Consider the following 72,089-nt stretch of genomic DNA (forward strand, 5'->3'; position numbering starts at 1 on the left):
TGCACAGTGAATTCCTAACCCGGAATTGTGCAATTGATTGAGGGGTAATGATCGTTAAGGGTTGAATTAGATGTCAGTCGAGTTAGGGGTCCGGTCGTTGCTTATTTTGATCGGTATAGGATCACCGGAAGGCATGTTCACCGGTGTTCAGCATCGGGGACTTGGGTCTGCGAAGAAACAAAAGTGCAGGGACTTATGTGCATATGTCAGTGAGACTAGGAAACTATGCCCCGGATTCTTTACTGATTGTTTAAAAAGCTAGGGTTCTCTGCGCAAAGTAAACTGCACGGGCGAACGCGTGGGCGCGTTTTTCCTATCGTGGGTTGGCTCGGGTTAGATTAAGCCCACTACTGTTTATGCTTTTCCTTTTTCTTTTTCTTCCAGACTTAGGAAATCCATAGAAAAATATATAAAAATGATAAAAATATGAGACCAATTTTGTTGGACTCCTAAATTTCTCCAGTATTTAATAAAAATAGTTCCAAGATTTTTAGTCCAAACTTGGAATTATGTAGTATTTAAGAAGACCAAAACATAGTCTCTTGGAATTTTAGGAATTATTTAATGACTCCAAAAACCACCAAATTGTTTGGATAAGCCTAATATGGTATTTAGCTCCTATGAGTGAAGTTTGACTTGATTTGGACATTGTTTGATTCCTAAACCCAAAACCCTAGCTCCTTTGGGTAAAAATGTCTAACCCTACTAAGGTACTGACCTAGAAAAACCATAGTTACTCTAGTGCACCGTGAAGGAAAGTTGTATTCAAGATACAACTTGGTGTATCTTTTCTATTTATGCATTTTCATAAGCATTACATAAGCATTCATGGTTATATATGGTTATGTATAGAGAACGAGGAAAAAATAACTGTTGAAGAAGAGGAGACTGCTCCATCGATAGAAAATCCACCTGCCGGGAACCCCGATGCATTTGCCACCTCCTTGCTGTTTTAAACTCTTTATCACTTGAATGATGCATTAGGTGATAGGAGTTGGGTGTTAAACCAATTGCTGCATTTTCTTCCTTGGAACTATTTACCATTCTTTGATTACCTGTTTTATTAAAACGTTTTTCTGATGCTTAGTCCTGCTTTAGAAAAACAAAAGTTTTGTTTTAAAACAAAAGATGATGTTTAACAGTGGATTGGATGTTTTCAAAAATAAAACTTGATGGTGGATCCATCATGGTCGTGATGGGTTCAACATCTGAGAAGATGTACCCCTGCCAGGTACCAAACTTTGGGTTTGAAATGATAAAGCTGATACCGTACGGGTGACTTGCACGAGAAGAGAGTCTTGGTGTAGTGTCTCCGTCCGAGTCGATTAAGGACCGTCTCGATGTAGGCTTGTTGATCGAGGACCTTTTAACTAGTCACATGCCTCATCATGGGTAAGCTTTGCCTCGGGCAGACTAATACCAGAAAGGCCAACACACAATGGGAGTGGAGAGATGGCGAGAGTAGCGTGTACCCTCCGTGGCAAGAGGCTCGACGACGGTGTATCTGTGCTGTCGGTTGGCGTGAACCCGGTCTGGTCTTAAGAAACCCAGTGGCGAGTTGACATATGCAAGGGTTAAGTGCTACATATGTCGTGTAATTGGAGATCCCCAACTAGGTATTAATCGATTCGGATCGCCATTACTTCTCGGACATGAAGACTTGGCACTGCCCTACACGTAGCATTCCAGTGAACAAAAAGGGTTGATAAAAGGATGGCTAGTATGGGCCAAGTGCTTGAACTAGGGTAGACAGAACTCTAGTGATAGGTAATGACTTAACTAGCTAATAAAACTGGATTTTTAAGGATCCACTATTAGTAAGCATTTTTGCAAACAGAGTCTTGGTTCTTGATTAAGCCTTAACTTGACTCCCTTAAGCCAGCGTATCCTTGAGAGTCTTTTCTTTTGACGGGTAAGACTTGCGAAAGTACACTCCGTACTCAGGGTTTTCGAACCCATGTTGTTGTAGGTGAGGAAACAACAGACTTTTGCTGTTTTTGCACTAAGGTGGTGCCCAAAGAAGAACCTCAGCAATGAAGTCGCGGGAGGATGATGGCCTCCCACTTGAAAAACAATAAACTTTTATGCGGGAGGGGTTTTTGCCTCCCAAGTTTGTAATAATAATACTTATGCACTCATGCCCCTGGTTTTGTAATAGCTACAATACTCTTCTATATTTTGAGGAATGTAAATTAAGTTGTTGTAATTCGCTTCCGCTTATTCATTCCTCCAATGTGTTGTAATATCTGCGTGATGGGTGAGACGCTCTTGGGCAAGGAAAAAGGATACATATACCGAACTTGTCGAGTGATTATGTGCATCTACATGGTTATCCAAGGTCTGTTGGACAAGGACAACTATAGGTGGGCCTAATGACTTGGGAGGTTCCGTCACACGCAGTGGCTGCAGAATTTCACATCGGAGCCATGCTTTTCCGCCAGGCTTACGTGTCATCGTGGCCAGCATCAACCACACGCCGATCCACGGTATGAGGTACCCCGTTCAACTCGCATTGATTTCCCGTTCACGCGACGCTAGACGAACAATAATTTTGGGCTCGAGTCGCCGGATTGACTACCTCCGGTGGTCGGTGCGGCCGCAGCAAGGTCACCGCCGTGCCGACCTCGAGGGAGGAAGAAGGTCTTCGGACCGTCGGATCGTAGATGGGCGATCGGATTAGTGCGAGTACAGCTGTCGGGTTCCACGAATTCAGAACCGTCGATCTTGCGATAAACAGTAGAAATCGGTTCGCGGGATGCATTAAATCAGGGCCTTAGATCGTGGATCATGCGGCCATCAGGTGTGCTGGTTGTGTGAATAATGAGATCTAATCCAGGCCCTCGATTATGATCCAACGGTCGTGATTAGCCAATACCCCTTCGCGGGTACGTTTTACTAAAGAGCCCCTCAGAATTACTAAAAATAATCCACAGTCCGTAGCGACTGTACTCTGAGTCTTAGGAAGTCTTACACCAGAGCCCCTGCACTCTCTGTATATTATACGCCCAGTCCAGGAAACAAGAAAATCAGGGAGAAATGAAATAGAAATTCATTTTTATGCAAAAATAATTATTAGAACTTGTTTAATTCCTAGAAAATTCATACTTAGTCCAAATTAATCCATTCAAATTCCTATAATTTTGTAATAATGTTGTTTATCACCTAGTGTCTCTATTTTGACATGAAAGCCACATTAAAATTTGTATCCTAATTAATCTTGTATCAAACACATAAAATCTTTGAAAATGCCTAACTTAAAATATATAACTCCAAAATTAATGATTCCTTTTTCTTTGATCTTATTTTAATATGTAGATTATTAATATGTATTTTGTATACATGTTTGATGTGATGTTAATTTTGCCTATACCATGTTTGTTTGTATTGCTACGAATAGCATTGAGGTTACGAGGATCTAAAGAATCATCCTGGTACCTGGAATCTCAAGTCCCAGGCAAGTTGTGCCTTTGACCACATTTATTACCTAATAATGTTCTTAATATCACTTATTCCTGCATATGTTTAATTTTGATGGGACCCAATAGGTCACCCTAGTCTGATTATCTTTTGCCTTGTTTACCTCTGAATCATTTGGGTAGCTTGCTATTACTTTATATGGTTTTGGGTTAATATTTTATTATATCCATGTTCCAATTATTCTGTCATGTTATTTATGTTCATGTCAAGATCATCATTATCTTTAATTGGAACATGGATCTTAACTTGAGAAACACGTGCCACCACAAGGGTGGAATGGGACACCCTTGGCCGACTAATTAGGAAAGCTAGTGGAAGACTACCTTACTCGAAAGGGGAAAGGGCAGTAGGGGAGTTGCATGCAGGGAGGTTATCGGGTTGATTTTGCTACGATGGTGGTCAGACGAGGGATTCTTGCAAGTGTTCTACCCAAAAACTGTAGCGGGGTTTCAGAAGCTAGTGGAACTTTGTAAAGGACTCGTAGTGTTACCCTACCTCGCTTCCTTGGTAGAGGTGTATGGGATTCATGACCCCTTGGCAAATGGGTAACATGACTTGTGGGTACAAGGTACAACCTCTGCAGAGTGTAAAACTTGTATACTAGCCGAGCTCACGGTCAAGAGCAGCTCAGGACTCTCGCATGATTAAATTATGGAACTAAATTCAATTTGTCATTTGCATTGCATGAGGTTATTTATTAATTTTGTTCTATTATTATGGTTTGGTATTTACTTACATCTAGTAATTGCTAATAAAATTTTGACCAACTTTAAAAGCAATGCTCAGCTTTAACCATTCTCTTTGGTGAGACTTACACTTCACATGAGCTCCCACCTTTGGTGAGTTCATGCACATTATTCCCCACAACTTGTTGAGCGATGAATATGTGTGAGCTCACCCTTGATGTCTCACACCCCCCATAGGAGAAGAACAGGTAATTCAAGAGGAGCCACACAATGCGGAGTTTGACTTTATCTAGGTGGCGTCTCCCAGTTGACTTTATGACGCCAAGGATGGAATTTAGTTCGTTTTATATTTATCTTTTATTTTGTAAGACTTTCGCAATGTAATAAGTACTCTGATTATATTGTGACATTTATCTCTATACACTCTGTTATTATATGTGTTGTCTTCTTTGGCACATATATGAGATGCACCCGGATTTGTCCCTTAAATCCGGGTGTGACACACTCACTCCCCTCAACCAGTCGCACCCCTCTGCAAAGCTCCCGCACTCCCCTCGCACAACATGCGCGCCTGAGAAACGCCGCCGTCGTCTGCCGTGCTCGCGTGCTCGTTCTGTCTCTGCCGGTGAAGTCTCACCGGGTCCATCACCTCAGTGAGTTCCGCATTGGCATCCGCAACTAGAGACACGCCTCAACGTACCCTCCCATTCCCGCACTCACCGGACCTACACCGTGTAGTCATGTCCCCGCCGCTGTCAACCCGAGGCTTTGCGGTGTTCCCGCCATCGCTCAAGCGCCCTAGAGCCTTCTCTCAAGGTAACCAACCTCCCCATGCCTATGATTTGCCATTCCCTGCTCCTGTGCATGCACAATTGCTCGCCAGAGCAAGTCCACGTCGCTGCTAAGCGATTCCACCGTGGGCTGCCACCCTCCGGTGCCCCTACTCAGGTGTCGTGCCCATGGCCGCGTTAGCTGTGTCACCCCGAACCTACCTGTGTTGTTCCCAGCGCCCCAGGATCCCTGGCATGGCAGCACTCGCAACTCTAGCGAAACTCTGCCGTGGAGTCGGGCGGCGCCACCGCTGGCAACCCAAGAACCCAGCCCGAGCTTGCCGATGGATCTCAGGCATCCATCTAAAATCTGAAAGCCCGGGTTTAAATAAACATGATCTGATATGGCCGCTCGGGTGCATTCTCTCGCCCGCACCCCTGTAATTGGGCATGGGTGATCAGCTAGCCCCGCCCCAGCGCCGCTAACACCCCTAGCCCGCTTGTCAGCCCGCGCTCTCGCTCACGCCCGTGCTCGGGGCTGATCTCGATAGTTGATCTGTGATCAGATGGCTGAGGACCCCCCATACCCCTTCGCGCGGTCTTTTTGTTAAAGAGAACCTCAGTTTTCAGAAAATAACCTGTAGTCCTTGTTCTTGCGCGCAGACCCCTATTTTCTTGCAGAAACGGTCTGAATTTTATTTTTATCACAGAAATAGGTCTAATTTACTATTTTGAAGTCCAAAACTTGTTTATTTCATATCTTTTGCATATGAACTCCAAATTGAGTGGTTCAAATTGCAAAATGTTCATAAATTTATGCTCTATCTGTCTACATTATAATCTTTCATTGTCTGCATGTCCTAATTTTATGTCTAGGCTATAGGTACATTTAAAGTGATGCTTTATTTATTAAAAGGAAAATAAAAGGAAAGCCCTAATGAATAGTTAGATGGTCAGCTTTGTGAAATTAATCACATGTATGTATGATCCCATCTCTGGAGTAACTTAAGTTAGGTAATTAATTCATTAAGAAAAATGAAGTTAAGTAATTTAATCCACTGAGATAGGTAGTACTTAGAGAACCACAAACCTCTAGGTATATTAATCTACCCTAGAACCTAGATTTCACTTTTGTATTTATACTTTTCTATTGAACTTGTGTTTACTTGATTGCACATGGTTGGTGTACTATTCCTTTAGCATTTCCCAAAAGTGTTGAATGAATGATTGCTTTGCATAGACAACGAGCAGCCCGAGGTTTCCGAGTGTGTTGCAGGAGACTTCCCTGAGCAGCAACCTGGCGAAGGCAAGTGTCCTCTGGCCCATTATGTCCTATTTACTTTATAATTCACTATCCTGTGTTACATAATTAAAACCTAAGGATTTACTAGCTTTGTATTTACCTTGTCCTTGATTTCCTTTTGGGTTATTATGGTTAGCTCCATGCTATTACTTGGCTTTAATCAACGAACATGATGAGAACATTTATGATACGATGATGTTATCTTGATTATGATGATGAACTTGTGATACTTTATGGGACTCAGGTTGTTTCCTGAGTACCTCTCCGTAAGTACTTGTTCGTTGAGAGACCACCTAGGATAATAGTACAACCATAAGGGTGGAATGGGACGCCCTTAGCTGATTAATTAGATGAACTTGGGGGTATAGTTGGCTTTGAAGTAGGGTCGTCAATGGGGGCCGGGACATAGTGCTTGCTCTGCTAAGGGTGTGTGCTGAGGTACATTCGATTTTGTTTTGTTAGTCACCCACCTTAGGGAGTAGTATTGTGTTTGTACGACTAGTGAAACCTAACGAGCAGCTTCACACCAGGGGAATCTTTGGAAAGGCTACATAGTGAATCCCTGGCCATTCACCTCGGTAGTGAAGATCATGTTTGTACAACCCAGGCTGGGAAGGGATCATGACTCGTGGGTAAACTGTGCAACCTCTGCAGAGTGTTAGAAACTAGTATATTAGTCGTGCTCACGGTTAATAGTAGCCTTGGGATCCTCTTTGATTAGAGTAACTTTGGATACTTTTATGATGATGGTAAATGGTGATGATTATAACTACGGTTTCTGGTATTTCCTCTTGGGGGAGTGCCATTTGGATAATAACTTGGGTTTCTTACTAAAACTTGGCTTTTCTACTAGTAATAAATACCTGACCAACTAAAGCAACTGCTTTAAGCTTAACTCCACATACAGCTAGTTCACATTAACCAACGGGACATTTGCTGAGTACGTTAATGTGTATTCACCCTTGATTTAAAAACCAACCAACCCCAGGTTGTCCCCATTGCAATCAGTGCTCAGGAGAAGATGATGGCAACATGGAGGACTTTCAAGACTTCGATGAGTTCTAGTCGTGTTTAGTGGCAAACCCCCAGTCAGCTGCCTGTGAAGGCCTTATATTTCTACGTTTCGTATCCACACTTTGATTATGATAATGACTATGTTAAGTTAATGACTCTGTGGATGTCTTGGACATCTTGATGTAATAAAGTACTATTATTTTGAACAATGTGTAATGATGTCCAACTATATAATCGTTGTGCATGTGAGTTTCTGATCCTGGCACGTACAAGGTTCGCATTCGGTTTGCCTTCCGAAACCAGGTGTGACATAAGTGGTATCAAAGCCTTGCTGACTGTAGGACCGCTAACCTAGACCAGAATGGTCACTTTAAGGACTATAGACCCTTACCCTTACCTTGACCCTCGGTGTTGTTTCAAAGGTTGGTCTTCTTGACCAATTCTATGTTATATTACTATCTATACACTCATCTTACAAAAAAACTTATCTCATTTTTCTTATGGTTTATTTGCTGGACATATAGTTCTGTTCTCACTCTTGTGCTTACAACATATTTTGTAGATGGCCCATCTTAGATGCACTACACGTAAGTCGGTGATCCCTTTCTTGCCCCCTCACCTTGCGGAGCATCCACTGCGTCGCACGGTGATAGGACAGTCGAGTCACCTGGAGATACTACACTGCCGCCTACACGAGGAGTAGGAGCGCCGACGCCAGGAGCGGGAGTAGCAAGACTCTTCCCTCTCACCTCAGCTGGAGGTGGAGTCTAGGAGGCAGCCCTCCCCTGTGCCTCAGCTAGAGGTGCCCCCTCCACCACCACAGGGCACCCTGGCTGCTGGAAGAGACCCTGGCGGAGACGACGACGATGGTGGAAGTTTGAACCACAACATAGAGCTTTCGGTGGAGTAGGAGCTAGAAGGATGGATCGCCTGACCCATTAGTCGTGACGCCGCTCATGGTTGTCATTTCCACGACGCTCTCGACACCTTGCCGCGTCAGGCCTTTGACCGACACACTTGGTCCATCGAGTACCATTGTGTAGTCTACCAACAAAATCACGAGTTATACCCAGACCAATGGGAGGCTACCTGCTTGGTGTGCCATACAAATGATGATCTCCAGGGTGCAGAGGCCTACTCAGAGCATTATTCTATCACTGAGGGGAACATTGCCGAGGCAGCCATGCAGGATGCTACACATCGTGTGCTTTTGCAGTACTGTTCATTGTTCAGTGAGGTGGCTAACGGTCTCGACCTGAAGTATTACCCCCGCCGTTCGACAGGTAGTACCGGAGGTGTGATTGTCTCACCCGTTGGTGAAGGCTATCCTAGATTGAGCAACATGGTCAACCTGGTTGTCGTGCTCAACACTGAGCTAGACCACGCCCTTGAGAAGTTGGGCAAGGCCCGTGCGGAGATTGAGAAACTGCGTACGGAGCGCGTGGAGCGCCGCCATCCGGAGGATGGTTCTCCGCCCCTGTTGGGACTCAGCACCCTTACCCCTCGCTACCCCGTGGGCTGTGGACATCATTGTTATGGCACCCTTGACTGTAGGACCAAGATAGACTTGGAGCCCTAGATCGCTAGAGTCAGAGTTTGTTATTGTTGGGGACTTGTTCTCAAATGCTATGAATTAAGAACAAGGCAACATAGAATGTTAAATGTTAAAACCCTTCGTCCGCTGAAGCATTATTTCCCTAAGGATTTAATGAGCTTCGGACGAAGGTTATGGATGATAAATCACGAAGGTCCTACCTTCATGTTCAGAGATAAAATAATGCTAAATGAAATATAAAATATAAAACGTTAAAGAATACCAAGAATAAATAACATCATTTACTTATTTTATAATATAAATTGGCATATTAAAACATGATGTTTAGTTACATTTATACCTTCGCCTTGACAGAAAACAATAATTCCAGAGTAATGCGTTAGCAATTACAGGATTCCGTGAATAGTAAAGGAGTATTGTTCACTATTTATAGGCACAGGACGCAGCCTGTAAGAAATTACAATCATACCCCTTACAAGAGATTACAATTATGACTCAGACCCTCATGGACTAAAAAGTCATTCCATCTTTAAGTCGGTTCGATCCTTCATCTTCGGATACGCTATAAAACCAAAGCTTCATGAGCGGTAGTTTTGGTGTCACGTATGAACAGGTTTTGCCGAAGGTGTTTCTTCCTTCAGGGCCTTCAGCGACGAAGCATGGTCCCAATAGTAGCCCCTTCGCGGTGCTAGATCGTTTTTCGTAACGAGCTTGATCTGTGAAAAAAGTCTCTTAGGCTTCGGGAAGCCGAAGGTCCCTGAGCCGAAGATAGCTGCTCCTAAGAAAAGAAAAGCTGCATCCCCAAAACCAAAGACGTCGGCCCAAGAGGAGGAAGCTCCTGCAACACCTTCTGTTGCCGAAGTGGAAGAGATTCTAAAGGTAATGACTGAACCTTTGCCTATCAAGCTAAGTCCGTTGGCACCAGAACTGATGAAGTTTTTTCAGAAGGAAAAAGGACCTTCGGCAACAGAAAGTCCCGCTAAGCCGAAAAACGGAGAATTATCCAAGTGGCCGATGTCATTCATCAGACACCGCCACCAACATCGGCGTCGAAAATACCATTTATTGAAAGCGCTGTCACTGCCGAAACCACAGCCACCGGAGCCGAAACCACCGGAGTCGAAGCCACCGGAGCAGCCACCGAAGCCGAAGCCACCAGAGCTGAAACCGAGACCACCGAAGATCCTAATCTAGAAACCACACTTGGTGATATTGATAACATGCTTCTGAAAATGGCTGAAGAAGAAGCTGCTACGGTCGTGGTGGACACGACAATTGAGAAAGGAAAAGAACAAATTGAAGACACTTTGGAAGAAGAAAACTTTAATTTTCAAGATATACTTGGACAAGAATTATCAGAAACTGAGAAAGAAGAGCTAAAGAAATATGCTATATCCTGTGGATACAAACCAGGGTCTCTGCTGTTTGGCGGAGTCAATGAAGGGAAACTAAGATGCCTTCGGAATCGAACCGAGGCCAAGGTTGTTAGGACTTTCTCAAAGAGCGTTGGCCTGCCGAAGATTGAAGCGGACCTCTGCAGATACCAGCGACAGCATATCGCCGGTAGCTTGCTCTATGCTAATTTCAAGGTACAAAATCAACTTTTTATTGTTTTTTGAATTAAGATGTTTTCTGACGAAGGTTGTTTTGGCAGAGTATATTACTAAGCAAAGTGCTGAGGATGCAACAAGATCTTGAAGACGAAAAAAACGAAGCTACCATCAAAGATCTAGAATACAAAGTCGAAAATTACGAAGCTGCTTTGAAAAAAAGGACTTCGTCATTCAAGACCTTGAAAACAAAGTTAAAGATCACGAAGCTGTCTTCGAGAAGAAAGACTTCATCATTCACTCTATGGAAGGTTCACTGGCTGAAGCTCAAGCCAAAATTGAGAATTTAAACAGTGAATTACTCATAAAATTAGAAAAATCTGAGCAAGAAAAGAAAAATCTCGAAACAAGTCTCAAGACCGAAATTGAGAAGAATTCAAATTTGCAGAAATCATTGAAGGAGCTTCAGGAAAAATGCTTAGATTTCGGCAGCCGATGTGTGCAGCGGCTGAAGGATGTGTTTTACTCAATTGGAGCCAGCTCTAATAAGTTTACACCTTCAACTGACAACCTGCCAAGCACCTTTTAATATATTGAGGGCGAAGTTGATGCACTTGACGAAGTTATCGCTGGGCATGCCGATTTCTGCGCCCTGTTAGCTTCTCGAGGCACGTCTACTGCTTTCCTGAAGGCTGGCTATACACACGAGAAAATTGTTAATAGGCCAAACTTCAGCTTGTCGCCAGCAGATTTGGTTGACATCCCCAGCCTAGCTTGAAGCACAGGAAACAGGTTTATGACCCAGATTTGGATAAACGGCGGGCGAAAAATGGCTGGTGACGAAGCTCGGAGCCAGCTTAAGCCAGTGAGAAGCTTATACTTGTTACTTTTACCTTCTCCTTGAACACTGCGCCTTTCTCATTCCGTTTTAATATGTACAGGATGATGAAGCTGAAGATTGACGAGCTGAAGCCTTAACAAATGCTCTGAAAGACTTTGCTGCATAAGATTCTAGAGAAAATTTTGTAATATGATTGTAAAGAAACTTATGTAAATTTGTGTGTACCTTGTAATATATCTTTTCCCCTTCGTCTGTGTATGACCTGCTTTGCTGTGGACGAAATTTTTCTTTTTGAGCCGAAGGCGAAAAACACCTTCCCTTCTTTTCGTACACAACGAAGCATGAAAATTTGTTCTTTCTCCGAAGCTTTATCCTCATAGCCGAAGCATCTGCCTTTTCTGTATGATATGATGATAATGATCCTATGTATGTCTAAATGAATGTTTATGAATGCAAATGTCATGATGTAATGTATCGTGCAAATGAATATCTGAATATATATTCGAAGCCATAATCATAGCCTTCATTCCCTTAGGAATGACTCAGATCTTTTTGCCGCTTATTTTTCGGCTTCACCGTTTATTTTTCGGTGTATCAGCGCTGACTTTTCACTATAAGCCTCCCTTAGGAGCTTCTTCGCCTTTTACTTTGGCGGAATCAGCGTTTATTTTTCGCTGTAAGCCTCCCTTAGGAGCTTCTTCGCCTTTTACTTCGGCGGAATCAGCGTTTATTTTTCGCTGTAAGCTCTGCATTCCCTTAGGAACGACTTTTGAGCTTCTCCCTGTTTTCTTTTCTTTTTCCTTTGCACTCGATGGTGCATTCTCATCTTTTACATTTACATCTTTGGGGGATATTGCTCTTATAGAATTGAAATAAGAAAAAGAAAAATTACATGTTGTGGCCCCATTAAAAACCTTTCTCCCCCTTTGGAAAGGAAAAGGGTGCCGCAAGAAAGAATAGAAAAAATTACATCAAGCTAAAGATAATATCGCCGAAGCTCATCCGCATTCCATGATCTAGGAATGTCGTTGCCGTCCATATCCTTCAATCTGTAGGAACCGGGTCTTGACGAAGATACTACCAGAAAAGGTCCTTCCCACTTCAGCTGTAACTTGCCTACTGTCTCTGGGTTGGCTACTCTCCGAAGCACCAAATGTCCTGGTTCAATATTCTTTAGCCGAACCTTTCTATCACGCCATTTTATTGTTTCAGCTTGGTATTTATTGATGTTTTCCACATCTTGAAGCCTGATCCCTTCTATAGCATCTTTTTCCATAGAGTAATCAACTTCAGCTTCGTCTTCTACCGAAGCTACTATTCTTATTGATCCTGCTTTTGCTTCTTCCGGAGTTATTGCTTCGTCACCAAACAATAATTTAAATGGTGTAAAACCTGTTGATCTTGATATTGTTGTGTTGTGGCTCCACACCACTTTGATTAATTCGTCTGGCCACTTTCCCCTAGGCTGATTGAAGATTAACTTCATTATTCCTGTCATTATGATGCCATTAGCCCTTTCAACAAGTCCATTTGACTCCGGATGCCGAACTAATGCAAAATGGATCTTCATGCCAATTTGTTCACAAAATTCTCTGAAAGCTTCGGAATCAAACTGCATTCCATTATCCACAGTAATAGCCTTCGGCACTCCGAAGCGACAGACAATATTTTGCTAGAAAAACTTTTGAATAGTGACCGAAGTTATTGTGGCTAAAGGCTTTGCCTCAATCCACTTAGAAAAATATTCCACTGCCACTACAACATATCTTAAGTTCCCTTGTGCTGGTGGTAACGGACCTAACAAATCAAGACCCCACCTTTGCAATGGCCAAGTGGGTTGTATTAACTTGGTTAGAGACGAAGGTTGTTTTTGATCTCTTGCACATTTCTGACAACCTTCGCACTTTTGGACTAATTCCGCTGCATCCGAAGCTGCCTTTGGCCAATAAAATCCTTGACGAAAAACTTTTCCAAGCAAAGGCCTAGATCCAATGTGAGATCCACACAGGCCTGCGTGTATTTCCTTCATCAATTCTATACCTTCGGCTATGGATAAACACTTGAGTAGTGGAGAACAAACCCCATGCTTGTACAACTCCCCTTCTATTATAACATATGGTCGAGCTCTTGCCTCTATCCTCTTGTTATAAGCTTCATCATCTGAAAGAAAGTTACCCTGAAGGAAAGAGATGATCTCAGTTCTCCAGTCTTCACTATAAACAGGAGATATGTTGAGGACTGCTCTTTCAAGAAGTTAAACCGAAGGTGCTTTTATTGTTTCGAAAAATACTTCCGAAGGTAAGGGCAGCCCTTGTGCTGCTGACTTGGCTAGCAAATCAGCATGTTCATTTTCTCCTCGAGGAATATTTTTGACAGAAAACCCTTCAAAGGAAGCCTCAATCCTTCGGACTGTGTCTAAATATTTCTCAAGCTTCGGGTCTCTTGCTTTACAACTCTTGTCAATATGACCAGAAATAACCTGGGAATCAGTTTTAAGAACCGCCCTTCTAATTCCCATTGCCTTTAACTTCCGAAGACCCAAGAGCAAAGCTTCATACTCAGCAACGTTATTTGTGCAACTGAAATCAAGTCTTGCTGCGTAGCAAGTTTTAACTTTGGAGGGTGCGACCAACACAGCGGCTGCTCCTGTCCCGAAGGTTCCCCAAGAACCATCGCAGAATACTGTCCAAACTTCGACGTCTTTACTCGCTTGGGACTGAATCGAAGATCTATGCACATAATCAATGCAGAACTCATTGAGTTCCGCAGCCCATTTTCCAACCCTTCCAGTAGCTTCTCTATTTCTCATAATATCCTTCAGTGGTTGTGAAGAAGGGACAATTATATTGTATGCTTGAAAATAATGCCGAAGCCTCCTGGAGGCCATCAAAACAGCATACAACACCTTCTCCAATTCTGTATAATTTTTCTTTGATAAACTAAGAACTTCGGATACAAAGTATATTGGGGCTTGCTTTTTGACTTGCCCTTCAAGCTTCTCTTGGACAAGTGCTGCACTTACCGCTGAGTGCGAAGCTGCCACATATAATAACAGAGGAGCCCCTGGCATTGGTGGAGTTAGTGTCGTTAGGTCTATCAAATATTGCTTCAGCTCTTCGAAGGCTCTCTGCTGAACTGGTCCCCATTGAAAAACTTCGGCTGACTTCAGCACTTCGAAGAATGGTAAATTTCTCTCTCCTGAGCTAGATATGAATCTGTTGAGAGATGCCAGTCTTCCTGTCAATCGTTGAGCCCCCTTCTTTGTGCTTGGTGGTTCCATTCGAAGGATAGCTTCGATTTATTTGGATTAGCCTCAATTCCTTTTTTTGAAACTAGACAGGCAAGGAATTTCCCCTTCTTCACCCCGAAAACACACTTTTCTGGATTCAGTTTTAGACTAGCCTGTCTAAAATTAGCGAAAGTCTCCTACAGATCAGCAATGTGATTTTCTTGCTTCGTGCTTTTTACAATGATATCATCAACATAAGTTAGCACATTTCTGCCTATCTGAGAATGAAGAACCTTTGCTGTCATTCTGCTGAAGCTTCCTCCAGCATTCTTGAGCCCCTCAGGCATCCGAAGGTAACAATATGTTTTCCTAGGGGTTATGAAGCTGGTTTTTGGCTCATCCTCCTTCTTCATCCAAATTTGATGATAGCCTGAATAGCAATCCAACAGACTCATAAGTTCTGATGAAGCTGCTGCATCAACTAGGGAATCTGTCCTTGGCAATGGAAACTCATCCTTCGGACATGCCTTGTTGAGATCAGTAAAATCAATACACATCCTCCATTTGCCATTGGCCTTTTTTACCATAACAGTGTTAGCCAGCCATTCTGGATACTTCACTTCTCTAATAACTACGGCGCTGAGGAGTCTTTTTACTTCATTTCGAGCACCTTCGGCCTTGTCGTCAGACATCTTCCGAAGCCTCTTCTTTCTAGGTCTGAAAGATGGATCAACATTGAGCGAGTGTTCAATAACATCCCTGTTGATGCCACAGAGATCGTTAGCTGACCATGCAAAGACATATTTGTTGTTGAAGAGAAACCTTATCAGGGTTTTCTCTTGCTGCTCAGACAATTGAGATCCCAGCAACACCTTCTGCTCTGCGATATCTTCACATAAAAGCATGGGTTTCGGCTGATCGGCCGAAGCAGCCTTCTCCCTTCTGTACTTGTACTGCTCACAAGCTTCGGCTTCATCTATATTGTGGATTGCTTTTAAATCAGTCCAATTCCCCTCGGCCTTTCTGGTAGCTTCCTGACTCCCATGAATAGCAATAGGTCCCTGATCCGAAGGTATCTTCATGCAAAGATATGCTGGATGAAGAATTGCTTCAAAAGCATTGAGTGTTCCGCGACCAATGATAGCATTGTAAGGATACTCCATGTCGACAATGTCAAACACAACTTGCTCAGTCCTTGTATTGTTGACGAATCCGAAGGTCACTGGCATGATAATCTTACCAAGTGCTACAATCTGCCTTCCTCCGAAGCCACAAAGAGGGTGCGTAGCATCATGAATCTTGTCTTCGGGCTCTTGCATTTGTCTGAAGGCCTTAGCAAATATAATATCCGCTGCACTGCCTGTATCAACCAAAACATTGTGGACCAGAAATCCTTTGATCACACAAGAGATAACCATAGCATCATTGTGTGGGTAATCCTTGAGCTGAAGATCCTCTTGAGAGAAGGTAATTGGAATGTGATACCATCTTGCCTTGATGAAGGGTCCTTGTACCCCTACATGTTGTACTCTTCTTTGTGCCTCCTTCTTCTGTTTCTTGTTAGCCGGCTCTGAACATGAACCGCCTGTTATCGGGAGGATCAGCTTCGGAGCCTAAGTAGTTCCAGCTTGATTCTTGAACGAAGCCATCGTCTCAAAAAAGTGGAAGTGAGTTCACCGGAGGTGGGCGCCAATGTTGGGGACTTGTTCTCAAATGCTATGAATTAAGAACAAGGCAACATAGAATGTTAAATGTTAAAACCCTTCGTCCGCTGAAGCATTATTTCCCTGAGGATTTAATGAGCTTCGAACGAAGGTTATGTATGATAAATCAAGAAGGTCCTACCTTCGTGTTCAGAGATAAAATAATGCTAAATGAAATATAAAATATAAAACATTAAAGAATACCAAGAATAAATAACGTCATTTACTTATTTTATAATATAAATTGGCATATTAAAACATGATGTTTAGTTACATTTATACCTTCGCCTTGACAGAAAACAATAATTCCAGAGTAATGCGTTAGCAATTACAGGATTCTGTGAACAGTAAAGGAGTAATGTTCACTATTTATAGGCATAGGACGCAGCCTGTAAGAAATTACAATCATACCCCTTACAAGAGATTACAATTATGACTCAGACCCTCATGGACTAAAAAGTCATTCCATCTTTAAGTCGGTTCGATCCTTCATCTTCGGATACGCTATAATATCGAAGCTTCATGAGCGGTAGTTTCGGTGTCACGTATAAACAGGTTTTGCCGAAAGTGTTTCTTCCTTCAGGGCCTTCAGCGACGAAGCATGGTCCCAACAGTTATAATGTTTAAGTCAGAGTCTTAGTCTTAGTCAGTCTTAATTAGTATTAGTTTACTTATCATGTGTTTCTATGTTTGTCGTGATGAACTTATGATGAAGTTGGCACTTTGTAATGATTGTCACCAAAGTGTGGGTATCCCCTGCAATTTGGTGTAGTTATTAATAAAGTTAGTCAGTTAGTTGGGCAACCTTTTATTTCCACTTTCCTCTTTATCTGAGAAGTTGTGTTGGTTGTGTTGAGAGTTAGTGAAGATGTTCATTTGTTCAGTGTTATGAAGACTTATATATATCTTTTCTTATGTTGAAAGACTGCAGGGTCAGGTCTGATGTGTGTATGCTTTCTACAAATGTCTAACAATAGGCGCTGAGGTGGAAGGCATGCCCAGCAAGGGCAACAAGCACCACAGGATGAGGCACCTTAGCAACAGTTGCCAACACCACCCCCAATGACAATCGAGCAGATGTTTTTTGATGTAGACTCAAGCAGTCCAAGCGATTCGTCAGACCCTGGTAGCCATGCAATAGGTGCAGCAGTAGCAACCTCAACCACAAATGTAGATGCCTCAGATGCCAAGAGACAAACATGCAGAGTTCATGAGAGGTCATCCCCCTATGTTTTCCCACTCTGCAGACCCCATGGATGCCAAAGACTGGTTGCGCATAGTGGAGCGGGAGCTGCATACCGCTCAGTGCAACGGCCGAGAGAAGGTTCTGTATGGTCCCCGTTTGCTAAGGGGAATAGCCCAGTCCTAGCGGGAGTCTTACCTTGCCACACATGCCAACCCTGAAGCCATCACCCGGGAGGAGTTCAGAGACAACTTTTGCCGGTACCACATTCCTAAAGGTTTGATGATAGTGAGGAAGGAAGAATTCATGGCATTGAAGCAAGGTCCCCTGTCTATCAGTTAGTACAGGGACAAATTTCTGCAACTTTCTCGCTATGCACCTGAGGATGTCAATACTGATGCCAAGAGACAGTACATGTTTTTGAGAGGTTTGGTTGACCCCCTTCACTACCAGATGATGAACCATACCTTCTCTACCTTTCAGCTTCTGATTGATAGAGCCATAATGACTGAGAGGAAGCGCCAGGAGATTGAAGACCAGAAGCGCAAGATTGGTGGACCTCAGGCCGGGAGCAACAACCGTCCCCATTTCTCAAGCAACCCACCCCACCAGTTCCGGCAAAGTCACCCTCAAGGACACCAACACCACCATCGGCATCAACGTCAGCGCCAATAGCAGTATCAGAGGCAGTTCCCTCAACAGCAGCAGTACCGCCAGAACAACCAATAGGGACGAAACCAGTATCAGCGACAGTGTTGGGGGCCTTCGGCTTCCGAAGGTCCTCAAAAACATGATTTAACAATGTTTCTGGAGTAAAGTACATTAACAGGTATCTTCGGACTCGGATCAGAGCCACGGTATGAAGAAGCACAAAGAACACGAAGGTTGACGCAGAGCCGAAGCTGTGTGTAGAAGAGCTTCGGGATAGCGGCGGAAAAGGAAACCGACTTAAAGATGAAAAACCAGATTAGACCTCGAAGAATTATCATAGAGTTATTGATAAATGTAAAGGGCATTAATGTAATTTTGCATGGGCTGCGACCCGTGCCTATAAATAGGTGAACAGTATCCTGGTACTGTTCACGCTGACTGGGCATTCACTTTTGCGTCACGTCTGTACTCTTTTCCTTCAAATCGAAGGTATACTTGTAATTTATTCTTGTTCAAATAAGTAATAAAAATAAGAAATAGATTAATAATAATGTTTACAATAATTGTGTCACTTTCTATATTTTGTTTGAATGTCCTCCATTTTTTATCATGATAATGAAGGTATGACCTTCATGACCTTCGTCCTAAATTCACTATGTCCGAAAGGAAATAATGATTTGAAGGACGAAGGGCCTTTTGATATTTAACATTTTGTGTTGCCTTGTTCTTGATTCATAGTATTTGAGAACAAGTCCCCAACATTGGCGCCCACCTCCGGTGAACTCACTTCCATTTTTTGTCTTGAACACCTTCGGCAAGCATCACCTTCGTCATGCTGCCGAAAAAAGCTTCAGCGATAGGGGCTAGTACTTTACAGCCGCTGGATCCCAATCAGGATGTCCTTTCTCTTAGAGAGGCCCGAAGCCAGAAGAGGAAGGCTGTTAGTCCAACACCTCTGGAGGATGACCTGGATCAGGAGATCCAAAACCTGGAGATCCTTCAGCAACAGGTGCAACGCAAGAAGGAGAAGATGGCTCGTCTAGCTGATCTTCAGAGACAGATAGACGAAGCTTCTGAAGAGGTTCGTCATCTTGTTCAAGATGATCAGAGCCGAAGGCCTCCACGCAGAGAGCTTCATCAGGAAGGCTTCCACAATGAGGATGACTGGTATGAAGATTTCCATCATGGAAACTTTGCTTTTGATGATGCTTCTCCTCTCTCAACAGAATTGCAGGCTACACCATGGCCACAGTCTTACAAGCCACCCCAGCTCCCCATGTATGACGGTCATACAGACCCGAAGCAATTCCTGATGAGCTATGAAGCAACCATATCTTCGTATGGTGGCAATACGGCAGTCATGTCAAAATCTTTTGTCATGGCCGTCAAGAGCGTTGCTCAGACTTGGTACTCTTCTCTTCGGCCAGGGACAATCACTTCTTGGCAGAAATTGAAGGATATGCTGATAACTAGCTTCCAAGGGTTTCAGACGAAGCCAGTCACTGCTCAAGCTTTATTTCAGTGTACCCAGGACCACGAAGAGTACCTCCAGGCGTACGTCCGAAGGTTTCTACGTCTAAGGGCACAAGCGCCAACAGTGCCCAATGAAATTGTCATTGAGGCCATGATTAAGGGGCTTCGGCTGGGACCTTCAGCGCAGTACTTTGCCAGGAAGCCACCACAAACATTGGAGAAGCTGCTCCAAAAGATGGACGAATACATTCGAGCTGACAATGACTTCCGCCAAAGAAGGGAGGAAGCATTCAAGTTCTCTAAAATGACCAGGGGCTTTGGAGGAAGATTTCACCCGAGGCACGTTAGGTCAATCCATAACTTTGCTCAAACTGATGATCGAGGGAGTCAGCAGCAAAGGCCACAATATTCTTCACAAGCTTCGGGCCAGCAGCAAAGTTCTTTTCGGCCGCCAGCGCCAAGAGGCAGAGGCGCTAGGGGCTTCGGGGGAAGGTTTGGAGATCAGCCAAGAAAAAATTATTGTCTATTCTGTGGTGAAGATAAGGGCCATACCACCAGGATGTGTCACGTTACCATCCAGAAACAGAAGGAGATAGCAGAAGCAGCTGCGCAACAAAGTCAGCCGAAGCAGGTCATGCATACTGCTTCGTATCATTCGCCTTATATTCCAGAATATGTAGGCAATCACCCCGCAGCTTCTGTTGCTTCGGCAAGCCAACCCCAAGCATCTTGGCAGCATCCACCACCACCGCCACCGACATAGCGAGGACAACAGCCAGAAGGGAGTCAGCACACTCACCTTCAGAGGGATTTCAGAGAAGGGTCCGAAGCTCGCACAGTCAACAGCACTGTGCCAGAGTCGAAGCACATTTATTGATGAATATCCTACTTCAACAGCAGTTCTTTCGCATTCTTACATTCAGTATTACCTTTTTGTTAGTAAGAAACAATTATGAGAAGTTTAAGTGTCTTTTGTCGTTTTGCGATTTCTTGTAACATTTTCGTCTATTACCATAATAAAAATATGTCTTTCCCATAGGTTTGGTTTGCCGAAGCATACAAATTTATGGTGGCATGAAGGACCTTTGTATTATCAAACATTTGTCCTAACATGCATAGTACAAATTCCTCGAAACAGTAAAATGTCGCTCCTAAGGGAACGCAGAGTAAGTTTTCTAAAATTACAGCGAAAAATAAGCGCTGATTCCGCCGAAAGTAAAAGGCGAAGAAGCTCCTAAGGGATGCTTACAGCGAAAAATAAACGCTGATTCCGCTGAAAGTAAAAGGCGAAGAAGCTCCTAAGGGAGGCTTACAGCGAAAAATAAACGCTGATTCCGCTGAAAGTAAAAGGCGAAGAAGCTCCTAAGGGAGGCTTACAGCGAAAAGTCAACGCTGAGATAAAAAGTGTGTATGCTCTATTACAGGGATATGTATCTACAACACAAATATCATTTTGCATAACATAACATCATCACATCATTCTGCATAACATAAGCATCATACAGCATATTGCATGTGGAACAAAAAGGAGATACAGTGTTGGTCTTCGGAAAATATTTTGGAAAAGAGAAAAATCGTGCTAAGGCACAAGACAAATCGAGATGAAGTGTAGCCTCATCGGAAATGCAACACAAAACTTTTAGCTTCGGAAAATATTTCACGAAGCTTGGACATTTTTCATCAGAGAAGTAAGCAAATTCTTGTGATATAGAAAGGATTTTCTTCACGAAGCATGAAAAAAAGGGAAGGTGTTTTTTTCGCCGAAGGCTCAAAAAATGGTATGTATGCAAAGTTTCATGCATCGTAAAGAATTAAACTATAAATAGATTATATATTACATTTAAAGTTACAATATATTACATATTTTACGTTTCAAATGTTTCTACAATAGCATTCAATCCTCTTTTAGCACTATCTCTGCAGCTTCATTCAATAGTTGGTTGACAACCTTGTCCATAATGGCTTCGGCCATTTTTCTAATTTCATCGTCCCCCTTCGGGTGGGGGCCCGGAGATGCCTCATCAGGTTCTGAGGGAAGAAAAGATACGGCTATATTATTATTACAAACCGCGAACAGAGTCTGGAATTAAAAATTACAGCATGATAAAAACCACTAATTAATACCTATTTGCCCTTCGGGCTCTGTACTTTTCTCGGCAGCTTCCGCTACTTTTCTAGCATCGTGGATGCCTTTTTCACTCCTTTGAATAATTTCTTGCGCCAATTCTCGGCCGCCGTTATCCCAGATATCAGTGAAGAATTTCCCACCGATCATGCTTGCTTCGGGTGAGGGGTCTTTAATGTCTTCAGAGGACAAGGTAGCTTCGGACTACGCTAAGGATTTTACATGCTCGCAGTCTTTCCTCTCCAAAACAGCAGCAATCCCCCTAGCACCCGAAAAAGCGCAGATGTCACCACGACTATTTAGGATTTCCTCGAAGGCCTCTGCTTCGTGACTGATCCATTCCATTGGACCTTCAGGATTGCCTCTTGAAAAATTCTCTTCACTAGAGAAGGCGCCAACGCTGGCGAAGCTAGATTTTATCTTTTTGACGCACTCTATGGATTTAACATAGCATTTCCTCTGGGATGCACGAAGCTCTTTAACACTTATCTCTAAATGATTGGCCAATTGATCACTAAGCTCTCGTTTTGTTTCTTCAAGTATACGCTCTTCTTTAGCTCTAGCTAGCTGTTTCTGAAGATCTTTAATTTCACGTCTTTGGGCTTCGGCCTGGGCCTTTGAGGCAGCTTCGTCCTTTTTTACCTTGTCCACCAATGTAAGCAGAATTTTATCCTTTTCCAGAGCTTCATTTCTCAGTTTAATAACTTCTGATCGTAGGTTGTTGAATGCAATTTCATGGCTCTCGTCTTCGGCATTCTTTTGTGCTCTCAATGCGTTGCTTAGAATTAAACCCTATATGTAAAAAAAGGGGGTTGGTATAAGAATAAAAGAATGAGTTACGAATTATAAAATTTGTAAACATCCAATTCCCATACCTTCAGGCTATTGTACGCAAGACTATCCGCAAGATCCTCCTTCGTCATAGCGCATAATCCAGCTTCGAGCTTCGGAAACCCCATACTTCTAGACATCTCCCGACAGACGGATAATTCTTTATTGTCTCGGAGGCAGTATAGCAAATCTTCTTCGTTCGTCCCATTGAACACTAGTGCCCCCTTCGGATATTTCAATTCTTTGGCATAGTGATTAGCTTCAAAAACTTCTTCTTCCGATAACTTTTTCCCCGAAGCATGACGCACAATATAATCGTATATTTTGGAAGATGCTTCGGGGACAGCAGTATCAATTTCTTCGACTAAAGTAGGCTCTGACATTTTCATTTCTTCAGTTGCCCTTGCAATTTTTGCTTCTTCTGCTTCCAAAGGTATTACCTTGGTTGGTTCTGAAGGCCCGGTTTCAACTTCAGTCTGTTGCTTTGGAGCCTTAGCAACGAATACTTCAGCAAGCGCCTCAGAAGTTTCAGCAGTCTTCTTTGGGGTTGTGCTTGGAAGTTTAATTGTTTCCAAAACATCTAACACATTAACCATTCTTTTTCTTTTTGGGGTCACTGTTGGCCCCTTTTTAATTTTTGCTGCTTCAATTTCTTCTAAAGGACTTAAAATTTCTGATATTTTCGCTCCCTCAGTTGATGCTTTTGCTTCTTCCATCTTTTCTGTCGATGGCGCTTCGGCCAGCTCTTCGGTTTCTGGTAACAGAGTCTTTGGTTCCTCCAATTCTTTTGTTGTTGGCTCTTCGGCCAGCTCTTTGGCTCCTGGCAGCGGAGTTGATTCCTTAGCTTCGGGGGCCGAAGACGTTTCACTGCCGAATTCAGGCACTGTGGCTAGTTCAATGTAACGTGGCCGGTGTGTGAGAACTTTCACCCTTTTTCTCTTCGGCGCTGGCTCGCTAGGAGCAGCTGAAGCAGTTTCTTTCGCAGAAGCCGTACCTTTCCTTTTCTGCCCCCGCACTGGATAATGGTAGTCGGGGTACACGAACCCAATTGCATCAAAATCTCGGTTCAGTCTTTTGTTTTTTCGGCCTCCGAAGGCTGCTGACAATGCAGTATCTTCGGCCTTCGAATATATCCCAAGCAATTCATCACTTACAGTCTCAATGCTCTTTAACCAATCATCATCTGGTTCAACGAACTTGTCTCCATACTTGAATGTATACTTCAGCCTGACTAGCCCACCATCGTCAGTTTCTTTAACAGTTTCTTTCGGCATTTCCCAATTATCTGCAAGAGGCCATACTCTGAAGGCAATGTGTTCTTGTATTAAATCCCTTGTCCCAATAAAAGAGCAGACTACGCCGAAGGCCCGTTGGCATTCTTCGGCTGCTTCATCCATTTCTACCTTCGGTTTTCGGAGTCTGAAGCGCTGCCAGATGGGGCACATGATGACATCCTTAATATCCTCTCAAACCTTCAAATCATTCTTTACATAGAACCATTCTTTCATCCATTCTCCGGGCCATCTCTTACGAAAGGTGGGCACGGGACATCTCGATCCAGAGCGAGCGCCGAAGCTGTAGCAACCAAAGTTGTTATGATATTGCTCTTTACCCCAGGGCTTCGTTTCATATAACAATTCATGTATATTGCAAAAGCTTTTCACACTTGGCTCTAGACCCTGACTCTTCACAGCGCAGACGAAGATTCCCATTCTTATTATTGCTTCAGGGGTAAGTTGATGAAGGTAAACCTGATATATATTTTCAGAACTTCTACCACGAATCTGCTTAGAGGGAATCGTAGCCCAGCTTTTAAAAAGCTTCGGAAGATAACGACTTCATCATCTTCGGGAGTCGGCACAGTTCTTTCTTCGGCATCTGCTCTCACAATGGACATATCTCGAAAGTATCTTCCCTTCATATTTTCAAGGTGACTTTTCCCAATAGTTGATTTTCCGAAGACTGAATGGCTTGGTCGCCATGGCCGATCTTCGGAATCTTCACCCCCACTGTCTGCATCATAACTGTCACTATCACCAGTATCTTCAGATAAACCTTCTAAAATCTCCCTTGTAATCTTCTCCGAATTCGTCTTTGCCATTGACTCAAGAAAACCCAGATGCATCTCTTCAGTAAGGCTCAACTTCATTTCGGCAGCAACCTTCTTCTCCTCAGACATTCCTTCGGAATTCTTGCCTCTCGCTTCTGAAGCTTAAAACTAGGGAGGCAACCAAATATTTGTAGGCAGAAAACTATTTGAGCAGGTAAAACAGATGGCAAGAGAGCGTGCCAAATAAATTGTGGCGAGCCCCTATTTATAAACCCATTACGTCGGAGACTGGAGGGTCCCGTTTGCCAATGACTGTTGCTATTCTAGCAAAAGGAAGGTGTTTTTTCGGACCTTCGGCTCATAGCCTTCGTCCATTTCGCAATCTGAATTTATAATTCTAACAAATTAATATTGCGAGGGGCTACTGTTGGGGGCCTTCGGCTTCCGAAGGTCCTCAAAAACATGATTTAATAATGTTTCTGGAGTAAAGTACATTAACAGGTATCTTCGTACTCGGATCAGAGCCACGGTATGAAGAAGCACAAAGAACACGAAGGTTGACGCAGAGCGGAAGCTGTGTGTAGAAGAGCTTCGGGATAGCGACAGAAAAGGAAACCGACTTAAAGATGAAAAACCAGATTAGACCTCGAAGAATTATCATAGAGTTATTGATAAATGTAAAGGGCATTAATGTAATTTTGCATGGGATGCGACCCGTGCCTATAAATAGGTGAACAGTATCCTGGTACTGTTCACGCTGACTGGGCATTCACTTTTGCGTCACGTCTGTACTCTTTTCCTTCAAATCGAAGGTATACTTGTAATTTATTCTTGTTCAAATAAGTAATAAAAATAAGAAATAGATTAATAATAATGTTTACAATAATTGTGTCACTTTCTATATTTTGTTTGAATGTCCTCCATTTTTTATCATGATAATGAAGGTATGACCTTCATGACCTTCGTCCTAAATTCACTATGTCCGAAAGGAAATAATGATTTGAAGGACGAAGGGCCTTTTGATATTTAACATTTTGTGTTGCCTTGTTCTTGATTCATAGTATTTGAGAACAAGTCCCCAACATTGGCGCCCACCTCCGGTGAACTCACTTCCATTTTTTGTCTTGAACACCTTCGGCAAGCATCACCTTCGTCATGCCGTCGAAAAAAGCTTCAGCGACAGGGGCTGGTACTTTACAGCCGCTGGATCCCAATCAGGATGTCCTTTCTCTTAGAGAGGCCCGAAGCCAGAAGAGGAAGGCTGTTAGTCCAACACCTCCGGAGGATGACCTAGATCAGGAGATCCAAAACCTGGAGATCCTTCAGTAACAGGTGCAACGCAAGAAGGAGAAGATGGCTCGTCTAGCTGATCTTCAGAGACAGATAGACGAAGCTTCTGAAGAGGTTCGTCATCTTGTTCAAGATGATCAGAGCCGAAGGCCTCCACGCAGAGAGCTTCATCAGGAAGGCTTCCACAATGAGAATGACTGGTATGAAGATTTCCATCATGGAAACTTTGCTTTTGATGATGCTTCTCCTCTCTTAACAGAATTGCAGGCTACACCATGGCCACAGTCTTACAAGCCACCCCAGCTCCCCATGTATGACGGTCATACAGACCCGAAGCAATTCTTGATGAGCTATGAAGCAACCATATCTTCGTATGGTGGCAATACAGCAGTCATGGCAAAATCTTTTGTCATGGCCGTCAAGAGCGTTGCTCAGACTTGGTACTCTCCTCTTCGGCCAGGGATAATCACTTCTTGGCAGAAATTGAAGGATATGCTGATAACTAGCTTCCAAGAGTGGCACTAGGTACGTTCTCAATCGAATCTCATTCTGCAAATGTGTTATTTAATACTGGAGCCACACATTCTTTTGTGACTGCATCAAGGGTAGAAACACACAACATATCAGTGGCACCCATGTACCCGCCTATGAGGGTTAGTTCAATTGGTGGGAGGACACAAACAGATAAATTTTGCCCTAGTGCAAGGGTTCAAATAAGGGGGTAAATTTCCCCGCTAATCTGATAGTAATGGGTACCCGAAATGTAGACATAGATGTCATCCTAGGGATGAATTGGCTGACCAAGTACCAAGCGGGCCTTAGTTGTGACAAGAGGACTGTGAAGTTAGTGTCCTTGTCAAGAGAGGAAGTGATGGTGGAGTTGGTCTTGTCTGGACTAAGGAAAGGAAGCTGTCACCGGATAACTGCCCATAGTGAGGAAGTCAGTCCGCTCGAAGCCTTAAAAGTAGTATGAGAATTTCTAGATGTGTTTCCCGAGGATTTACTAGGCATGCCACCTGAGAGAAAAGTTTAATTTGCCATAGAGCTTTTCCCTGGCACCACCCCTATTTCTAAGAGATCCTATAGAGTGTCCGGACCAGATTTGGTGGAACTCAAGAAGCAAATAAATGATTTGTTTGAGAAGGGTTACATCATACCTAGCACCTTGCCTTGGGCCGCCCCAGTGTTGTTTGTGGAGAAGAAGGATGGTACAAAGACGATGTGCAAAGATTACCGAGCTCTGAATGAAGTCACTATCAAGAACACGTACCCCCTACCTAGAATTGAAGATATGTTTAATCAGCTAAGAGGAGCTAGTGTATTCTCGAAGATAGATCTAAGATCAGGTTATCATTAGCTTAGGATCCGGCCTTTGGATATACCAAAGACAACATTCATCACCAAGTATGGGCTTTATGAGTACATAGTTATGTCCTTCGGTCTAACGAATGCACTAGCTTTCTTCATGTATTTGATGAATAGTGTGTTCATGGACTACCTCAACAAGTTCATAGTGGTGTCCATCAATGACATTCTCATATATTCTCAAAATGAGGAAGAACATGAGGAGCATTTGAGGAAGGTGTTGCAGAGGCTACGAGATTGTCATTTGTATGCCAAACTGAGCAAATGTGAGTTCTGGATTAGCTGTGGATCTGGTGAAGGTAGCAGATATTCTAGACTGGAAAGCACCAAGAGATGTCTGGGGAATCAAAAGTTTCATTGGAATGGTCGGATACTATCGATGTTTCATTGAAGGGATCTCCAAGATTGCTAGATCAATGACAGTCCTGCTAGCGAAGAAAGTTGAATTCAAGTGGACCCCAGAGTGCCAAGAGTCCTTTAAAACATTGAAGAAGAAGCTGACTACATCACCGATGTTGATTCTACCTGATGTTCACAAGCCATTCTCACTGTATCATGATGCTTCGTACACTGGTCTGGGATGTGTGTTAATGCAAGAAGGGAGAGCAGTGGCGTACTTGTCCCGACAGTTGAAGATTCATGAGATAAATTACCCCACACATGACCTAGAATTAGCCACAGTGGTCCATGCACTAAAGACGTGGAGGCATTACCTATATGGGCAGAAGTGTGATGTTTACATAGACCACAAGAGTCAAGTATATATTCGCCCAGTCAGAGCTAAACATGAGGCAGCAAAGATGGCTGCAATTAATCAAAGATTATGAGCTAGAGATACATTATCACCTAGGCAAAGCCAATGTGGTTGCAGATGCTTTGAGCAGAAAAAGCCAAGTCAACATGATGGCCGCTCATCCGATGCCATATGAGCTAGTGAAGGAATTTGACATGCTGAGTCTTGGATTTCTAAACAGCACCCAAGGAGAGACCGTTGAGCTAGAACCTACTATAGAACAAGATATCAAAGATGGACAAAAAAAGTGATGAGAAGATCAATCAAATTCGACAACTGATCCTAGATGGAAAAGGCAAAGACTTCCGGGAAGATGCAGAAGGTATAGTATGGTTCAAAGATAAGCTGTGTGTTCTCGACATCAAGTTGATTTGGGAGCTGATTCTCAAGGAAGTTCATGAGACAACTTATTCCATACACCCTAGCAGCGAGAAAATGTACCAGGACCTAAAGAAAAGATTCTGGTGGTACGGAATGAAAAGAGAGATCACAGAGTATGTAGCCATATGTGACAGTTGTCAAAGAATCAAGGCGGAGCATCAAAGGCCCGCAAGTTTGTTGCAGCCATTGCAAATTCCTCAATGGAAGTGGGATGAGATTGGGATAGACTTTATAGTTGTTTTGACTCGCACTCAAGTCGGTTATGACTCCATCTCGGTATTAGTGGACTGCTTGACCAAGGTGGCTCATTTCATACCAGTCAAGACCACCTATAATAGTGCAGTTTTGGTAGAGCTATATATGTCCCGGATTGTATGCTTGCATGGTGTTCCAAAGAAGATAGTATTAGATCGGGGAACCCAATTCACTTCTCATTTCTGGTAGTAGTTGCATGAAGCCTTGGGCACACACTTGGAGTTCAGTTCAGCTTACCACCCGCAGACAGATGGTCAGACTAAGAGAACCAACCCGATCCTTGAAGACATGTTGAGAGCTTGTGCTTTGCAAGCTAGTTTGAAGATGTCAATGTTCCAAGCACTCTATGGGAAGAATTGTCGAACTCCGTTGCATTGGGACCAGCCTGGCGAAAGGCAGGTGTTTGGTCCATATATTTTGCTTCAAGCCGAAGAGAATATCAGAATGGTTCGAGAGAACCTGAAGACAGCGCAGTCTAGATAGCAAAGCTATGCCGACACCAGAATAAGAGAGTTGAGCTTCGAAGTGGGAGACTATGTTTATCTGAAGGTGTCACCAATCAGAGGAATCAAAAGGTTTGGAGTCAAGGGCAAGCTAGCACCTCGATACAGACCGTACCAGATTTATGCAAGATGTGGAGAAGTGGCATATCAACTCAGCCTATCAGAAAGTCTTTCAGCTGTGCATGATGTGTTCCATGCGTCCCATATGAAGAAGTGTTTGCGAGTACCAAAGGAGCAGTTGCCAACCAAAGATCTCGAAGTTCAAGAAGACCTAACATATATTGAGAAGCAAACTTAGATTCTAGAGGCAGCAGATAGAGTCACTCGAAGAAGCACCATCAGAATGTGTAAAGTCAAGTGGGGCCATCATTCAGAGGAAGAAGCAACTTGGGAAAGAGAAGATGATCTGAAAGCCAAATATCCCGAACTCTTTGCTAGCCAACACTGAATCTCGAGGGCGAGATTCTTTTTAAGGGGGATAGTGCCACACCCGGTTTTAGTGGCAAAACCGAATGCATAGCATATGTGTGTCAGGATCCATTTTTCACACATATGTTGACGTCACAAGTGTAATATATCAAAAGACAGTGCAATAAAGGCACACAGAGAGTATAATAGCTTTATTAAATCATCTAGACATAAGTGTCTTAAATAGTATCATCAACAAAGTACAGCTGATAAAATGTAACACCCCTAGTGTTACGAGAACTAAAACTTTGGCATGACATCATACGCATTGGCATTTCATTATGTATGATACACCTAGAATGCATCCACTAGGCTAAAATTTCAAAACAAACATGTGGTGTGATGCTTGTGTGGTGATCTGACATGGCAAAAGGGATTCTTGACCATAGGGTAGAGCATCTCTCTTTAAGGATTAGAGACCTATGGCCTTGTGAGATGAGCACTAAGGTATGATCTCAACAAGTTGGTGGAAATGATCAAGAAAGGTTAAGCTTAGAGAACTTAAGTGCCACATGTACCCTAGAACATTCAAAACCCTAATTTGGAACCCTAAAACCCTAAATAGTGCCTGATAGGGTGATTTCAAGCTCTATGCACTTTTAGTCAAAAGTGTATACATCAAAGTTATAAAGTTACAAAAGTTAAGCAACTTTCTTGTTTGAGGGGTTCCAAGTGTTGTGGTGAGAATTGGGGTAAAATTGCAAAAAGGTCCAACAGCACCCTTGTTCTTAAACTCTGAAAACAGTGTCAACAAGTCAACTTTAAGCCTTTATATATCTGGATCTATGAGGAGTTTGTTATGAGTCACCACAACAAAGTTGTAGAGCTACTATAGTAGTCTAAGTTTAATTAAGTACTTAGCCCAAGAGTGGTACAGAAATTGGAGTAAAATGCCCTTGAAGTCGGGCTGCCAGTCGAGCCCTAATATGAAAACAGACTGTCAGTAATGTTTGCTCGACTTTGGAGCCAAATTATGCCTGATTTAGTAAGTTAATGATTAAGGTCTTTGTGACAAAGTTGAAGCTGGTTTATAGGAGCATAACTTTGATGTAATCGAATTTGTGGCTCATCACATAGAAATCGAAGAAAAGAACCCTCAAGCTGCTCTGTCAGGCACACTGAATGAACTCAGCATGGTACAGTAGACTGAAGAAGATCGAGAGTGTAGGGAACCTGACCACCGGCGATCTCCACACGATGATTCGAGCTGGCCTCCGAGATTCATGCTCGGTTTGAGTGGGATATTACCGCGAGGTTGAAAAGATCAGAAGGGGATTAGATTGAGTCCGCCCCGTCGTACCCATTTGCCCGGCGACGTGACCGTGCGACCATCACTGTGGTGGTCGCCGTTTATCTCAGTCATGCCACGCCATGTGCCGACTTACCACATCGTAGTAAGTCATGGAATGTAGCTGGTTGCTGCCCGAGGACATTGTCCATTTGCGCGCCACGACGATCCTGCTTCAGTAGAAATATCTCACCACCGCCGAGAACGTTCTCATCCCAAATTCGCGAAGCACACGGGTGATCACTATAAATTGAAGGCTCTCCCTGCTCTGTCTCCTTGTTACAAACCCAACGCAACCCCAACCGCATCTTGCCATCCACCGTAGCCCAAGAATTTGAAATTTCCCCTAATTCGGTCACCAGCGCTGTCGAGAGACATCTCGTCATGGCCAGAGCTCTCTGAGGTAACCACAGTCGAGCTTGAGAGTGCTTTGAGTTCCCTTACGTGTCGTGATGTTCATCGACCCGCCCGGTTGAACTCTACCGTAGCAGGATCCCCGGAACGTTGTGTCGCCACCGTGGAACGCCGTCACGGACACTCTCCCCGTCGACCCACAACTCTGTCTATTTGCCCGTATTCCTAGTCATCGTCCTTGAGTCTTGGTGAGTTATTGAAGTTTATCGTACTGCCAATTCGAATGCTACCGCACTGTGTCACTAGGAACGAGCTCGTGAAGAGTTTGGTTCCGTGGGTGATCATGAACCGAGCTCTAGAGTAGAGTTCATGCCCGATTTTTGATCCTTAGAGTTGCGCCAAGAATTGAATTAGGTGTAAGAGAAAATTTGAGCGTGGATTATGGGATATAGTGGCCTGCGCAGGTTCACCGGAGCGATTGCACCGTCGTCCGTGGTCGGGGACACGGTCGTGTGAAGGAGAAAGAAAGGGGGAATTTCTTTGTAAATGTCAGTGACTCAGAAAACAGTGCCTTGCATTGGTCTTTGGTTATTCAAATACCCAGGGGTTTCATGCAAAAGGGTCTCGCGCGGGCGCGGACGCGGGCACGTTCCGCCTATCCGTGGGCCAGATCGAGCGAGAGTCGGCCCAACCCTGTTCATTCTTTTTCTTTTTCTTTTTCCTGATAGCTTAGGAAATCCATTAAAAATAGTAGAAATTTGATAAAATCATGAGACCAATTTTTTTAGACTCCTAAAATCAAATATTATTTTCTAAAAGTAATTCAAAGTTTTTTAGTTCAAGCCTGGAATTATATAGCATTTAAAGATACTTGAATATAGTCTTTTAGAATTTTAGAAATAGTTTAGTAATTCCAAAAATCATAAAACTTTTTGGGTAGGCTTAATATGATAGTTAGAGCCTTGAGTGAAGTTTGAAATAGTTTGGACACTGTTTGACCAGAAAACCCAATAACTAGCTTCATGGTGTTAATTATTTAATACTAATCCTAAAGGAACACCTAACTAGGAAATCTTAATGATTGATTTGTACCGTGAAGGAAAGTTGTATTCAAGATGGAACTTACAATATTTCTATTGTATAATTGCATATCCATGACATAGCATAAGCATTCATGTACATGTATTCTCATGTATAGAACACGAGAAAGAATCCGTAGTAGAGGAAGAAGTTGTCTCCGAGACCGAGAATCCTCCAGTGGAGAACAACTTTTATTTTGACATCTAAGGTGTGGAAACAGAAACTCCTACAACACAAGGCAAGCCCCGGTGCATTATCCCTTTCCTTGTTGTTTAAAAAACTTTATCACCTTGTTTGATGCATTAGGTGATACGAATTGTGTGCTAACAATTGATGCATTCCCTTCCTTGGAAATTGGTTACCATTCCTCGTTACCTGATTTATTTAAACAAATTTTCTGATGCTTAGTCTTGCTTTAGAAAACAAAATGTTTTGTTTTCAAAAAAAGAGGTGATGCTTCACATGGGATGGGGATTTTTACCAAGAAAAGACTTATGATGGTGAATCCATCACGACCGTGATGGGTTCAACATCTGAAAAGTGTACCTCTATCAGGTACCAAACTTTGGGTTTTTAAATAATAAAGACGAGACTGGGTGGGTGACTTGCACGAGAAGGAAATCTCGATGTAGTGTCTCCGTCTGAGTCGTTTAAGGACCGAGCCAATGTAGGCTTGATGATCGAGGGCCTTTTAACTAGCCACATGCCTCGTCATGGGTAAGCTTTGCCTCGGTCAGACCAATACCAGAAAGGCTACCACGCAATGGGAGTGGAGAGATGGCGAGAGTAGTGTGTACCCTCCGTGGCAAGAGGCTAGACGGTGGAGTATTTGTGCTCTCGGTTGGTGTGAACCCATTCTGGTCTTGAGAAAACCCGGGTTTGAGTTGACATATGCAAGGGTTAAGTGCTACATATGTCGTGTGGGTGGAGATCCCCAGCTGGGTATTAATCGATTCGAATCGATGTTACTTCTCGGACATGAAGACTTGGTCACTGACATACACATAGTGACAAGTGAACTCAAGGGATGATAAAAGATGACTAGTATAGGCCAAGTGCTTGATCTAAGAATAGAAAGAATCTAGATGCAGGTAACTACTTAACCTAAAAAGTAAAATGAATTCTTAAGGACCCACTCATAGTAAGCTTTTCTGCAAAAAGAGTCTTTGAATCTTGTTAATTTTTACCTTGATTCCCAAAGGCCAGCATATCCTTGAGAGTCTTTTTACTTATACGGGTAAGACTTACAAAAGTACACTCCGTACTCAGGGTTTTCAAACCCACGTTGTTGTAGGTGATGAAACTGCTGAGTTCTGCTGTTTCTGCCCCAAGGTTGTCTCGAAACAGGAGGAGGAGAACTAAGAACTAACCAGGGAAGGTGTTTTGCCTTCCTATGATGTAATAAGTTTAAGCACTCAGTACCCGATTATGTAATAATCAACTCTTTCTATATTACACTCATGATTGTAAATTATGTTATTGTAATCCTTTCCGCTTACTCCGATTGTGTGTAACGTCCGAGTTATGGGATAAGCGCTCTTGGGTGATATGATGGAGATACAGGTAATCGGACCTACCAAGCCATTGAGTGCACCTGCATGACTGTCTAAGGTCCTTAGGACAAGTACATCTGTAGGTGGGCCTAATACCTTGGGAGGTTTCATGACATAAAACATGGGTGATCTTCCATAGGAAGATGACTAGCGCATCGTTAGACTTAGTACTCGTCAGCATGTTCAGCGAAGTCTTCTTCATCACCCTCTGATCAAAATATTAGCAAGGGGTGAGCTCACTTATGGTCAGGGCTCAGCAAGTGGGAGGAGTAATGCAAGTTTAACAAGGTTGGCTATGGTTAAGCAGTAAGCATTTTAGTTGGTCAATGTTTTATTAACAATGCCTAACTTACTAATTGTAAGTGTATAACAAAATATCCCAAATAAACAAAAGCATATGATTATATTGAAAACACTTAAGTGAAACCACTTAAGCAAACCATTTATGCATCATCGGATCACGATTTATTTTCCATCTTTAAGTTTAATTATCATGTGAGGGTCCAGATTGCTCTTAACCGTGAGCACGGCTGACATATCAGTTTTACACTCTATAGGTACAACTTTACCCACAAGCCATGTATCCCCTCTAGCCTAGGTTGTACAGACCCATAAACACTGCCAAGGTGAATGGCTAGGGATCCATTATGAGGCTTTCACAAAATATCCTTAGTACAATGCCACCCGCTAAGGTTTCCACGTAAGAATTGATGGCCCTCTAGGCGAGGTAACTTAGCCAACACTACCACCCCATTTTAACATGAGCTGCCACCAAACCATTGCCTCCCCCTCTTGCCCATATTTTAGGTAGGGTTGCTAAGCAGTAAGTCTATAGAGCTAATTACCAAAGCCAGAGCCATTATAGCACTCGTGGTTGCACTGTTATCCTGGGTGGTCACTCTATGTTCCATTTAATATGGAATGATCTTGTTTAACCATCGGGTTAACATCACAATACAAACTTCATTTTCTGGAATAATAGTATGATTAAAGAGTGACATCATAATTATCAAATTGAGCAGTAGCACAAATTTCTAAGCATAATATTTATCCCAGGGTAATCAAGGAATAGGGTTGGTATTTCTAGGAAAATCCTATTTAGGAAAATCCCATCTGTTGGGGACTTGTTCTCAAATGCTATGAGTTAAGAACAAGGCAACACAAAATGTTAATAATTAAAGACCTTCGTCCTTCGAAGCATTATCTCTCTAAGGATATAATGATCTTCAGACGAAGGTTATGAAGGACATACCTTCATCATCTCAACATATAATGATGAAAGTAAAGAAGCATATGAAACATGGAAAATAATATGAGCAATTATATTGAATTGTTAGATTATTTTCATTATCTCATCATGTACAAACATAATAACAATAATAATAATAATAATAATAATAATAATAATAATAATAATAATGAATTACATTTGTACCTTCAGCTTGACAGAAGGTATGAATTCAAGAGTGACGTGCGAGTGAATACAAGTCAGCGTGAACAGTGCAGGGTTACTGTTCATCTATTTATAGACACGGGACACAACCCGGTCGAAATTACACTCATGTCCTTGATAACTAACTATAAGTGTGACACAGATTATCAAGGACTGATCGGTCTTTTCCTCCTTAAGTCGGTGCAGACCTTCGTCTCAAGGCATGTCATTATACCGAAGCTCTCGGGATTGTAGCTTCGGCTTGTACCTTCATGCTGTGTCAATTCGCATATCACACTGCCGAAGGTGTTTTTGCTTGGAGGACCTTCGGCGACGAAGAAGGCCCCCAACAGTATCCCTTTCGTGGTGCTAGATCATTTTTCGTAACGAGCTCGATCCGCAGAAAAATCTCAAAGGCTTCGGAATGCCGAAGGTCCGAAAAACACCTTCCCAGAGCTCGTTGCCGAGAAACGATTAAAATATTCCAAGCATCAGGTTGTCCACCGCTCAGCGGGTGCGAGTGATCTGGCGATTCAACTTCCAGGCGCCGAGTGGTCCACTGTTCAGCGGGTGCGGGCGATTTGGCAGTTCACCTTCCCACCTGTAGCACTATATAAACAAACGAGTTGGTGTAGAGTTACCACAGCATTCATTGCCATTGCATTGTTGTGCTGTTAAAAAATTTAACCATAGCCGAAGCTTTTTCACTGCGCTCTCAAGAGAAGACCATCATTTAGAGTTAACTTCGTCAAGAAAAAGAGCTTCGTCAAAACTACAAAAAAGAAACGTCAACTTCGTAAAAACCGCAAAAATTCGTCAGATGGCCAGAGTGCGTTCGACTGCAAGGGTGACTCGTGAAGGAGAGGAGACTGAGGCCACCGAGACAGCTCCAATTTTTGAAGTCATGAGGCAGTCAGATCTAGTTGTGACAGAGGGAACTACTGACGAAGGTGCCCCTGTTGCCGAAGCTGAACAGACCATTGTTGAAGAAGAAGATGTTGAAGAGGATGAAGAAGATTATAGTATTTTGATTCCATCAAAACTGAGCCATCTGGATTTTGAAAACTCTACTGTGTCTACAGTTGACATGCCTATGATGATGAAGCTTGGCTACTTTGGTGAAGCTGAAAGGAAACTTGTTCGATTTGCTGGAGAAGAAACCACCCCAGCGCCGAAGGATGATGAAGTGGTGGTCTTCAAGAGTTTTTTCAGAGCAGGACTCCGACTTCCTCTGAATTAGATGATAGGGGAAGTCTTGAAAAATTTATAAATATATCTTCATGAGCTGACCCCAAAAGCCATTGTTAGGCTTAGTGTCTTCATTTGGGCCCTTCGAAGCCAAGGGATGAGCCCAGATACCGAAGCATTCTGCCGAGTGCACGAGTTGCACTACCAGACGAAAGCCAGGGCAAACGGTCTGCATGAAAATTTTGGCTGCTACAATTTTGCGTAACGCAAGGATACAAAGGCTCCAGTTCTTAGCTACCGCACCAAATGGCCAACCGGCTGGAAAGGTAAATGGTTTTATATCAAGGTCGATGAGAAGAAGAGGGGGAAACTGATGACGATGGTCATGTGTCCGCTGACTTTAAGCTTTGGAATGACCAGACCCTTGTGCAACATGCAGCTAGGGTCAGCATGCCAGCTGGCCAAGCTAGAATTCAGGGTAGTGGCTGAACAGATTAGCACGAGGGACTTGGTGCAGGAATACCTAGCCAACCGGACGTACCCAACGTCCAGTGATTGGGTGATGCCGAAGATGAAGGGAACAAAGAAAAAAATATGAACTTGTTCAATTACCTTATAAGTTCAAATTTGAAAAACAGTTCAAGCAACCTTGCCAATAATGGCTGGAAATGATTGAAACTATCTGTAATGAGATTTTGGGGAACTACACCAAAAAAGAAGACCAATTAATGACAGCAGCCTTTGGCACCCGGCCAAGACAAAGGTTAAACCGGGTAATGGACGCTCTAAAATTTGAATACCCTGATTACGAGCAACTCAACAAGGGTGTCGAAGGGACGAAAAGGAAAAGGGTTGTTAGTGTTCTGAGCAGACAAGCTGCCAGAATGGTGAAAGAAGATGAGAAAATTTTAAAGAAGAGAAAATCCAGTCCCGAGCCGAAGGTGGCGGCCTTGAAGAAAAGAAAAGCTGCAACTCCATAGCCCAATGTGACTGAGGTGGAAGAGGAAACTCCTTCAACACCTCTTGCTGCCGAAGTAGAAGAGATTTTAAAGGTAATGACTGAATCTTTGCCTATCAAGCTGCTAAGTCCTCTGGGACCGGAACTGACGAAGCTTTTATAGAAGAAGGACGAGCCCTCAACTACCAAAAAGGTGGTTGGGCAAAAGAAGCGAAGGATCGACACCGTAATGGAAGCCATTGAACGGACACCACAATCGGCCCCGGCCACTACCGAAGAAAACATTTCTGCCGAAGCTGCAGCTGCCACCGAAGCTGCCAACTTGGAGGTCACCCTATCTGGAATTGATAAATTGATATTGGGTATGCCTACAGAAGAAACAACTGCGGCTGCAGAACAGGTCATGGCCCCGGTGCCTGACAAAGGGAAGAAAATTGTCGATGCTGCTTCGGAAGAGAAAGATTTCGACCTTCGGAACCTAGTCGGACGAGAACTATCTGAGGCCGAAAAGAAGGAGCTACAGGAATATGGCATTTCCTGTGGCTACCAGCCAGGAGCCATGCTCTTTGGTGGGATCGATGAAGAGGCCTTGGGATGCGTTCGCGACCGTACCGGGGCGAAAGTAATCGACACTCTATCAAAGAGTGTCCGTTTTTCCGAAGCTCGAAGCCGATATTAGCAGCTACCGATGACAACATATCGTCGGTAGTTTGTTTTATTCCAACTTTAAGGTAAAATTCTTGTGATGAAGCAACATTTTACTTTTTATTTTTGCAACAAAGCAAGTTAGCTGATGAAGGTTTATTTGTACAGAGTATGCTGGTGAGCAAAGCACTGCAAATGCAACAAGACCTCGAGGATAAAAAGAACGAAATTATAATCAAGGGTTTAGAGAACAAAATTAAAGAATATGAAGCTTCTCTTGAAAAGAAAGATTTCCTACTCCAAGCAATGGAAGGTTCCCTTGCAGATGCGCAAACCAAAAATGCTTGATTAAATAGGGAACTTCTCCAAAAATCAGAGAACTTCGAACAAGAAAGAAAAAACTTGCAGACAAAATACGAAGCAAAGCTGTCGAAAATACGAAGCTACAACAATCTTTGAAATAGCTTCGGAACATGTGCCAGGGTTTTGGCAGCCGCTGCGTACAGCGACTAAAGAAGGTTTTCAACTCAGTTGGAGCCAGCGCTGAAAAGTTTACCCCTTCGGCCGAAAACATATCAAGCACCTTCAAACACATTGAAGGCGAAGTTGAGGCGCTTGACGAAGTAATAGCGGGGCATGGTGATTTCTGTGCCCTGCTAGCTTCTCGTGGTACAGCTGCAGCATTTCTGAAATCTGGCTGTACGCACGGGAAGATTGTCAATAGACCAACTTTCAGCTTATCTTCAACGGATTTGGTTGACATTCCCAGCGAGGCCCGAAGCATAGGGAGCAGATTTATAACACAAATTTGGGCGAAGGGTGGTCGGGATTTGGCTGGCGACGAGGCCCGAAGCTTGCTTAAGCCGGTATGAAACTTATACGTATTGCTTACCTTTTCTTGTGATTACTTTTTACCTTATACAACTTTGTTGTGTGTAGGATGATGATGCCAAAGATTAATAATCCGAAGCAGATTCCGAAGGCCGCTGAAGCTGTTTTTTGGGCTGCCTGCGTAGATCTTTTAGAGGCATTTGTCTTATCTCTGTAAAAGACATTGTAATCGGGAATTTGAACATTACTCTGTATATTTTTCCATACCTTATAATATATTTTTACCTTTTCTTCCATGTGTAAATTGCTTTGCTGTGGACGAAACTTGTATGTTTTGAGCCGAAGGCGAAAAACACCTTCCCTTCTTTTCGTACACAACGAAGCATATCTTCGCTTCTTCATGCTCATCGAAGCATTATTATCAAAGCTGAAGTATCTGTTTGTGCTTTATGTTATGATGATCATGATCCTACGGATGTCTACATGAATGTATATGAATGCAATGAATGATGTAATGTAATATGCAAATGAATGTCCCAAACACACACACGAAACCATACCCAGACTCTACATCCCCTTAGGAATGACTTTTGAGTCTTAAGCTCTGCATCCCCTTAGGAACAACTTTTGAGCTTCTTCACCTTCTATTTCGGTGGCATTTAAGTTCTGCATCCCCTTAGGAACGACTTTTGAACTTCTTCACCTTCTATTTCGGTGGTATTTGGCTCTGTATTCCCTTTGGAACGACTTTTGAGCAGAAAACTTACTCTGTGCTCCCTTAGGAACGACTTTTTGCAGCTTCGTCATACTCTTGGCTCTGCATTCCCTTATGAACGACTTTTGAGCAGAAAACTTACATTGCGCTCCCTTAGGAACGACTTTTTGCAGCTTCGTCATGCTCTGCATCCCCTTGGGGACATCTTTTGAGCTTCTCCCTGTTTTTCTTTTTGCACTCGATGGTGCATGCTCAGATTTTACATATTACATCTTTTGGGGGATTCTGCCCTCATAGGGCTAAAAAAGTGAAAAATTGCAAACTATGGCCCCATTAAAAACCTTTCTCCCCTCCTGAAAGGAAAAGGGTGCCATAGAAAAAATGAAAAAAGATTACATCATATTACACATAGTATCGCCGAAGCTCATCCGCATTCTAAGATCTGGGTATGTCGTTGTCGTCCATATCCTTCAATCTATAAGAACCGGGCCTTGACGAAGATAATACTAGAAAAGGACCTTCCCACTTCAGTTGCAACTTGCCCACTATGTCTGGGTTGGCTACTCTCCGAAGCACCAGATGCCCTGGCTTGATATTTTTCAATCGAACTTTTCTATCACACCATTTTATTGTTTCGGCCTGATATTTATTGATGTGCTCTATAGCCTGAAGTCTGGTCCCTTCTATAGTATCTTTTGTTACTTGATAATCAGCTTTGTCTTCTGCCGAAGCTATTGTTCTTATTGATCCTATTTTTGCTTCTTTTGGAGTTATTGCTTCGTCACCAAATAGGAGCTTGAAGGGTGTAAATCCGGTTGACCTTGATGCAGTTGTGTTGTGGCTCCACACCACTTTATTCAGCTCGTCTAGCCACTTTTCTCTAGGCTGGTTGAAGATTAGCTTCATTATTCCTGTCATTATAATACCATTTTCTCTTTCTACCTGCCCATTTGATTTTGGATGCCTAACTGATGCAAAATGGATCTTCGTACCAATTTGGTCACAAAAATCTTTGAATGCTTCGGCATCAAAATTTGTACCATTGTCCACGGTTATTGCCTTTGGCACACGGAAGCGACAAACAATATTTTGCCAAAAGAATTTTTGGACCGTGACCGAAGTTATTGTAGCTAAGGGCTTTGCCTCAATCCATTTGGAAAAATATTCCACTGCCACTACAACATACTTCAAGTTGCCTTGTGCTGGTGGGAGTGGACCCAACAAATCTATGCCCCATCTTTGCAATGGCCAGGTTGGATGTATTAGCTGAGTTAACGACGAAGGTTGCTTCTGGTCTCTTCCACATTTTTGACAATTTTCGCACTTTTGAACCAGATCTGCTGCATCCGAAGCTGCCTTCGGCCAATAAAATCCTTGCCTAAAAACTTTTCCCAGCAAAGGCCTGGACCCAACGTGAGATCCACACAAACCTGTGTGTATTTCCTTGATTAGTTCTATACCTTCAGTTCTGGATAAACACTTGAGAAGTGGAGAGCACACTCCATGTTTGTATAACTCCCCTTCTATCATGACATATGGTCTTGTCCTTGCTTCCATTCTTTTATTATAAACTTCGTCATCCGAAAGACAATTACCTTGGAGGAAAGATATGATTTCAGTCCTCCAATCTTCACTATGTACGGGTGATATTGTGAGCACTGCTCCTTCCATAAGTTCAACCAAAGGTGCTTTTATTGTCTCAAAGAATACTTCCGAAGGTAGGGGGAGCCCCTGTGCTGCTGACTTGGCTAGTAGATCTGCATGCTCATTTTCCCCTCTTGGAATATTTTTTACAGAAAAACCTTCGAAAGAGGCCTCCATCCTTCGGACTATGTCCAAATATATTTCAAGCTTCGGATCCCTTGCCTTGCTGCTTTTGTCTACATGGCCAGAGATGACTTGGGAGTCAGTTTTAAGGATCACCCTTCTGATTCCCATTGTCTTTAGTTTCCGAAGCCCCAACAGAAGGGCTTCGTACTCAACAATGTTATTTGTACAACTAAAATCCAGTCTTGCTGCATAGCATGTTCTGACTTTAGAGGGCGCTACTAGGACAGCAGCGGCTCCTGCGCCGAAGGTTCCCCAAGAACCATCACAGAAGACTGTCCAGGCTTCGACATCTTTTGTTACTTCTTCCTGAGCCCCTGGCGTCCAATTAGCGATGAAATCCGCTAACGCCTGGGACTGAATTGAGGACCTGTGTACATAGTCAATAGAAAATTCATTGAGCTCGGCAGCCTATTTTTCCGATCCTCCCAGTAGCTTCTCTATTTCTCATTATGCCTTTCAAAGGTTGCAACGAAGGAACAATTATATGATATGCTTGAAAGTAATGCCGAAGCTTCCTGCAGGCCATCAACACAACATATAGCACTTTCTCCAATTCTGTATAATTTTTCTTTGATAAGCTTAGGACTTCGGAGACAAAATATACTGGTGCTTGTTTTTTTACCTGGCCATCTTGCTTCTCCTATACAAGCGCCGCACTGACTGCAGAGTGAGAGGCTGCGACATATAAGAGCAATGGAGCCCCTAGCGAAGGTGGAGTTAGAGTTGTCAAGTCGATCAAGTATTGCTTTAACTCTACGAAAGCCCTTTGCTGAGCCGGACCCCACTGGAAAACTTCGGTTGACTTTAGTATCTCAAAGAATGGTAGATTCCTTTCTGCTGATCTGGATATGAATCTATTTAACGATGCCAACATTCCTGCCAATCGTTGAGCCCCCTTCTTTGTAATTGGCGGCTCCATCCGAAGGATAGCTTCAATCTTATTTGGGTTAGCTTCGATTCCCTTTGTTGATACTAAACGACCGAGGAACTTACCCTTCTTTACTCCAAAAACACACTTCTCTGGATTTAATTTTAGACCAGCTTGCCTGAAATTGGCAAATGTCTCCTGCAGGTCAGCAATATGATTCTCTTGCTTCGTGCTCTTTACTATGATGTCATCAACATAAGTCAGCACATTCCTGCCTATTTGTGAGTGAAGGACCTTGGCTGTCATTCTGCTGAAGCTTCCTCCAGCATTCTTGAGCCCCTCAGGCATCCGAAGGTAGCAATAAGTGCCACTAGGAGTTATGAAGCTAGTCTTTGGCTCATCTTCCTTCTTCATCCATATTTAATGATAGCCTAAGTAGCAGTCCAGTAGACTCATGAGCTCCTAAGAAGCTGCTGCATCTACAAGGGAATCTATTCTTCGTAATGGGAACTCGTCCTTTGGGCATGCTTTGTTGAGATCTGTGAAATCAATACACATTCTCCATTTGCCATTAGTCTTCTTCACCATAACAGTGTTAGCTAGCCATTCTGGATATGTTACTTCTCTGATAACACCAGCACTGAGAAGTCTCTGTACTTCGTTCTGAGTACCTTTAGCTTTATCATCAGACATCTTCTGAAGTCTTTGCTTCCTGGGCTTGAAAGAAGGATCCACATTAAGTGAATTCTCGATGACATCTCTGTTGACACCACAAAGATCGTTGGCTGTCCAAGCGAAGACATCTTTATTGTTTAATAAAAATCTTATCAAGCGAGCCGAGGTCGTGCCGTGCCGGGACCACGCTACGCAGGGGCCACGTCGCGCCCGGACAGAGAGCAGCGCGCCAGGGGAGCGCGCAGGGAGCCGCGCCGAGGCGGGCACGCCGGGGCCGCGCCGAGCGAGCACGCAGGGGAGCCGGACCGTGCCACCGCACCATGGCCGCGCTACGCAGGGAACTGGGCCGCGCCATAGGCACGCTGCTGGCCGCACGCTGCGCAAGCCACCGCGGGCAAGCCGACCGCACGCGCGCCTAGGCTAGACCGCACCAGGGCGGGGGCGCGCTGGGCCTGCGTCGGGGGCACCGCGCGTGCGCCGGACTGCGCCGAGGCACAGCGAGCCGGCCAGGCTACACCAGGGAGGGGGACACGAGGGGGCCGGGCGCCGCATGCCATGGCCACGTGTCGGGCGGCCGCGCCGGGCACCGCCCCACGCGGGGCACCACGGCCGCGCTAGGGGAGCGCGAGGGAGCCGGGCCGCACGCCAAAGCCACGCGCCAGGGACGGGGAGGGCGCGAGGGGAGGGGTGAGGCCGCGCCAAGCCGCGACGGGAAGGGGAGGGCGCGAGGGGAGGGGCGGGGCCGCGCCGGGGGCACCACGGCCGTGCTGGGCCGGGGCCGCGCCGAGCCAGGGGGAGGAAGGCCGCGCCAAGTAGGCCGCGGGGCACGGGGAGGAGATGGGGGGTCGATTAGGAGGGAGAGGGAAGCGAGCTCACCACGAGGACGAAGACGATGTGGACGGGCGGCTCCGGGACGACTGCAGGCGGTTTGGGGGAGAGAGAGACGAGCCGCACAGAAGGGAGAAGAAAACAGCATTGTGGGGGAGATGAACAGGGGCGGTCGAACGCTTACAAGTGGGCCCCACCAGGGGCGGCGGTGGCTGGGCAACCGCCCAGCGCGCACGCGCGCGAAGGGAGGCTGGGGGCTATTGAGGGGCGGCTGGGCCGCGCCAGCCGGCCCAAGACGGGGGGGTGGGCTACGCGGGGCGCGCGAGGGGGCGGGGCTCGGCTGGGCCGCGAGCCAGCCAGCCAGCCAGCCCAAGAGAGAGAGGGGGAAGTGAAGGGGAAAAAAGGATTTCCCTTTTAATCTATTTTCTAAATGCATGTTTCACAAATTTACTCAACAAACAAAATAGATGCATGGTCCGGCATGGTGCGACAACCAAAAGATTTAACCCTAGGGTTTTACTTACACAAGATGTCGAGCTAATTCTCGCTAGAACTTTGAAAAAGAACAAGGAATAGCGAGAAGAAAAAGAAAAAGGAAAGGTAACGCCTGAATTTGGTGAGTTCTGGAGAAAGTAAAAATTAAACTATCAAATTCAGGGCATTACAAACCTATCCCCCTTTAAAGAATCTCGCCCTCGAGATTCAAGGTTGGTTTGCAAAGAGTTCGGGATATTTAGCCATCAGGTCATCCTCACGCTCCCAAGTTGCTTCTTCCTCGGAGTGATGACCCCATCTGACTTTGCACATTCTGATAGTCTTCCTCCGGGTGACTCTGTCTGCAGTCTCAATAATTTGCGTTGGCTTCTCGATGTAGGTCAAGTCTTCCTAGACTTTGAGACCCTCCACCGGCAACTGCTCTTCTAGCACACGCAGACATTTCTTCAACTGAGACACATGAAAGATGTCATGCACGATAGACAAATTTGCTGGCAGACTGAGCTGATAGGCCACTTCTCCACGCTTTGCGAGAATCTGATACAGACCGATGTAGCGGGGTGCTAGCTTGCCTTTGACTCCGAATATTCTGACTCCTCTGATAGGCAAAACTTTCAGATAGACAAAATCCCCAACTTTGAAACTCAGCTCTCTTCTTCTTGTGTCTGCATAACTTCACTGCCTTGATTGCGCTATCTTTAGGTTCTCTCGAACCATCTTGATGCTCTCTTCAGCTTCAAGCAAAATGTCTGGCCCAAACACTTGCTTTTCTCTAGGATGATCCAATTGCAACAGAGTTCTACAACTCTATCCATAAAGCGCCTGAAATGGTGACATCTTCAAGCTAGCCTGGTAACTGTTGTTATAGGAGAACTCTGCATAAGGTAACCTTTTGTCCCATCTAGACTAATCTTGCAACGCACAAGCTCTTAACATGTCTTCGAGGATTTGATTGGTTCTTTCAGTCTGACCATCTGTCTGCGGATGATAAGCTGAACTGAAATTCAAATGTGCACCCAAGGCTTCATGCAACTGCTGCCAGAAATGAGAGGTGAACTACGTTCCTCTGTCTAACACTATATTCTTTGGCACACCGTGAAGACAAACGATCCAGGACATGTACAGCTCCGCCAACACTGCACTGTTGTAGCTGGTCTTGACAGGTATGAAGTGGGCTGACTTGGTTAAGCGGTCCACTACTACCCAAATGGAATCGTAGCCGGCTCGAGTGCGAGGCAATCCGACTATGAAGTCCATCCCGATTTCATCCCATTTCCCCTGAGGAATTCGCAACGGCTACAACAATCCAGCTGGTCTCTGATGTTCCGCCTTGATAGGTCGACAACTATCACACATAGCCACGTGCTCTGCGATTTCCCTATTCATTCCGTACCACTAGAACTTCTTCAGATCCTGATACATCTTCTCACTTCCAGGGTGTATAGAATAAGCTGTCTCATGAGCTTCCTTGAGAATCAACTCCCGAATAGACAGGACATTGGGAACACACAAACGGTCCTTGAACCATATCACACTTTCTGCATCCTCTCGAAAATCTTTGCCTCTTCCTTCTAGAATCAGTTGCCGAATTTCATTGATCTTCTCATCATTCTTCTGTGCTTCTTTGATCTCCCGCTCTAGGGTGGGTTCTAACTCAATTGTCACTCCTCACAAGCTGTTCAGAAATCCGAGGCTCAACCTGTCAAACTCTTTGGCCAACTCATAAGGCATCGGATGAGCGACTATCATATTGACCTGACTTTTCCTGCTCAAAGCATCTACCACTACGTTCGCTTTGCCTAGATGGTAATGAATCTCCAATTCATAGTCTTTGATCAACTCTAACCATCTTCGTTGTCTCATATTTAGCTTCGATTGAATGAATATGTACTTCAAACTCTTGTGGTCTGTGTAGACATCACACTTCTGTCTGTACAGATAGTGCCTCCATGTCTTCAGTGCGTGAACCACTTCTACCAACTCTAGGTCATGTATTGGGTAATTCTTCTCATGAACCTTCAGTTTTCGGGACGAGTAAGCCATCACTCTTCCCTCTTGCATCAACACGCATCCCAAACCAGTGTAACAAGTGTCGCAATACACTGAGAAGGGCTTGTGTACATCAGGCAAGACTAAGACAGGTGTTGTAGTCAACTTCTCTTTCAGCGATTCAAAGGCTTCTTGACATTTCTGGGTCCACTTGAACTCAACTTTGTTGCCTAGCAAAGCTGTCATCGGTTTCGCGATCTTTGAAAACCCTTCAATGAATCGCCGATAATATCCGGCCATTCCAATGAAGCTCTTGATTCCTCGAGCATTTGTTGGAGCTTTCCAGTTCAGAATATCTGCCACTTTCTTCGGATCCACAGCTAATCCTTCTTTATTTATTATGTGACCTAAGAACAGGACTTCATCAATCTAGAACTCACACTTGCTCAACTTCGCATACAGCTGGTGCTCTTGCAATCTCTGCAATACCATCCTCAAATGATCCACGTGCTCTTCTTCGCTTTGAGAATATATAAGAATGTCATCAATAAATACCACTACAAATTTGTCGAGATAATCCATGAATACATTGTTCATCAGATTCATGAAAAAGGCTGGTGCATTTGTTAGGCCAAAAGACATAACAGTGAACTCATACAACCCATACTTCGTAATGAATGCCGTCTTCGGACTGTCTGAAGGTCGAATCCGAAGCTGGTGATAACCTGACCTCAGATCTATCTTTGAGAACACGCTAGCTCCCCTCAACTGGTCAAACAGATCTTCTATTCTGGGCAAGGGGTACTTATTCTTGATTGTGACTTCATTTAGAGCTCGATAATTGATGCAAATCCTTCTGGTGCCATCCTTCTTCTCTACGAATAGGACAGGGGCAGCCCAAGGCGAGGTGCTTGGTCGGATGTAACCTTTCTCTGACAGCTCATCGATCTGCTTCTTAAGTTCAACTAACTCTGGTCCGGATACTCTGTAAACTCTCTTAAAGATGGGGCGGTTCCAGGAAGAAGCTCTATGGCAAACTAACCTTTTCGCTTCAGTGGCATACCTGATAGGTCCTTCGGGAACACATCTGGGAATTCGGACACAACTTTGATAATCTCGAGTGGATCTGCTTCACTGCTATCAACAGCCATCTGATAACAACTCCCTTTCCTTGGCTCGGGCGGGACTAACTCGGTCACCACTTCCTCTCCTAGTGGGGACATCAACTTAATGGTCCTCTTATCACAACTGATAACTGCCTGGTTCTTATCTAGCCAGTTTATCCCTAGGATAACATATATTCCCTGAGTACTCATTACTATGAGGTTAGCGGGAAACTCTATCCCCCTTATTTCCACACTTACATTCAGGCAAACACTATCAGCTCGAACTCTACCACCGGCTGAATCAATTTGAATGGGTGTTGACATGGTAGTTATTGGAAGATTATGTGCTTCTACCCATGATGCAGTAATAAATGAATGCGTTGCTCCAGTATCAAATTACACTTCTGCAATATGGGAGTCAACTGGAAACATACCTACTGTCATGCCGGGGTTTTCCTAAACTGCTTCAGCCTCCAAGTGGTTCAGTCTCCCATGGTTGTAGCGTGGCTGGGAGCGGTTGCCTACTCCAGGCTGAGACACATTCTGCTTTGCTGGGGCAGCAGGGCCTGACTGCTTCTGGGCTGCCTTCTTCAGATAATGCATCACCCAACAGCCTTGCTCTCCACAGTGGAAACATGCTCTGCCTCCGCCTTGAACTGGGGCTGCTTGACTGTTCTGTTGGATTGGTGGGGCAGGAAGACGAGGTGCCTGCTGATTCTGCCTCTGGAACTGACTTCCTCCTGACTGGTTACTCTGGAGATTCTGCTGCTAATTCTACTGAGGTGCCTGCTGATTCTACTTCTGAAACTGCTGCTGCTGGGGCGGGCACTGGTTCTATCTGAACTGCTGAGGTGGGTTGCCCGAGAAACGAGGGCGATTGCTGCTCCCAGGATGAGGCCCACTGGTCTTGCGCTTGCGATCCTCCGTCTCTTTGTGCTTCCTCTCCGTCATGATTGCTCTATCGATCAGGTACTGAAATGTGGGGAAGGTGTGGTTCATCAGCTGATAATGCAGAGGGTCAACTAAGCCTCTTAGGAAACGATACTGCCTCTTGGCGTCTGTGTTGACATCTTCAAGAGCATAGCGGGATACCTGCAGAAACTTGTCTCGGTACTCAATGACGGACATAGACCCTTGCTTGAGTGCCAGGAACTCCTCCTTCTTCACTGTCATCAGACCTGCTAGAACATGATACTGACGGAAGTTATCTCTGAACTCTTCCCAGGTAATAGTGTCAGGGTTGGCATGGGTGGCAAGATAGGACTCCCACCAAGACTGATCTGCTCCTCTCAATAAATGGGGACCATACAGAACTTTCTCCCTGTCGTCGCACTGAGCGGTGTGCAACTCCCGCTCCACGGTATGCAGCCAATCTTCAGCATCCATGGGGTCAGAAGAGTGAGCGAACACTGGGGGATGACCTCTCATGAATTCAGCATGTTTGTCTCTCGGCAGCTGAGGCATCCGAGGCTGAGGTGGGGGGCTGATGCTGTTGCTGCTGCATATCGGCCAGAGTCTGACCGATGGCTTGCAACGCCTGAGTCTGCATTAGGAACATCTGCTCGATGGTCATCAGGGGCAGTGGTGGCAGCTGTTGTTGGGGTGCCTCGTCCTGCAGTGATGTCTGCTCTTGCTGAGCACGCCTTCCTCCTTCTGCACCTGTTTTCTGACATCTGCAGAATGCAATCACACATCAGAATTGATCTTGCAAACCTTGCAGCATAAGAAAAGAGTATAGAATCCTTCCACAATACTGAACAGAAAAACATCTTCACTGATTTCCAACACAGGTAAGCAAAGCTTCTCAGATAAATAGGAAAGTGGAATAAAAAGGGCCTCCCAACTAGATAACTAATTTCATTAATATTTAACAGGTAAACCAAGGTGTAAGGGGTGCCCACACCCTGGCGACAGTCATTACAAAGATTCAAATTCATCATAATTCATCATGATAAACATAAAAGCACAGGATAATCAAACTACCCTGTCTAACTAAGACTAACTAAGAGTAAGACCGAGACTAAGACTAAGACTTATATTTTAAGCATTTATTACAAGACTCCCCATTGACGATCTATGGTTCTAAATTTATCCTGGTCCTACAGTTAGGGTTGCCATAAGCATGGTGTCCACGCCGAGGGGAGCGGTACGGGTGCTGAGTCCCGACGGGAGCGGGGGAGCCATCCTCTAGGTGACGATGCTCCACGCGCTCAGCCCACAGCTGGGTGATCTCAGCACGAGCCCTACTCAGCTCGTCTAATGCATGGTCTAGCTCCGTGTTTAGCACGGTGGCTAGGTTCACTGTGCTGCTCAACCTAGGATTGGCCTCACCGACAGGTGAGACAACCACGCCTCCTGTGCTGCTAGATGGACGACGGGGGTAGTACCTCAGGTTGAGACCATCGGCTACCCCACCGAACACTGAGCAGTAGTGCGAGAGCGCACGCCGTGCGACATCTTGCATGGCCGCCTCAGCTGAGTCCTGCTCAGAGATAGAATAGTGCTCTGACCAGACCTCCACACCCCGGAGACTATTCTCCGGACGGCGCACCAAGCAGGTCGCCTCCTAGCGGTCCGGGTAAACCCCGCGACTGTGCTAGAAGACAACACAACGATACTCGATGGACCAAGTATGCCAGTCAAGTGCCTGGCGCAGCAGGGTGTCGAGCGCGTCGTGGAAGTTACACCGGTGAGCGGCGTCGCGAGTGATGGGTCGAGCGACCCATCCTTCCAGCTCCTGGTCGGTTGAAAGGTCGCTGCTGAAGCTCGAGCTGCTGTCGCCACCTCTGTCGTTGAGGTCTCCTCCAACAGCTACTCCAGCGGCTGGGGCACTCAGTGGTGGTGCAGGGGCGCCTCCAGCGAGAGAACAGGGGAGCAGCTCCTCACAGACTCTATCTCTTGCTGAAGCGAGAAAGAAGAGCCCTGCTCTAGCTCCTGCTGCTCGTGCAGGCGGTGGTGCAGCCTCTCCAAATGGCTAGACTGACCAGTCACCGGACGACGAAGCGGACACTCAGCGAGACGAGAAGGCAATAAGGGGATGACGGACTTCCGTACGGTGTGTCTAAGACGAGCCATCTACAAAAGACACCGTAAGCATAAGAGTGAGAACAGAACTAATATGACCAGCAAGTACACCGTGAGCAGTGGTTGCAGCGTGGACAACCTGGGGAAGGGGGTGTTGGGGGCCCTCGTCTTCCGAAGGTCCTCAAAAACATGATTTAACAATGTTTCCCAAGTGTAATATATGTACAGGTACCTTTGGACTCGGATTAAAACTGTACACAATATGAAAAGCATGGTCGAAACGAAGGTTGATGCAGCTCCGAAGCTACGCGCAAGGGAGCTTCGGCTCAGCGGCAGAAAAAGGAATCGACTTAAAGGGGAAAAGGCTATCTAGTCCTTGTTGGATTGTCCATAAGTCAATAGTAAACATAAAGGGCATGAATGTAATTTTACACAGGTTGCGCCCTGTGCCTATAAATAGATGAACAGTACCCCCGTACTGTTCACGCTGACTTGTATTCATTCGTGTGTCACGCTTGGACTTTTGCCTTCTGTCAAGTTGAAGGTACAAATGTAATTCAATATTGTTCTTGTTTGTCCATGATGATATAAAAAAATATATTAATGATGTCATATAATTATTCATGTTGTCTCTCATGTTTCATATGCTTCTTCTTTCATTAATATATACTACGATGATGAAGGTACGTCCTTCATGACCTTCGTCTGAAGATCATTATATCCTAAGGGAGATAATGCTTTGGAGGACGAAGGGATTTAATCATTAACATTTTGTGTTGCCTTGTTCTTAACTCATAGCATTTGAGAAAAAGTCCCCAACATTGGCGCCCACCTCCGGTGTACTCACTTCCACAATCTTCGGCAAAGCATCAACCTTCGTCATGCCGCCGAAGAAGATAACAGCGCCAGGGGCTGCTCTGCAGCCGCTGGACACAAACCAGGAGACTCTCTCTCCAAGTGGCCAGAAGCCAAAAGAGAAAGGCCACCAGTCCAACACTTCAGGAGGAAGAGTTGGACCAGGAGATCAGGGACCTAGAGATCATTCACCAGCAGGTGCAAAGGAAAAAGGAGAAGATGGCTCGGCTGGCCGACCTTCAAAAGAAGATCGATGAAGCTACTGAGGAAGTGCGTCATCTTACTCAAGATGATCATGACCGAAGGCCCCAACACAGGGAGCTTCGTCAAGAGGGCTCTTCAACGAAGATGAATGGTACGATGATTTTAATCATGGTACCTTTACTTTTGATGATGCTTCTCCCCTCGCAGCAGAATTGTAGGCTATCCCATAGCCACAATCCTACAAGCCACCCTAGCTACCCATATACGATGGGCACTCAGACCAATTCTTGATGAGCTATGAGGCAACAATATCCTCATATGGAGGCAACACAGCTGTCATGGCAAAGTCTTTCGTCATGGCAGTCCGAAACGTGGCCCAGACATGGTACTCTTCTCTCCGGCCAAGGACAACCACGTCATGGCAGAAGCTCAAGGACATGCTGGTTACCAGTTTTCAAGGCTTTAGACGAAGCCAGTCACAGCTCAAGCCTTGTTCCAGTGCACACAAGACCATGAGGAATACCTTCAGGCGTATGTCCAAAGGTTCTTGCGACGGAGAGCACAAGCGCCCACAGTGTCCAATGAAATCTTCATTGAGGCCATAATCAAGGGTCTTCGGCCAGGACCTACGGCCCAATACTTCACCAGGAAACCCCCCCAGACTCTGTAGAAGCTGCTTCAGAAAATGGATGAGTACATCCGGACTGATAATGACTTCCGACAGAGAAGGGAGGAAGCTTACAGGTTCTCTGAGATGACTAGGGGCTTCGGAGGGAGAATCCACCCTAGGCATGTTAGATCAATCCACAACTCCAGTCAGAATGATGACAAAGGAAGCCAGCTTCAGAGGCCACATCACACCTCACAGTCTTCGGGACAGCAGCAAAGCTCCTTCAGGCCACCAGCTCCAAGGGGCAGAGGCGGCAGGGGCTTCGGAGGAAGATATGGGGATCGGCCCAGGAAAATCTATTGCTTATTCTGTGGTGAGGACAAGGGCCACACTATAAGAACGTGCCAAATCACTATTCTGAAGCAAAAGGAGATTGTCGAAGCAGAAGCTCGGCAGAATCAGCCGAAGCAGTTTTTACACACTGCTTCGTGCCACTCTCCTTACATACCAGAGTATGTGGGCAACCAACCTGCATCTTCTTTTGCTTCGGCAAGCCATTCACAAGCTTCTTGGCCTCAGCTCCCACCGCCACCACCACTGCAGCCTACCTATTCCTGAATCCAGCAGCCAGAAGGGTGTCAACATTCCCAACAACAACGTGACTTCAGGGAGGAGTCCGAAGCTCATACAGTCAATAGTACTATACCAGAATCAAAACACATATACTGAGCGATATCCTACTTCTGAAATACTTTTACCTTCTAGGCTATTTTACTTTTTGAATAAGGAACAAGCAATGAAAACTTAGTTTTAATTTCTTGTAATGATTTTGATTCTATCAGAATGAAATATATCTTCTTCACAGATTTATGAAGCTCAAAAGTCGTTCCTAAGGGAATTCAGAGCCAACATAAACGAAGCTCAAAAGTCATTCCTAAGGGAATGCAGAGCCAACATAAACGAAGCTACAAAAGTCGTTCCCAAGGGAGCGCAGCGTAAGTTTCATGCTGAAAAGTCGTTCCCAAGGTAATGCAGAGCCAAATTCGACGAAGATACAAAAAGCCGTTCCTAAGGGAGTGCATCATAAGTTTTCTGCTCAAAAGTTGTTCCAAAGGGAATGCAGAGCCAAATACCACCGAAATATAAGGCGAAGAAGTTCAAAAGTCGTTCCTAAGGGGATGCAAAACTTATACCGCCGAAATAGAAGGCGAAGAAGTTCAAAAGACGTTCCTAAGGGGATGCAGAACTTATATCACCGAAATAGAACGTGAAGAAGCTCAAAAGTCATTCCTAAGGGGATGCAGAGCTTGTGTGTTCCAGTGTGGGCGTGTGGGTGTGTGTCTTTGGCATCCTCATCATTTTGCATCATATCATCGCATCATTTCGCATAACATCACATCATACATCATATTGCATCAATGACACGAGAATTGAATACAGAGCTGATCTTCGGCAAATGCTTCGTCAAAATGAAAATGTTCTAAGGCACGAAGTAAGCTTCGGGAAACACAGTTTTATCAGCCTTGTCACAAGAAGGGATCTCTCTTTGCGAAACATGGATATCTTTCTTTACGAAGCATGGATCTTTTTCTTTACGAAGCATGAAAAGAAGTGAAGGTGTTTTTTCGCCGAAGGCTCAAAAACGGTATGTATGTAAGTTTCATGCATCGCAAAGAAATAAATTACAATAATTTACATATTCCATTCAAAGTTACACACATCAAATATTACAGTCTTGTTACAACAGAAGCATAATGTTCATTCTAGTGTCTCATACATCGACCATTTCGAAATGTTTTTACAATAAAGTTTATTCTTCTCTAAGAACTTTTTCTGCAACTTCGTTTAAAAGTTTGTCGACAACTTCGTCGATAATGGAATCTGCCATATTTATAATGTCCAGAGCTTCCTTCATTTCTAGATCAGCTAGGGGATCATACAGTTCCGGTGGCGAAGATAGTTCAGCTGAAGTAGGAAAAATTAATTAATCTGAAGCCACAAAACAAATACCGAAGCTAAAAACCAAAAAATAACACCTATACGCTTTTCACACTCTGTAGCCTCTTCAACTCGTCTTGCTTCTGCTCGGGCGTCATGTGTGTCTTTTTCACTCTTTTGTATAATTTCATGGGCCATCTCTCGGCCACCATTCACCCAGACATCTTTGTAAAATTTCCCGCCCATCAAGGTTGCTTCAGCTGAAGGATCCTTCGTATCATCCACGAAGAAGGTAGTTTCGGCCTGGGCTATGGCTTTAATGTGATCGCATCCGGCCTTCTCTAAGATGGCTGAAATTCCCCACGCACCGGAAAACGCGCAGACATCCCCGCAATCACTCAAAATTTCTTCGAATGCTTCGGCTTCTCCACTTATCCATTCAACGATGCCTTCGGGGTCACCTCGTATGAAGTTTTCTTCGGTAGAGTAGGCACCCACTTTGGTGAAGCTAGTTTTTAATTTTCTCACGCAATCCAAGGATTTCTCGAAGCACCTTTCCTTGGATTCGTGAAGTTCTTTAACATTTTTCTCTAGATAATTTTTCCAATATTCACTAATTTCTTGATTAGCCTATGAGAGTGCGCAGTTTTCCTTAGCTTCGGCCAGTTGTCTCTCAAGGTCTTCCATTTCAGTTTTCTGGGCTTCGGCCTGAGCTTTGAAACTAGCTTCGTCTTCCTTTACTTTGTTTACCAATGAAATTAAGAATTTGTCTTTTTCCAGACCTTCGTTTCTCAATTCAATCACCTCTGAACAAAGGTTATTAAGAGCTAGTGTATAGCCTTCGTCTTCAATATTCTTCTGTGCCCTAAGGGCATTACTAAGAATTAAGCCCTGCAAAGAGGAGGAAACAATTGAGCATGACAAATAAAATACTTCATTCTCAAATTCAAAGCTAACTCCTATACCTTTATACTGTTGTATGCTAGGCTGTCAGCGAGATCATCCTTCGACAAAATCGAAAGACCATCTTCCAGCTTCGGAAATCCTATGCTCTTACCTATCTCCCGGCAAACGAATATTTCTTTGTTGTCTGGGAGACAGTATAAGAAGTCGTCATCATTAGTGTTGTTAAACACTAAAGCTCCCTTCGAATATTTCAACTTTCGTGCATAATGTCTAGCTTCCAGAATTTCTTCTTCAGACAATCTCTTCCCCGAAGCGTGTCGGATGATGTAGTCAACATTTTCAATCGGAGCTTCGGGAGCAGGAGTCTCGCTCTTTTCAGGTGCAATCTGCTCTGCCATTTTTCCCTCAGGCGTGGCAGGCTTCGTTGCAACGGGCACTAAAGGCCCACCTTCGGCTTCAGCCTGAGTTTTTGTAGCTTCGGCTTCTGCTTGCCCAGTTTCGGCTTCGGCTTGCACTTTGGCAGCTTCAGCAATTTTCTTCATAGGAGCAGGGCTCAAGGCCTTTGTAGTCTCCATCACAACATCCAGCACGTTGGCCATCCTCCTCCTCTTGGGAGTCGCGGCAGAAGCCTTTTGCACCTTAGGCAGTTTTGCCTCTGTTGGAGGGCTCAGAATTTCTGGCATTTTCATTATTTCTTCAACCTTTGGCTCTTCAGCCTTATCAACTTTAGCTTCGACTCGACTGTAGGCGTCTTCAGCATTACAGTTGGTTCTTCAAAGTTCTATGTAATTGAAGCAGCTTGTCTTGCTTCAGCAGTTGAAGAGGCTCCTTCGGCAAATTTAGGCACCACAGCCGGTTCAATATAACGCGGCCGGTGGGTCAGAACCTTCACCTTTTTGCCCTTCGGCACAACTGTGGTGGCCGAAGCGGCAATCTTCCTCTTTTTTCCTTGCCCTCGCAGCGGGTAGCGATAATCGGGGTATTTGAAGCAAATCGCATCGAAGACCCTATTCAGTCTTTTCTTCCCCTGGCCTCCGAAGGTTGCGGACAAAGCAATATCTTCGGCCTTGGAGTAAGCTCCAAGTAGCTCATCACTGGTAGCTTCGACACACTTCAGCCAGTTTTCGTCTGGCTCATCAAACTTCTCCCTAAATCTAAAGGTATACTTCAGTCGAACCAGACCACCATCACTAGAATCGGTGGTGGTCTCCTTTGGCATATCCCAGCTTTCCACAAGTGGCCATACCCTGAAGGATATATGCTCTTGAATCAAATCCCTTGTGCTAATGAAGGCACAAACAGTGCCAAAAGCCCTCTAACATGCTTCAACAGCGTCGTCAATTTCCACCTTCGGCCTTCGGAGGCCGAAGCGAGACCAGATGGGGCGCTGGATGATTTCTTTGATGTCTCCCCTTGCCTTTAAATCATTTTTAACGTAAAACCACTCCTCCATCTAGGCTCCCAGCCACCTTTTCTAAAATGTTGGCACCGGGTGGCTTGCATTGGGGCGAGCAATAAATCCATAACAACCGAAGTTGTTGTGGTACTGTTCTTTGCCAGTAGCCTTCGTCTCATATAAAAGCTTGTGCATACTGCAGAAGCACTTCACGCTTGGCTCTAGCCCCTGACTTCTTACAGCCCAGACAAAAATCCCCATCCTCACTATAGCTTCAGGGGTGATCTGATGAAGGAAGATCTGGTATATCTTCAGCACTTCAACCACAAACTTACTCAAAGGGAACCGGAGACCAGCCTTAAAAAAGCTTCGGTAGATAACAACTTCATTTTCCTCAGGGGCAGAGACGATGTTGTCTCCGCCAACTCTCACGATAGACATGTCACAAAAGTACCTTCCTCTCATGTTGTCAAGATGACTTTGTTTAATAGTCGATTTTCCGAAGACAGTATGGCTTGGTTGCCAGGGCCGATCTTCGGAATCTTCATCCCCACTTTCCACATCATAACTATGACTATCATTAGTATCTTCAGACAAACCCTCATGTATCTCTTTAGTAATCTTCTCTGTGTTTGTTTTTGACATAGACTCAATAAACCCCGCGATAAAAGGATCCACAGTTTTCTTTTCTTCAAACAACTTCGTTTCCTCAGTCAGCTTCGTCTCCACAGTCATCTTTTCCTCAGTCATATTTTCCCCAGACATGGTGGAAACCGTCTTTAAACCGAAGCTCGAAAAGCTTGAAAATCAGGCGAGAGCTAGTGAGCAAGAGCTAAAAAATTTTACACAATAGCACAAATGGCAGAAATGGCGTGTCAAACGTTGCCGGTGTGGGTTCATATTTATACGCTCAGTGTGTTGCAACTTGAATGGCCCCATCTGTCATTGACTATTGCTATTCTAGCAAAGAGAAGGTGTTTTTTCAGACCTTCGGCTTAAGGCCTTCGTTCATGTCGCAGTATGAATTCATTGTTATAACAAATTAATACTGCGATGGGCTACTGTTGGGGGCCTTCATCTTCCGATGGTCCTCAAAAACATTATTTAACAATGTTTCCCAAGTGTAATATATGTACAGGTACCTTTGGACTCGGGTTAAAACTGTACACAATATGAAAAGCATGGTCGAATTTAAGGTTGATGCAGCTCCGAAGATACGCGCAAGGGAGCTTCGGCTCAGCGGTAGAAAAAGGAACCGACTTAAAGGGGAAAGGCTATCTAGTCCTCGGTGGATTGTCCTTAAGTCAATAATAAACATAAAGGGCATGAATGTAATTTTACACAGGCTGCGCCTTGTGCCTATAAATAAATGAACAGTACCCCCGTACTGTTCACGCTGACTTGTATTCATTCGTGCCTCACGCTTGGACTTTTTCCTTCTGTCAAGCTGAAGGTACAAATGTAATTCAATATTGTTCTTGTTTGTCCATGATGATATAATAAAAATATATTTAATGATGTCATATAATTATTCATGTTGTCTCTCATGTTTCATATGCTTCTTCTTTCATTAATATATACTGCGATGATGAAGGTACGTCCTTCATGACCTTCGTCTGAAGATCATTATATCCTAAGGGAGATAATGCTTCGGAGGACGAAGGGCTTTAATCATTAACATTTTGTGTTGCCTTGTTCTTAACTCATAGCATTTGAGAACAAGTCCCCAACAGGGGGGTTTGGTGTGTAGAGCAAGGGTGAGTACACATCAACATACTTAGCAAATGTCCTGTTTGGCTGCAGTGGACTAGCTTTATGTGGGGTTAAGTCAAGCAGTTGCTTTTAGTTGGTTAGATTATTATTACTAGTAGAGAGAGCCAGATTTAGTATTACCCAAGTTGTTAATCCCAAAGTACCCTTTCCAAACGGAAAGAATACCACTTACCATTACCATAGTCATAAACATCATCCTCGTCACCACCTGTAGTCCAACCATCTCTGATCAAGTATCTCTAATCAATGGAGCTCCCTTGGCCGCTCATAACCGCGAGCACGGCTGATATATCAGTTTCATAACACTCTGCAGAGGTTGCACACTTTACCCACAAACCGTGATTCCCTTTCTGCCCGGAGAGAGCTACTCCCCATTGACCACTACCTAGGTGGCCAGGCAGGGTATCACTATGTAGCCTTTACAAAGATTCCCCGAGGTTGTAGCCGCCCGTTAGGTTTCCTAAATGTACCGCACTCCTCCCTAAGGGCAAACCAACCTTGGCAGAGCGAGTCGCATACACCGAGCCCCATTAACGGCACGACGGCAAAGTGAACTACACCCTAGTTCCTCTAATTATTAAGCTAAGGGTGTCCCATTCCACCCTCATGGTTGCACTGTTTTCCCGGGCGGTCATCCAACGAACAGGTCCTTACGGAGAGGCACTCGAGAAACCGCTCGAGTCCCCTTAAATGCCACAAGTATATCATCATAATAAGAAGGGAAACAGCGTATCGTAGATAGATCTCATCATGTTCATTGATTAATGTGAAGCACTAGCATAAAGCTAAACCAAAATAACCCAACCCAAATAGGTAAGCAAGGACATGATAAACAAAAGCTAGTCAATCCTTAGGTATAAATTGTGTAAATGCGGACAGTGAATTATAGAATGTATAGGACAAAGATAGGTCAAGGGACACTTGCCTCCACCAACCAGCTGCTGCTCAGGGTCTTCTCCTGCGAGTTCTTCGGACTCCGCAACCAAACCGTTATCTATGCGAGTGCAAACATACATCCATATCCTTGAATTAGGAAATAAACAGTACACCATACAAGAGAGCAGATCAATTGAACATGCACATGACATATGATTTGCATTCGTAACTACGAGAAAGAGAAAAAGGAATTCGCAATGGCTAAAGTTAGAGTCGAGAAATACTACATGTAGGTTTTTGCGAATAATCATTATAACATTTAATCCTACCTAGTCATACTAATAGGTATTAATCACATGCACTAATAGAGTTACAATTATTCCAATTGGCTGATATTAATTAAGTCGTCGTTTAACTACGTGAGATAATTAACGTGATCAATTCTAAGTGAAGTTCAACTACATAAAATAAACAACATGCTCAATGTGCACAAAATACACGGGGGGTAGACAGGGTGTCTAGGGGGGTAGACGGGCACGTCACATGCGCGGCGGGGCACTACGCGTTGCGTCGGGCGAGCAGTCCGCGCGCCGAGGCCAAGCCGCGGGCACGAGGCCGCGCCACGCAGGGGCACCACGGCCGCGCGAGCCGAGGCCGCGCTACGCAGGGGCCACTCCGCGCCCGGACAGAGAGCAGTGCGCCAAGGGAGCGCGCAGGGAGCCGCGCCGAGGCGGGCGTGCCGAGTGAGCTCGCCGGGGAGCTGGACCGCGCCACCGCTCCATGGCCGCGTCGCGCAGGGAACTGAGCCTCGTCGAGGGCACGCTGCTGGCCGCACGCTGCGCAGGCCGCCGCGGGCAAGCCGGTCGCACGTGCACCGGGGCCAGACCACGCCAGGGCGAGGGCGTGCAAGGCACCGCGCGTGCGCCGGACCTCGCCGAGGCACAGCGAGCCGGCCAGGCTGCACCAGGGAGGGGGGACGCAAGGGGGCCGGGCGCCGCGCGTCGGGCGGCCGCGCCGGGCACCGTGCCACGCGGGCGCCACGGCCGTGCCAGGGGAGCGCGAGGGAGCCGCGCCGCGTGCCAGGGCCAGGGAGGGCACGAGGGGAGGGGCGAGGCCGCGCCAAGCCGCGACGAGAAGGGGAGGGCGCGAGGGGAGGGGCGAGGCCGCGCCAAGCCGGGGGCACCACGGCTGCGCCGGGGCTAGGGCCGCGCCGTGCCGGGAGCACCACGACTGCACCAGGTTGGGGCCACACCGAGCCGGGGGCACCACGGCCACACCAAGTAGGCCGCGGGGCACGGCGAGGAGATGGGGTGGTCGGTTAGGAGGGCGAGGGAAGCGAGCTCACCACGAGGACGAAGACGATGCGGACGGGCGGCTCTAGGGCGACTGCGGGCGATTTGGGGGAGAGAGAGACAAGCTGCATAGGAGGGAGAAGAAAACAACGTCGTGGGGGAGATGAACAGGGGCGGCGGGACGCTTACAAGTGGGCCCCACCAAGGGCGACGGCGGCTGGGCAACCGCCCAGCGCGCACGCACGCGAAGGGAGGCGGGGGGCTGTTGAGGGGCGGCTGGGCCGCGCCAGCCGGCCCAAGACGGGGGGGCACGCGAGGGGGGAGGAGAGAGGGGGAAAGCCACGGCTGGACCACGCCAGGCTGGGCCGTGGGGCGAGCGCGAGGGGGTGGGGGCACGGCTGGGCCGCGCCACGGCACCAAGCTGGGCCGCGAGCCAGCCAGCCAACCCAAGAGAGAGAGAGGGGGGAAAGTGAAGGGAAAAATGATTTTCCCTTTTAATTTATTTTCTAAATGCATGTTTCACAAATTATTCAACAAACAAAATAGATGCATGGTTCGGCATGGTGCGACAACCAAAAGATTTAACCCTAGGATTTTACTTACACAAGATGTCGAGCTAATTCTTGCTAGAACTTTGAAAAAGAACAAGGCATAGCGAGAAGAAAAAGAAAAAGGAAAGGTAAGGCCCGAATTTGGTGAGTGCTGGAGAAAGAAAAAATTAAACTCTCAAATTTGGGGCGTTACAAGGCATGACCCTAAATTGGTAATGGCCTTGATGAGTTTTAAATGTTGTCTTGAACTCATCTATCTCAGCCATTCAAATCTGATGATATCCAACTGTAAGATCAAGACTGGTAAAGAATTGTGTGCCTGACAGCTCATCTAGGATCTCTTCAATCAGTGGCATAGAAAATCTATTTTTAACAGTCATGTCATTAAGTTTCCTGTAGTCGACACAAAATCTCAAAGATCCATCTTTCTTCTTAACCAAAAGAACTGAAGAGGCAAAGGGACTCACACTTGGAGTAATCAAACTAGCTTCTAATAAATCATTCACGAATTCGAGTACGGTCACGTCAGTGTGCCCGTGAAGAGGCTCTTCTGACGCTTTAAATAGGTCAAAGAACTTCTGAACCTCCGGTGTAGGTGAATCATGATGATCTGGTGCTAGTTCAGGCTGCAGATCCTCAAGCATTTGGTCCATCCTATCAACATCATCTTCACTGTCATCAACTTCTACTTCTGTTGCTCGTTCAAGGCGTGACTCCTCGTGGAGATACCAGACCTTATAGCCTGGCACAAAACCATGCGAGCACAGGTGTAGTGTGACCTGCCTCTTGGTGTGGCTCGTCATATTTCTACATTTATTGCATGGACACCTAATATTATCTATTTTTGACAAAGTAGCTGCATGGTCCAGAAACATCTGCGTCTTGGCAAACCATTCACTTGTGTGACACCCACCCTTCTTGAAACCTTCATACATCCAATCACGTCTATCACCCATTATTGCGGCTATGTGTACGAGTAAGAATTGCGTGTGTGAGACATTCATGTTTCTAAACGTCACACATACATCTATAGATAAGTAGTTAAACTATATATATACATAACATAACTTCATCACATTAACATGATTACTACTTGCATAACATCAAATTCATTAAATAATAATATTTGAAATAACTACTATTTGTATAACACATCACATTAATCATCCAATTCATTAACTAATAACATTAAACAACACATTTTATATTTGCAACATAAAATTAAAAATATGAAGACTACTAACACTGTTAATTAACAAATTTAAACATAATTTAATCACATAACAGTTAACCCCCGTCGGCCACAAAAAACCGACGAAAATAAAACATTACAATATATATAATATACCTCGCTCGCTTTGCGCAGACGACGGTGGTCGACGACATCGGTGGACGACACTGATGGACGACGTCGATGTGGGGAAGCCGTGGCTACCGTGGACGGCGGCGGGTGACGGCGTTGGGCGGGCGACGGCGTTCGGCGGCGGTCGTCGGGCGCCCGGGCGGGGGCGGCGGCCGTGGGCGCGGGGTGCGGCGTGGGACCGACGGCGTGGGTGCGGGGGCGGCGGGGCGGCAGCACGGCGGCGCGGGGCGCGGGCAGCACGTAGGCGCGGGGGCAGACGGCGAAGAAACAGAAAGGTAGAAGAAAGGGTCCCGGCGTTGGTTATTTCGAATAACTCCCGTCGGCCTGGCGGCGCGGCCAACGGGAGTTATTTAATCGCCATCGGCCTGTGCGCGGGCCGACGGGAATTAATTAATCCCCGTCGGCTACGTTGACTGGCCGACGGGAGTTATTTAATCGCCGTCGGCCTTCTTTTGGCCGACGGGGATTAATTAATTCTCGTCGGCCCGCGCGCAGGCCGACGGGAATTAAGTTAGCCGACGGGGATGCTTTGGAATGTTGTAGTGTCACCTACCTCTCTATCTCATCTTTGTGGAAAGGAGAATATTTATAGGGTCTGGAGTTCACAGGTATAGCTCCTAGCAATAGAGGAATATAGTGATCATATACTCTGGATGGAGGTAGCTAATTTTGAACTGTGAACAACTCTGCAAATTCCATCAATACACATTGAATATCTGCATGTTGTAGGTGTGATTGTTGGTCCACCTTAGCTTCTACCAACACAAAGGCCCACACCTCATTTCCTTTCTCCCATTTGTGCAAATGAGATACATATACTTGTTGTACAATCAATGAGTCCTCCACCTCATCTCCTTTAAGAATCACTGGAACCTTCTCATCCACAAAACTAATGACATTAGTTTTCCAATCACACTCCATGGGACTATGATCTTGTAACCAATCATACCCCAAAATTGCATCGAAAGCACTAATGGGTAACACTCTCATATCCGTGTGATTGAAGTGACCATTGGCCCACCATTCCAAATTCTTAACCATCTTGTGACAGACCATAGAAGCCCCATTTGCCACTTTCACATTTACGAGTGGACACGGATATACCGGTAATGCCAACTTCTAAACCATATGTTCACTAATGAAGCAAGTGGAAATCATAGAGTCAACCAAACATCACCATGACTCGCTTTTGCACCACTGCTCTGATCCTCATACTTTGCACCCCGTAGTACCAGATAAGGCGTGTGTGGAGACTTGACAACAGACCCCTTTCTACTCATCCTCTTTCTCCAGTTGTTGCAGCACTTCATCTGTCAAAACCATCTCCACATTCTCAGTAATGACTGCATTGAGTTGAGCAGGTCCTCTTTTCATGCATTTGGAAATTTGTCTAGGCTCAAGTCTCTGAAACTCCCTTACTTGTTGTTCTTTGGACAGATCATTGCCCACTGGTGGTTGCTTCCCTTCTCCTTTGAACCCCACTATAGCTTGCTTGTTATGGAACGACGGATGCTATCCCTTTCCTTTGGCCTGCTCTAGAATATCATGCTGAGTTTGAGCCAACACAATTGCATGATCTACCGTCGTAGGCATATGCATCCTGACCACACATTGAATATAATACTTCAGACCACGTACAAAGTGAGTCACAAAGAAAATCTCATCGAACACAGGGTTTTGCACCGCTACCCCATATTGAATCCGATCAAACTCCTTATTGTACTGATCAAGGGTATCAGTTTGCCTCAACTCCAACACCTTCCTTAAGGCATTTTTATAAGTTTCAGCACCGAATTTCTCCACCACTGTTGTAGAAAATTCTTGACAACCTCCCAGCCCATGATGCATATTGTGAAACTGCCACCATTGGGCTGCATTATGTTCCACACAACAGCAAGAACACTGAAAATAGAGAAATACTCCAAACAATTGTTCAACCAAACTATAGGATCTCCTTCGGAGTACTTAAGAAATGGTAGCTTCGGTAAGGGTGGATGATAGGGTTCTCCATGTGACGCGGTTCGCCCTGTCCCCCTTGCAAGCCCCCCATCGACACTCACTGTTGTTCAATTCTTTCTTACCTTGGTCTGATGGGTGGACGAACTGGTTCTTGATGATGCCATGTTTAAATCTAATTTCTCACTGAGTTCTTTGCCCATCTGTTCAAGCAGTAGTTGCGCTACCATCTTCTCTGTTTCCTCCATCTTCTGGCTCATCTTAACCCGCTCGGTCGCCATGCACTCTGCGACTGTGGCCGCCAACTCTGACCACACCATCAATTTTTGTTGGGCGCGTTCCACCTCCTTGAGTCGAGCGTAAACCGCCTCCAGAGTCTCCATCATTCACCCCCAATCTCCTGCATTCATCGATCATGATCCGCCATGGTGTTCAGGATGAAGCGCTTTTGGACGGAGGGCTTTGCAATAGGCGATGTGGTGAAGAAGTTCAAACGCCAGTATGACGACGCTGCCTTGCACACACAAAAAGCCGCACTTGACGTTGATGAACACCCACCACCGAGGACATTGGCTCCGATACCACTGTAACAACCCTGGGACGGTGGCGCGCGAACCACCGTCGTGAGCTTTCGCAAGAACGAAAGCAAGCTTCCAGATGCGCATCAACAGGTAAGATAACTGGTGAGTAACTTCTGTTATTCTTTTTTTCCTCTTCTCTAGTATTTGTCCAGTATTTATAGTACAAAAATAGACTAATACAGCCCAGTAGGAATACAACCATAATAGGCCCATCACCCACAGATTATACTCTGATTAATTACCCAGCATAGTCAAGTAGTGTCGTTCGTGACACTTTGTTATCTTAAAACCATTTCCCCTGGGGGAGACAAACATCCTGCTCGCCTTTCCACAACTACCATTACCAAACATTTCAGTTATACCAAAATGACATTTAACTTTCTCACTAATATGTGGATGTCAGCTCTATAACATTATAATATTTCTTTATATAGCTATTTTAATATGTAGAAGACAGGCAGACAGGAACTCCCTCTGTCCCAACACATAATGGAAGAAAAATAAAAAGAGACATATATCGTGTATTCACCTATTATTAATTAACGGATAGATTTCGCACTATAAACAGCTTCTATCCATTGTTCGTCACTTAGTTGTCATTGCTCTGAGCACCAGGAGGTGGTGGTAACACTTTTCTCTTTGGATGTTTTCTCATGAAAATTCTATCAGGACAGAGAATCTGTATGCAGAAAAATACAGACAGATTTATAGGGTGATCCCACAAAAGGTCCATTTATAACAGGCATCCAATAAGACGGCATACCAGTAGAAAGAATATTTCTACCTATGTAAATTGTTGGATGTTTGAAACTCAGAAGCTTGTATAACTAGTAATCACAAACTTGAAGCATATAATTATTATTAATTTCTTGCAAGCTAATGAGGATAACTAATAATCAAGCAAGCTGTGATATTAACACAAGTCCGTTGCTTTGTGCCCACATGAATTAGGATGTATCATTTCAGATTTGCATACTGAATAATTGTCGTAAACACTACCGGAAATGGGCGCTTTGCCGAGTGCCCGAAGCACTCGACAAAGCCGTAGAAACACTCGGCAAAGGCTTTGCCGAGTGTCGCACTCGGCAAAGAAGGCTCGGCAAACAGTGCATCGGCAAAGCCTTCTTTGTCGAGTACTTTTTCTCGGGCACTCGGCAAAGAGGTTTGCCGAGTGTCAGGGAGCACTCGACAAACAAAAGTGGCCGTTACGGCGACGGGGTGACGGAGACGGCTTCTTTGCCGAGTGTCAAGGATGACACTCGGCAAAGGAGTTAACTTTGCCGAGTGTCTGCCCAGTAGCACTCGACAAAGATTCAACCTTTGCCGAGTGCTCCCTGGGACACTCGGCAAAGAGCCCGCCATGGAGGGTCTCTGTGCGGCACTCGGCAAAAGCGTGCCTCTTTGCCGAGTGCCAGCGACATAACACTCGGCAAAGTCCCTAAACCGGTGCCCAGGTCTTTGCTCTTTGCCGAGTGTTATGACCCTGACACTCGGCAAAGCACCTCTTTGCTGAGTGTTACACTCGGCAAAGTGACCAGTATGTACCTTTTTTATTTGTTTTTTGTATTCCATCCACACAAACAAAAGATATCACATATATATCACATATATACATCACAGATATCATCACAAACATAAATAGCCAACACAAACATAAAACTGTCACCACAAACATAAATATCCATCACAAACATAAGTGTTCAACACAAGTATCAAACACAAACATAAGTCTCAAACGTCTCAAGCTCTCACATAAGTATCAAACACAAACATAAGTATTATACACAAGTTCTGAAGTCTAAACAATGAAAACACAACACTCATGGAGGTCGGCGGTTTGACCAGGGCTGCGTTGGGCTGAACCCTTCCGGAGGGTTGTTGGATGCCGCCCCAGATTGGCCCTGCACAGAGAAGAGATTGCATGTGTTATACCAGATGCATTACAAACATCTAACTACAATTTTGATACTCACAGGAGTGTGGAAGAGAGCAGGGTCAACTGGAGGAAACAATGGAGGTGGCGGAGCGATGCCCTGTGCGGCGCCAAGGCTCTGCATGTACTGGAACATCTCTGCCATCCTCTGATGATCTGCCCGGCGCTCCGCCTCCTGCTCCGCCATCATCCTCGCCTCCATCTCGTGATGTTCCCTCCTCTCTTCTTCTAGTTGGGTCTGTAATATTACAAGCCAACGTTATAGTAACTCAAAGAGAAGGTATATAACTCAAGGAAGGACGAGTTACAGAAGCACTAACCTCGAGTTGCTATATGCGATGTTGTGAGCTGTCGTGCCGAGGTCGTATGACTGGACACGAGCCTGTGCTCCTTGCTCTCACCTGAGACAGAGTGGGAGTGGAGGACGAGTCGATTGCCCCGTCGGCAATCCAGTATCGCCCATGTCTCTTGCCTCCTCCGACCCTCATGAGCACATCTGGGTCGATCGGCTTGATGCTTGGATCATAGTCTAGGCCATGGACCTCCTGCGCCATGGCGGTGTAGTCATGGAGGTGGCTGTAGACGGCAGGGTTGGTGTAGGCCTTGGGCCCGTCATCCGGGTTGTAGGTGACGTCGGACGTCGCCTTACCCTTATGGGCCATAGAATAGGCCGAGAAGGTGGAGCAAGGCCGGCCACCATGTGACGCCGACTGCAAAGAAAACCAACGAGATAGTTAGAAATAATATCTAATTCAGTGCTATATCTAAATAAAAAGAGGGCGTACCCATGCTTCGGCATATTGGCCCAGGCTCCGGCTGCCTTGGTGGTGGGAGGGGCCTTGCATGATCAAACGCCGTTCCCGGCTAGCGGTGTGCGCCTCATCCCACTCAGCCGAACACCACCTATCCACCATCTGCTCCCAGCACAGAGGATGTGTGGCGCACCAATATGGAATCATCTACAAAGTAAACACGTAAAGTGCATATCAGAAGATAAAATAAAATTCATGCATGGAGTACTGGTACCAAACATGCATGACTTTACCTGCAGGTACTGCTCCCTGGTCAACGACATGGTTCGGGCTTGAGGTTTGGTCACCCTCTCCCCAAGGACAGAGCCGTGGTAGGTGATGATAGCCTAGATTCGGGCCTCATAGTGCATGTCCACGACGAGCTTCTTACAACTCGTGGTGGCCACCACATCCGCCCTAGCCTCGTATCCAGCATCGCATCGGATGAAATCCTGCATACAAAAACGATGTATCCATACATTATTTCAAGAATTTGCAACGAATGCGACATATTTAACACTATACTAAGACTTACCCACAGCTCTTGCATCACCCGCTCCGTCTTGTTATTGAATTCCCGGCCGTCCCGGTCTACTGCATCGGGGGCGACGACGTAGTGGTCGAAGGTGAAGGTTGGGCCCGTCACTACGGTGTACTCCACAAGCCCAGGGAAGTGTTCCCTGCACAGCAGGCCGAGGATGCCATTGGGGGGGCGACGATGACCCCCAGCATAATCCAACACCGTCCAAGACCTGTCCAAGTGATAAATAAAAAGTATTAGTTTATATTATGATTTTGAACACATAATATGAACAAGAATGAAGAACATAAAGTTACATACCTCTCCCCTTCCGGCCGAATCAGCGGTCGCCTGTCTCGAAGTATGGGACGCTGAGGGAGACTCGCGGGGCCTCGCAGGTAGATGCTCCTCGAACTTGAGCCGCCAGAACCTGAGGCGTCCTGCTGCTGGTCGTCGTCGTCCAGAGGCGCCACCTACTGCTGGACAAGGTCGTCCTGCTGTGCTGCCTGGTCTGCCTCATTCGTCGTCCTACTCCTCCTCCCCCTCCTCCTCCTCAGCCAACCGCCCACCATATTTGTCCAACAACCTGCAATTAAGAGTAAACAAATAAGCACATATAAAAAGATGTATTTAAAAATAGGTGCGAAATAAAAAGTCATATAGCATTACATCGATTAAAAATAATCTTCATATGTGTCGGGGTTAGTCGGATCATAACTCTCATCATCACTATCAAGCATTTCAATCTCAACACCATCGGAAGACGCAAGTCGTCATTAATGTCATTGCCTTCAAGGATTACTAAGTCATTATCATTTTGCACCTCATCATCCTCCACATCAACAACCATTTCAATATCTACGTCCATTCTGATAGCTTCAGTTAAGTCTATCTCAAATTGCCCTTCTAGCTCATCTTCTTGGAAAAACTCTCCATCATATGTTTCCGGGTCTAAGTTGTAATCTTCATCATTAGGAACAGGTAACCTCCCATGCGGCGATACCTTATACACAACATCTCAACCCTTAAGATGTTCTTTCGTTTGACACGCATATGGGAGATAATACACTTGTGTGGCCTGTTGGGCCACGATATAGACATCGTCTCCTGCTAAGGTGGAATCTTGTCAAATTTCGACTATCTCAAGATTAGAATGTGTCCGTCTCGTCACTTGAGGGTCAAACCAATGACATTTGAATATCACTAGAGTAAGAGGTTTGGAACCATAAAAATTGAGCTCATATATTTCTTCGATTCGTCCAAAATAATCGACATTGTCAAGGCCGGGCGTAAAGACTCCTGAACACCTTTTGTAAAGTTCTTGATGTCTAGGCGGAATGGATGGTCAGCAGGAAGAATTTGTCGATGTTTATCGAAGGACGAATATTTGCCACACTTTTTCAACCAAATGAACCTGAGAGCTTCCTTGCAAACTGGGCATGGGAAATTACCGTGAACACACCAGGCACAGAATAGCCCATAGGTCGGTAAGTCATGCATGGAGTACTGGTACCAAACATGCATTCTAAAGTTTGTCTTCGTAGCTCGGTCATATGTCCATACCCCTTCCTCCTAGGCACGTACCAATTCATCGATCAAAGGCTCCATGTACACGCCCATTTTATTCCCCGGGTGTCCGAGAATTATCAACGACACGAATATATTCTGCCTTTGAAAGCACACACCAGGGGGGAGATTGATTGGGATAACAAACACAGGCCAACATGTGTACGGGGCAGCGCTCATTCCATTGGGATTGAACCCATCTGTGGCCAACACAACACGTGCATTACAAGCCTCTTCGACTTTCTCACGGTGAATGGCATCAAAGTGTTTCCATGCTTCACCATCGGATGCGTACACCATCTTGTCAGGATTGTATCGTTTTCCATTTTTGTGCCATGTCATCTGTTTCGCGGATTCCTCTGTCACGTACAGACGCTGGATCCTCGGTATGAACGGAAGGTGTCGTAGGATTGTCAAGGGGATGTCGAGCTGCCTCTTCTGTCCATCACTAGAGTCTACCTCCATGAACCTAGACGATGTACACTTGGGACAGTACTTTGCCTCCGCGTATTCTTTCCTAAATAGCACGCAGCCCTTCGGACAAGCATGAATCTGCTCATACGTCATCTTGAGTGCACGAAGGAGTTTCTGTGCCTCGTACATGCTCTTTGGCAGAACGTGATCATCCGGAACCAGGCTACCAATAACCGTCAACAAGCCATCGAATGCGTCTCTACTCATGTTGTACTGCGACTTGAACGCCATTACACGCCCAATGGCAACCAGTTGAGGAACCTTTGTCTGGCCGTGAAGGGGCTTCTGTGTCGCGTCGAACATGTCGTAGAACGCCTTTGCAGTCGGCTCTGGCTCGTCATCCATACATCCTCCTGTGTACTGTGCCTCCTGATAGTCGTTCAACATATCTGCTACCCCCGCATCCGCGTCATAATCCTCGACACATTGTCTCAACACCTCCTCTCTCGTACGATGCGCTTCACCATGAAAGATCCACCGAGTATAGCCCGGCGTAAATCCATTCTTCCAAATATGTTCTACCATGGCCCTCTTTGGTTTTCTTTTCCGGTTGGCACATTTGCTGCACGGGCATGGGACTAGACTCGCTCCTTTAGCAGCTTCGCCATATGCCCGTTCCACGAAATCATCGGTCTTTCTAATCCATTCAGTGGTGACATCGTTCCTTCCTCTATGGCCCATGTACATCCACTCACGGTCCTCCATCTTATAACATATATAACCAAAGCCTATCAACAAAAAAATCCGGCAGCACCTCCCCTGCACGGGGAGGTTTTCAAAGCCTGTAAATGTAAGTAGCAGCACGATGGCTGACATCCACACATATACATTAATGCCTCAACAACCACATAAACATCTTTTGTGCAATTAGAAGACTTAGCTAATGCATGCAAAGTGACCACTAAAAATAATTATTTTCCCTCTATTTCACAATACACAATCACACACAAAAAAACCTAACTCTATTTCACAACAAGCAAACATCTATTTCACAATATTTAGCAACAAAAATCTCAAAATGAGTTTGTACCTAGTTGCTCGGCGTGGACGGTGCACGACGGCGAAGGGGCGCGACGGGAGGTCGCGACGGTGTTGGGCAAGGCAGCGGCGTGGGGCCGTGCGGGCAGCGGCGTAGGGGCGTGGGGGCAGCGGCGCGGGGCGGGCGTGCACGCAGACGGCGGGGAGGGCGCGACGACGGGTGGGCGAGGGCGGGGAGGGCGCGACGGCGGGCGGGCGAGGGCGCGGGTGCGGCAGACGGCGGACGGGCGAGCGCGGCGGGGGGCGCCGACGCGGCGAGGAGCGGCGGCGCGGTGAGGGCGGCCGGGCGGGGCGCGTCGAGGGCGAGGGGTGGCGCGGTGAGGGTGGGGCGCGTCGAGGGCGAGGCGCGTCGAAGGCGAGGGGCGCGGCGGCGGTGCAACCGGACGGCGAGGGTGAGAGTGTGAATGAGAGTGAGAGAGTGAGGAAGAAAGGGTTAACTGTCGGTAAGTAAACGGTCTTTGCCGAGTGCCCGTGATTAGGCACTCGGCAAAGATTTTTTTAATTTTAAAATATACTTTGCCGAGTGCCCTCAATCCTGCACTCGGCAAAGTCCTCTTTGCCGAGTGTCCCCCGGGAGACACTAGGCAAAGATTATTTCACTATACTTTGCCGAGTATCCACCATTTGACCCTCGGCAAAGGCTTCTTTGCCGAGTGTCATCTCTAGACACTCGGCAAAGTACATTTTTTATTTTTTTCAACCAAACTTTTTGTGATATGTTCCTACACTATGTAGACCTACATGTACCATTGTGGGACAATTATAACAGAGTTTTCAATAGGTAGTAGATTTAGTTCGTTTATTTGAATTTCTTCGGAAAATTCAGATCTGAACTGTAGGTCACTTGAAACTTGAAAAACCGTGCATGCAAAAATGATATTCATGTTACTTAGCATAAGTTACGACCGATTCCAGGAGCGGACCGGAAACTTCGAGCAACATGCTCACTAAACATGGCCGTGAACTTGCCATCCACATGTTTAAAAATTGTATAAAACGCAAACAAAGTCAGAAAATCATGAAACTTTTCAAAATATCATGATATCATATATAGAGGTTGTGATAAAAATTTTAAAATGTTTGGAGAAAGTTGTGAGATACTATGTGTAGA

The sequence above is a fragment of the Zea mays genome, chromosome 4 (genome assembly GCF_902167145.1).
Source record: "Zea mays cultivar B73 chromosome 4, Zm-B73-REFERENCE-NAM-5.0, whole genome shotgun sequence".
Lineage (NCBI taxonomy): Eukaryota > Viridiplantae > Streptophyta > Magnoliopsida > Poales > Poaceae > Zea > Zea mays.